Source organism: Esox lucius, chromosome 17 (genome assembly GCF_011004845.1).
Source record: "Esox lucius isolate fEsoLuc1 chromosome 17, fEsoLuc1.pri, whole genome shotgun sequence".
Taxonomy (NCBI): domain Eukaryota; kingdom Metazoa; phylum Chordata; class Actinopteri; order Esociformes; family Esocidae; genus Esox; species Esox lucius.
Window position 1 is genome coordinate 7,546,560 of NC_047585.1, and position 72,089 is coordinate 7,618,648.

A 72,089-nucleotide genomic window follows, 5' to 3' on the forward strand; every position below is an offset into this window, starting at 1 on the left:
ATTCTATGTGGCATTGATTCAACAAGGTGCTGAAAGCATTCTTTAGAAATGTTGGCCCACAATGGCCAAGACCAGAGAGCTGTGTCAGGACATCAGGGATAAAATTGTAGACCTGCACAAGGCTGGGATGGGCTACAGGACAATAGGCAAGCAGCTTGATGAGAAGGCAACAACTGTTGGCACCATTATTAGAAAATGGAAGAAGTTCAAGATGACGGTCAATCTGCCTCGGTCTGGGGCTCCAAGCCAGATCTCACCTTGTGGGGCATCAATGATCATGAGGAAGGTAAGGGATCAGCCCAGAACTACACAGCAGGACCTGGTCACTGACCTGAATAGAGCTGGGACCATAGTCTCAAAGAAAACCATTAGTAACACACTACGCCGTCATGGATTAAAATCCTGCAGCGCACGCAAGGTCCCCACTTCACAAGACAGAATGAAAGCACGCAGAATGATCAGCCGTCAAGAATTGAACCTCAGCCTCAGAGTTTCATGAAGCTTGGACGCTGCCAATTGATGCGACGCAATGCAAGTAGTGCAGCAGCATTCATTTATTTCAAAGGGGACATTCCTAAAGATTTGCCCGTTGATGGCAACGCTGAACGCTCAATGGCTGTAGTGTTGATCCTACGTAAGCTATTCAATATCCCCACCATTGTTTTGTAACCCACCCCAAACTCTCCTCAAGAAATGTGGCGTAGCTCTTCTGCACTCTTCTCAATTTCACGGCCTCCACCAAACTGCAGCTTGCCTTGTACTCATTTCCTACCAGTGCCAACCAACTCCAAAACGTATCTTCCTCCAACCATTTTTCAATTAACTTGCATCTCCCCATCTAGGCTCACCCTGATCTAGCAACTACTGACGACAACGAAAAGATGACACGCAGACAGACGTCAACATCTGTAACTAGTTAACGTGACATAAAACATTTATTAATGTCTCTCAATGTCTAATACAAAGTTAATCACAGAAATACATGCCAGTTTGTGATTTTACCTACTGTGCCACTGTGCATGACCATTTCAGCCTTAACGCACCATTTATGACCTTAATATCCCTGATTTTATTTTCAGACTTTTTAAGGAGCCGCGGGAACCCTGTGTGTAGATATTCAATAGAAAATCTGCCGTTTGTAGCTAAAATAGTCATGTACGACAATTACAATGTCTACACTGTATTTCTGACCAATGTCTATGTTATGTTAATGGACAGAACATTTCTTTCTAAAACAAATTTCTAAGTGACCCTTCTGTTCCTCACTCCAAACCTTCCTTTTCTACATTTTTGGAAAGGAAAGAAAAAGGTGCAGTGGTCTCTAAATTTTTCCGGAGCTGTATATATACAGTATCTCACAAAGGTTAGTACACCCCTCACATTTTAGAGTACACCCCTAAGTGAAAATGTCTAAATTGGGCCCAATTAGCCATTTTGCCTCCCCTGTGTCATGTGACTCAGTGTTACAAGGTCTCAGGTGGGAATGGGGAGCAGGTGTGTTGAATTTGGTGTTATCGCTCTCACACTCCCTCATACAGGTCACTGGAAGTTCAACATGGCACCTCATGGCAAAGAACTCTCTGAGGATCTGAAAAAAATGATTGTTGCTCTACATAATGATGGCCTAGGCTATAAGGAGATTGCCAAGACCCCGAAACTGAGCTGCAGCACGGTGCCATACAGCGGTTTAACAGGACAGTTCCACTCAGAACAGGCCTAGCCATGGTCGACCAAAGTAGTTGAGTACACATGCTCGGCGTCATATCCAGAGGTTGTCTTTGGGGAAATAGATGTATGAGTGCTGCCAGCATTGCTGCAGAGTTTGAAGGAGTGGGGGGTCAGCCTGTCAGTGCTCAAACCATACGCTGCACACTGCATCCAATTGGTCTGCATGGTTGTCGTCCCAGAATGATGCCTCTTCTAAAGATGATACACAAGAAAGATTACTGGAACCATGTCCTGTGGTCTGATGAGACCAAGATAAACGTATTTGGTTCAGATGGTGTCAAACATGTGTGGCGGCAACCAGGTGAGGAGTCCAAAGACAAGTGTGTTTTGCCCACAGTCAAGCATGGTGGTGGGAGTGTCGTGGTCTGGGGCTGAATGAGTGCTACCGGCACTGGGGAGCTACAGTTCATGGACGGAACCATGAATGCCAACATGTACTGTGACATACTGAAGCAGAGCATGATCCCTCCCTTCGGAGACTGGACCGCAGGGCAGTATTCCAACATGAAAATGACCCCAATGGACTGGACAAGCATGTCTCCAGACCTAAATCCCATTGCCCCATCTATGGGGCATCCTCAAATGGAAGGTGGAGGAGCGCAAGGTCTCTAACTTGCACCAGCTCTGTGATGTCATCATGGAGGAGTGGAAGAGGACTCCAGTGGCAACCTGTGAAGCTCTGGTGAACTCCATGCCCAAGAGGGTTAAGGCAGTCCTAGAAAATAATGGTGGCCACACAAAATATTGACACTTTGGGCCGGGCTAAAATCAAAATGTTTCAGTGTTCTAGGTAGTTGCTATTAAGGTTTTACATGATGCATCATCAAATTGCAATTAGGACAAAATGCAGGACACATTATTTGGTAATATTGTAGCAACCTTGGAAAGGCCACCAAACGCCCCTCCAAGTGGGATATCCCTATTTTGAGCATTGGGTAGTGTGCCTATTGGGGAGCTAAAGGTTGCAGGTTTGATACAATCGGCCAGAGGGTTTGAAACAAACTGGACTGCCTGTGCAACCTGAATGGGCTGCAGGTACTGCCTCATGCTACCAGTACGGACAAGGACATTAGCAAAACGCAAAACTAGAGAAGAATCAGTCAGGAAGGATAAGGAGAGAGAAATTGTCTGTGGAAACCACATGCAAAAGCATTACATTTTTGGAGGTTGTCTTGCTGTTGCCTCTCCTGTTGTATAATGTATTAAACAGATAATTTTCATTCATATTTATGCATGTAATGGTCTGGGGATGAAAAAGGCACTGATTCGGCGGAGTGGCCCTTACAGCCAGGCTGACTAAGAATACTTGTTTGTTTGGCTACATCTTGTAGCTGTGTAGTTAGTTCGTTTTGAATTATTGTAACACCTATTTATGTTATCACACAATAAATAGGCCTATGTTTTACCATGACAGTAAACGTTTTAGAAATGTGGGTTTTAGTTAGAATTCTGACTATACAACACTCACCATTGCAAATGAGCAGAGTGAAGTAGAAATGTATTTATTTAGAAGTTCAAGCCAGCTGTTAATGTCGCTGTAAATTACTACAAATTCCAGCTTCCATTAAAGCTTCCATTAAAACACAGATGCGTCGACCGACGCCTTGAAAAAATAATATATCATATGCAAAAGCATATGAATGAATGCATTTGTACATTTCAGTTTGAATACACTTTTTCAGAAAACCAAAGGATGTAAAATATCGGTGTCGGCTTTAAGGCCTAGGACTTTGTTCAAATGTTTATAAAGAAACTATACTTTTTTGCAGAAACCAAAGGCTGTGCAACATGTAAATGTCCTCTCTGAAAAATGTGAAAATGGTTTGAGGTTTCTAAATCATTCAACAAAAAAGTTAATACATTTTTTAATATTCAAATGTTTATAAAAAACAATTTAAACATGTTTTGGAAAATCCAAAGGCGGTGCAACATGCGGGTCTCCTCTCGGAACATTTTGAAAGTGGTATTAGGTTTCTAAGCCACGTCGTTAAAAAGCTATTGAATACATAACTTTGAGGCATGTAATTTATTGACGGTCCCTAACCATAAGCAGACCGCTGTGTACATCGTTTGATACACCGGGTTATATTGTGGCTGAGTCCGGGAAAACAAGACCTGATGTCGAGTTTTGAATATCAAACCAACTTCACCTAGGTAATTGATCTTGGCTCTTGATTTTGTCTCTGGACAATGTTGCGATTTTGCGTTTAAACTACAATAATGCATTTTTAAATATTCTAATAATACACACAATGATCATGGTTTTGGTCATGACTGTAAAGCATGATATGGTGTAGCATTTGCTCAAAGTACCACGGTTCCTTCCTATTTCCATATTTATTACTAGTGTATCCCGACGGGGGGGACTGACTCAAATGAACGAAATGAGTCGAAAGATTCATCCTTTTTATTGAACGATTCGAAAAGATCCGGATCAGTAAAGTGAGTTGAACTTCCCATCACTAATTCGAAGATTCGAACTGATCCTACTGATTCATCAAAAAGATTCGATCAAAAGGCCAAAATAACGAATCGTTCGCGAACGACCCATCACTATTTGCAGTTCCGCCAGCTGCCCGCGAGCCGAGGAATCGGTAACTATACACGCATTCGTTATTCTCGAGCGAGTAAAATAATATTTTGCGAACTGCGCATCACTACTGGTCACATAATCATAAATCTGCAATCTCTTTACAGCTCCAAGTCACATCTTGCAAAAAAAAATATTTGTTTAGAAGACAATTAAGTGACAACCTATAGCCTATTTAAGAAGAGAAAGCAAAACCACCCACAAACGACCAGCTGCATGCCTTAACCATACTTTGATTAGGATTAGGATTACGATAGGTGGAGAGATATCTGAGACAGGGTGAGTTCCCTTTCATAGAAGATTACACTCCTTTTTTAAATAGTGTGTTTTTTGAGAAGCTTGGTCCGGTGACCAGCCTGCTCATTGAACTTAAAAGCAATTGTTAGGAAGAACATTTGCAAAACTGTACTGTTAATATGTTTTTATTAAGTTGGGCTTATTATTCCAGAAATAACTATAAAGTTTTTCTGGATACATTTCAAAATGCATGCCTTTTAGTAGGAACTGCTTTCCCTTCTCATAAATCCAGCCGGACCTTTTTACCGACGTACGCGTTCACTCAGGAGCAGAATTCGTCACGCCGTTCTGCCAATTAGTTTCTTTTAAGACTTTGGAAACACTTTATCGGGATTCGAATATCAGTTTTCGGGTCTGTGTTTAAACTACGCGGAATCTCGTGGTGAAATAAGATCACGAGCGTGACCGAATAACAACTGACATAATGGCAACGGACTCCTGGGCCCTGGCTGTAGACGAACAAGAAGCCGCTGCGGAATCGGTAAGCGCAAGTCGAACTGCACTTCCTCGAAATGTGTTGGTAAATGGGCCCATGCTTCTGTTTGTTAGCTGTTTAGCTGCACAGTTGTTTCCACATGCCAATCCCCTACTTAAATATTGTACACGAATTATTGTACAGTCAAGTAAATATTGCATAACCAATAAGTCTCCCGCAATCTTAAAACCACTGAAGATGACTAGTTAGCTACTTGACTAAGGACGGCTAGCTAGCTTACTTGGCTTTGTAGATCAGGGGCCATATTCACAAAACATCTTAAGGCTAAAAGTAGCTCCTAACTTGCTGATTTAGGAGTAACAAAAAAAATGGGCGGGCCAGTCCTAACTTTAGGACTCATACATTTTTGATCTAAGAGTATTTCACAAAGCGTTTTTACGCTAAAACCAGCTCGTAAATCTGGGAAAAGGTTAGGAGTAGTCAAAAGGACTCATAAGTCACTAAGACCAAGTCACAAATTATCCTAATACGGCTGATGCCGGCCATTCGCCTTGTAATCTTGTTTGTTTTGTAAGAAACATTACTTCATACTGAGCTTTTAACAAGGTATCGCCTTAATCGCGAGGGTATTATGATCATAGTAGAGCTAGTCAGGGATGCAGACACTTCACCAACAAGCAGAAACAACCCAATAACATCGGACATTAAGGTTGTGACAACTTTACGCTACTTGACCACAGGGATAATACAGCTATGCAGCGCAGACGAACTATGTATATCTCCGCCATCTGTCAGTAGAATATTACATCAAACAATAAATGACCTATCCAGAAATCATATTGTGTGACAAATCATTCGGTTGCCTCATGATGTTCGCAGAGTGAAAAGAAACAAAGCCGACTTCATGGCCATAGTTTGACCACTCTGTGTAGTTGGTGATGGGACACATAATTGCACAAATGATTGCACCATCAAAAGATTAACGTGCATGCAAGAGACTGACAATTAGCTGAACATATCTTGACTAATCAGTATATCGTCCTTGATTTCATGTTTATTCGGTGACACTTAGCTTACATCCCTTTTCAGCCAGTCATTGTGGGCATTGTATGTAATTTTGTTCGTAGAAAACGACATCATCCATAGCAATGGATTCAACCCCGCACTTTCTTTTAACTTAAGACTTCTCCCTGTTCCCTAGTAAAAGTTGGTTTTAGCAGCTTTGTGAATAGGTTTTAAGAGGAAACTCTTAGCTAGGAACTACACTGAACAAAATTAAACACTTTTGTTTTTGCCCCCATTTATCATGAGTTCAACTCAAAGATCTAAGACTTTCTGTATGTACACAAAAGGCCTATTCCTCTCACAGATTTAGACAGATTTGTGGACAATATTTGTTAGTGAGCACTTCTCCTTTGCCGAGATAATCCATCCACCTCACAGGTGTGGCATATCAAGATGCTGATTAGACAGCATGATTATTGCACAGGTGTGCCTTAGGCTGGCCACAATAAAAGGTCAATCTATGTGCAGTTTCACTGTATTGGGGGTTCCGAAAACCAGTCAGTATCTGGTGTGAGCCCCATTTGCCTCACGCAGTGCAACACATCTCCTTCACATAGAGTTGATCAGGTTGTTGATGGTGACCTGTGGAATGTTGGTCCACTACTTTTCAATATCTGTGCGAAGTTGCTGTATATTGGCAGGACCTGGAACACGCTGCCGATCCAGAACATCCCAAACATGCTCATGGGTGACATGTCTGGTGAGTATGCTGGCCATGCAAGAACTGGGATGTTTTCAGCTTCCAGGAATTGTGTACAGATCCTTGCAACATGGGGCTGTGCATTATTATGCTGCAACATGAGATGATGGTCGTGGATGAATGGCACAACAATGGACACAACAATGGACCGCTCACCCACACGATGCCATACATGCTGTCTGCCATTTGCCCTGTACAATGAAAACCGTAATTAATCCGTGAAGAGAACACCTCTCCAAAGTGCCAGACGCCATCGAATGTGAGCATTTGCCCACTGAAGTCGGTTACGACGACAAACTGCAGTCAGGTCGAGTTTGTGCAGAAATTCTTTGGTTATGCAAACCGATTGTTGCAGCAGCTGTCTGAGTGGCTGGTCTCAGACGATCTTGGAGGTGAAGATGCTGGATGGTGAGGTCCTGGGTTGGTGTGAACATTGATGCATTTGGGGAGGGAATGCTGATGCATGTGGTCCGATCCAACAGACGAGCTACTGTAGCTCAAATTACTGAAAAGCTTAATGTTGGTACTGATAGAAAGGTGTCAGAACCCATAGTGCATTGCTGTTTGTTGCCTATGGGGCTGTGTAGACCTGTCAGGGTGCCCATGCTGACCCGTCCTTTACTGAAAGTGCCTACAATGGGCACGTGAGCATCAGAACTGTACCAGGAAGCAATGGAAGAATGTGGCCTAGTCTGATGAATCACGTTTCTTAGTTACATCACATGGGTGGCCGTGTGCATGTGCGTCACTTACCTGGAGAACACATGACACCAGGATGCACTATGGGAAGGAGACAAGCCGGTGGAGGCGGTGCTTTGGGCAATGTTCTGCTGGGAAACCTTGGGTCCTGCCATTCATGTGGATGTTACTTTGACACGAACCATCTACCTAAGCATTGTTGCCGACCATGTGCATCATTTCATGGCCACGGTATTCCCTGATGGCACTGGCCTCTTTCAGCAGGATAAAGCCCCCTGCCATAAAGCAAAAATGGTTCAGGAATGTTTTGAGGAACACAACGAGTTCAAGGTGATTCCCCAGATCTCAATCCAATCGAGGATCTGTGGGATGTGTTGGACAAACAAGTCGTGGCTGATCGTTGTATACAGTGGGGAGAACAAGTATATGATACACTGCCGATTTTGCAGGTTTTCCTTCTTACAAAGCATGTAGAGGTCTGTAATTTGTATCATCGGTACACTTCAACTGTGAGAGAGGGAATCCAAAAATCCAGTAAATCACATTGTATAATTTTTTTATAATTAATTTGCATTTTTCTGCATGACAAGTATTTGATACATCAGAAAAGCAGAACCTAATATTTGGTACAGAAACCCTTGTTTGCAATTACTGATCAATTAGTAATCAATAAAGCTCTCCCTTGCTCAGAATGTTAAACAAAATTAAAGACAATGTTTTTATTTCCTAGATTGGTAGCCTGCACATCAAAGACAAGCCTGAGGAAAATGGTAAGAAAAAAGCGCTCTCTGTTATGCTGCAAATGTTGAAAATAAGTAGTCATAATTTTACGTGACATAACAAGGTGAAGAGTAATCTTTTGAACTCCCACAGGCACAGCAAGCACTGAAACAACAACCACAGCAGCAAGTTCTTCAACATGTTCAAAAGCAGAAGCAGGAGAAGGAGACAAAACAGGGGAGGAGGATGACAAAGGTGGGTACATCTAAGACAGGTGAAAAACATCCATTATAGCTTGGCCTTACAGACTACAGTTAATTTATAACAGAGCCATGTTCAGCCTGACAAGCCTGGGTCAGTTTCAGTCATCAGATTTTCATACAAATATACATTTTCAAACTGGAATATATTCATCCTACAAGTTGTAAAATCTGAAACAAATGTTAGGCAGACAGGCTCTTGCACCATTAGAAAAACTGCACATTCTTGTAAATTGTGTTTTCAGTGTACTTTAACCTTTTAACAGAAACATCCAAGCTAATATCTCAGATATATATTTTTCTGTTTCTTAGATGACAAGGCGGCCCAGTCATTGTTAAATAAGTTGATACGCAGTAACCTAGTGAACACAACCAATCAGGTGGAGGTTCTTCAGCGGGATCCTAACTCTCCTCTCTACTCTGTCAAATCATTTGAGGAGCTGCGGCTGTAAGTAATAATTTGTACACTATCCAATTATATACTGTCAAGAATGCACACTTACTGGTCTGGGTTATTAGCTACCAAATGGAAGAAAGCGTATTGAAATGGTCAGTAGACTTGATTCAATCTACCTGTAGCAAAACAATAGAAATAATTTTCAGTATTATATCCGGTTCTGAATGGAGTTTTCCCATGGTGTCTTCATGATGTAATTGCATTGGTTTAAATTGTACTGGAGAATCTGCTGAAGTTGGTCTATAATGCTGGTGTGAGTTTGCTAATTCTGCCCATTTAGAAAATGAAGAAAACCCTGTCTGGAGTGCATCTCTTTAATCAGAAAACTCTAGACATGATGGTTAGTTTGTGATTATTTTTTTTTTTTTACTTAAATGGGATCCAATCAGAGACACATTCAATTTCCATTAGAAAATAAATACATATGCAGTGTGAGCTTAGTGAGATATGCAGTGTGTGCTTATATTTATTTTATTATAATTTTGACTCACCAAACTGGGCTAAAATTGTGATTACTTTTGCCAACATCATAATAATCCTGAAATAGCTCTGGTGTAAATGACGAATCGACTTCAAAATTATGCGTGCGTTTAATTGGCCTCCGCCGTTTAAATATTAATTCACAAAATATCTGGATAAATCTAGCAATTTTGTAGGACACATCTGTTGGCTATTGAATTGTAAAGCAAGTACTCTGCCATGAGCCCCGAGTAGTTAAGGGATACAAAATCATGGGAAACTGGATTATAGAGAGGCAGGGCTTGAAAGTAACGATGTCCCATCATCCCGGGGACGATAGAAAATATGTCTGGGATGGTTCAACACATACTTTGGGACGGTTCTGGGTTGATAGACCAGAAAAATACAAAATGCATTCACCAGTGATTGCATACAAACAAGATTAAACACAAGGCTGATGAAATATTTAGCTTAAAAGGTCATTAACTATGAATAACTAAGTCACATTCCAAACACTGCAATACATTCATTGGGAAAATGGCGCTGCATTGAGAGAACATTACTCTCAAATGCACATTTGATGTGAGCGATTTTTGTAATGTGACAGATGGATATATTGACTATAGCTTATGGGGAAAAATTTGAGGGAGGGTATAACTATATGATTCTGCCTTACTGCCTTTGGACTGTACAATAAAAATTTTGTAAATCACATAGGAAAGAAATGCATGTTTCAATGGTAAATCAGGAAGTCTTCAAAATAATCAGCTTTTTTCTTTCTATGGTTGCATTTTAGTTATAAGAAAGCTAAAATAGGCTGTGTCAAACGTTCAGGTTTGAAACAATAAATGCCACTGGTATACCTTTATTTACAAAGCTATATTGGGTTTATTGCCTGTATATTTATGTTAGTTTATCTGTAAAAAATGTGGTGAGTACTGTCTCCGCTCACAGGATGTTATTTTACCCACTGTGCCAACGGTCAGAAAATTTTTGGGAAACGTGCCTTCATGTACTCTGCTCCATCAACTTGGAACACCTTTCAAGATCTTGTCTCTTTTAGCATTTTTAAATCATTGATGATGGACTTGGAATCGGATTCCCTTACTTGTCAATGTTTTTAATTATGTTCTGTCAACATCTGCAGAATAATGGTGTAATTGTCTTGTGGTTGTATTGATTATACTTGTTGTTTTGTATTCTCAAACATTTTATGTTACGACCTACGGCTGCCTGTTCTTGGCCAGGACACTCTTGGAAAAGAGAGATTTTTAAACTCAATGAGCCTATCCTGGTTTAATAATTCTTATAATTTAATGGGTTTAATAATAATACTTTATTTATTTAAACTAAGCCTATTACTGGCTAATAAGCTGTTAAAATGGCCAGTGACAAAAGACATACATTTCTTAGATGCTATTTGTGGTGGGGGTAAACGTAATAAGAAACGTTAGTCAGTTTAACACAGTGCAGTGTCTAGCTAAATATTCTAACTTGGGTGATGCATGACAAAATGATGTAATATTGAGACGCTATACCGACACTGGGCAAACTTATAGCACTGTGGTGTAGTGGTTAAGGACACAGCCACTCACGTGGGAGCCCTGGGTTTGAATCCAGTGAATGCAACAACATTTTTTTCTACTTGCAATTCAGCTTTGTAGTTTGGGACGCATGCTTTCTATTAATTTAATTGGACAATGCTAATACTGCTTATTACAGACTGGGTCAGGGCTAAATCATGGATTGTTTTGAAAAATGTCTCTGTGCTTTCTGGAACTATTATGGGTAAATGGACTTTCACCCAAATACAGTTATGCTCAAAAGTTTGCATACCCTTGGAGAATTGGTAATATATGTACCATTTGCAAAGAAAACATGAGTGAGCAAACATGTCTTTTATTTCTTATGGGATTCACGTTCAACTATAGGTCATAACAGAATGACAATCATAAAACAAAACATGGGAACAAAAAAAACTAACCGACCCCTGTTCAGAAGTCTGCATACCCTTTGTTAATACTTAATACTGTGTATTGCCCCCTGTATTTCAACAATGACAGTCTTTTGTAATAGTTGTCTATGAGGCCCCGAATTCTTGCAGGTAGTAAAGCTGCCCATTCATCTTGGCAAAATGCCTCCAGGTCACACAGTCTTTGGTCGTCTTGAATGAACCGCAAGTTTGACCTCTTTTATGCATGATCAGTCATATTTTTTAAATCAATGGCACAATTTCTGCCAGGGTATGCAAATGTACAGCACAACTGTATGAATCTGGGTCAGACTCTCCCTTTGACACTAGGACCGCCAAATGCCTATGCCAAAAGGCGTTTGTAATAAAAATAAAACGGCCATTTTGGAAGCTGCACACTCCTCTTCCATCACCTTTCCTAAAAAGGCATATATTACATTGTTCTGTTGTCAGAATACTGCATATACTGATAAACAGAAAACTATTTAAAGACTGTTTACCTGTTATTTTTCTTACCCCTTTTACGGACTTTTTCCGCCAACAGCCCACGGCCCAAATGGTACCCAGGCGCTAATCACCCCTCACTGAATGCATGCCGTCAATGGATGAATGCTCAATACTCCCAGATGAATGATCTGAGCCTTGGTTGAATTTGAATAAACTTACAAATGTAATCAATATTTCCATGACCGTTGAAAAATTTAATTATGCTATTTTTGAAACTTAATACAAATGATGTAGGCTGCTTATCAAATGTCCGTTTTTCAATAGGAGATATATCTCATCTATTTGTGTAGGCTAATTCATCAAATGTAAATAAAACATTTAAATCTACATGTGTTATACTAAATAAATATTCAAGAAACTAAATACCAAGGATATTGTTTTCCAGTCACCAATTAATAATTCCACAAAGGTATTACACTTTCCAGATTTATATTAGGAGAGAAAGAGAAACTAAATCGCACACATCATATCGTCTCTTTTTGAATTTTCTCTGCTCATTTTACTGAAGATTAAAATTCTCTAAATTTATTAGGCTAAATAATTATTCACAAAACGAAATACCAACGATATTCTTTACCATTATAGCTATGCATTGACGTTGAAATCAACTTGATAGCCCCACTATAACCCCCTGGGAGAGGCCTGCAAAGATGCAACATTCACAGCCTATTCATTTTAAACTCCTTGGTTTTTTTGATAACTTGTTCATGTCACATAGAGAAGATTCATGTCACTTATAGATTGGCTGTGTGTGATTGAAAATACTATAGCCTGTGTTCTTAGAAATAATCGTTCTTTGTATTCTTTAATCGTTTTTCCCCGGTGTAAGGCCTTCAATACGAACACATTATTGTATTCTTCAAATTCATTAACAACAACCAGTGGATTAGATGGTTACTTGTAAATCTGTATAACCCTTTAGTGTCTCTGTTGATTATCCAGACATTGTGTCTCCTCAGGAGTTGAGAATGATAAGGTGGGGGACAGCCTGCCCTTTGGGTAAATGTTACACAAGACAGATGGGCAACAACTTAGCACACCCCTCTTTGTATGTGATTTATACTGTTGAATGAGCTATATTGAGTTAGAGACTCCTCAGACAATTATGTTTGTAAGTGGTTGACGCGTCTCTCTTATTTGCAAATAACATTCTGTGTGACTCTCAATAATGTGGTTGCTCTAAAAATGTGACCACTAGTGAAGGTTATTCTAGTCGAAGAAAATTGGCCTACGTAATTCTTCCTATTTACTGTTAAGTTGGTATTAGATTGCCTCTGTTTGCCAAGCAACACTGAGAAATTACTACTGATCTCTGCCAAATCAACTAGTTGGGTCATTGAGCTGGGCCATGTGTTGGGCCTTGTTTTCTGCACAATCTCTGGTTGGTGTTACCTAGACTTAATACTGTCTTCTTTCCCATAGTAAACCTCAGCTACTTCAGGGAGTGTACGCCATGGGTTTCAACCGCCCCTCCAAAATCCAAGAGAATGCTTTACCCATGATGCTTGCAGAACCGTGAGTTTAGAGTTTTAATTTAAAACCTAAGAGCCAGACTCTCTCTGTATTAATATTTTTAACTCTTCTATTCTCCCAAAACCAGTTTAAATGTCTGGCTATTAAAATGTTTTGCCAAAACAATCATCAAGCTCTCTCTTTCCTTTTGCCTTCTCTTTTCATCCATCTGTCCTGTGCTTTCGTGGCTGCCAGTCCACAGAACCTAATAGCCCAATCTCAGTCAGGAACCGGGAAGACTGCTGCCTTCGTCCTGGCCATGCTCAGTCACGTTGACCCCAACAACAAGTTTCCTCAGGTGAGTTTGAAACCTGACCTGTGCCGGTCTTTGACATATTTAATAGGGAAACGTGGAAAAGTATATTTTTATATTTTACCTGTTCCGGGTAGTACCTTAACCTTTTCTGCTTAATGAATAATTAATTCTGTTATAATAATAATTGCTATATAATAATAAATATAATAATTATAATAAAACTAGATTGCCTTTTAGGAGGGCACTATGTCTAAACGTGGGAGTAGTGACTCATTTTGGTTATCAGCAGATGAAATGTTCCATAGCCTCTTTTTAATAGCTCGTTCCTTTCTCTCTGCCCAGTGTTTGTGTGTATCTCCTACCTATGAGCTGGCCTTACAGACAGGGAAGGTCATTGAACAGATGGGGAAGTACTACTCGGAGGTCAAACTTGTCTACGCCATTAGAGGAAACAAATGTGAGTCTCCTACTTTGTCCTTAGGTGTAAAGCCAATGTGATAATTTTGATGCGGACCATACCTACCACAAGTTGTCGTTGCTTATTCACTAATAATTTTGACCTAGAAAGCCATACTAGAAGTTTGAAGTAAAATATTTACTATGAATATGGATGATTATGGATGTAATTCCAGTTTTTGCCAGACAGCGTATGCGGTTAAATAGCGTAGTAGTTAGAGATGCAGACTTCCATGCGGGCGACTGATGTTCGATCCGCACCTCCAACTGAACACGGTATGCAATAGGATTTGTTCATGATAGACAAAAACGTCGCTGGCTACAAGCTTTAATAGCTACATTATAATAAGCCTAAAGTAAAACTACAGTGGATATAAAAGTCAACACACCCTACCAGGTTTTTGTGATGTTAAAGAATGAGACAAAGAGAAATCGTGTCAGAAGCTTTTCCACTTTTCATGTGACCTATAATGTGAACAATTCAATTGAAAAACAAACTGAAATCTTTGAGGGGGAAAAATAAAAACGTTACAATAATCTGGGTGTGCACACCCTCTTATAACTGGGAATGTGGCTATGTTCCGAATTAACCAATCACTTTCAAACTCATGTTAAATAGAAGTCATCATTTAAAGTGACTCTGATTAATCACAAATGTAAACTGTTCAGGTAGGATTTTCATGACATTTCCTTAATTGCATCTCAGAGCAAAAGCCATGGTCCGCAGGGAGCTTCCAAAGCATCAGAAGGATCTCATTGTTGAAAGATATCAGTCAGGAGACGTGTACAAAATAATTTCCAAAGCATTAGATAAACCATGGAACACAGTGAAGACAGTCATAATCAAGTGGCGAAAATATGGCACAACACAGACATTACCAAGAACAGAATGTCCCTCCAAAATTTATGAAAAGACGAGAAAACTGGGAGGGAGGCTTCCAAGAGGCCTGCAGCAACATTAAAGGAAATGCAGGAATTTCTGGCAAGTTCTGGCTGTGTGTTACATGTGACAACAATCTCCCTTATTCTTCATATGAATGGGCTGTGAGGTAGGGTGGCAAGACGGAAGCCTTTTCTTACAAAGAAAAACATCCATGCCTGGCTGAAGTTTGCAAAAACAAACATTATGTCCCTCAAAAGCATGTGGGAAAATGTGTTATGGCCTGATGAAACCAACGGTGACCTTTTTGGCCATAATTCTAAAAGCTATGTTTGTCGCAGAAACAACATTGCACATCACCCAAAGAACACCACACCCACAGTGAAGCATGGTGCTGGCAGCATCATTCTTTGGGGCTGTTTTTCTGCAGCTGGAACCGGGCCTTATACAGGGTGGAGGGAATTATGTACAGTTCCAAACACCAGGCAATTTTGGCTCAAAACCTTCAGGCGTCCGTTATGAAGGTGAAGAGGAAGTTCTCCTTTCAGCACGACAAGGACCCAAAGCACACATCCAAATCCATTAAAGCATGGCTTCACCTGAAGAAGATATATGTTTTGGAATGGCCCATCCAGAGCCCAGACCTGAATCCAATTGAACATCTGTGGGGTGATCTGAGGAGGGCTGTGCACAGGAGATGTCCTGGCAATCTGACAGATTTGGAGCGCTTTTGCAAAGAAGAGGGGGCAAATATTATCACATCAAGACTAATAGACTTCTACCCAAAAAGACTGAGTGCTGTAATAAAATCAAAAGGTGCTTCAACAAAGTATTCGTTTAAGGGTGTGCACACTTATGCAGCCAGGTTATTGTTTTTTATTTTTCCCCCTCAAAGATATCAGTTTTTCAATTGAATTGTTCCCGTAATACGTCACATTAAAGGTGGAACAAGTTCTGACATGATTTATCTTTGTCTCATTCTTTTATATCACAAAAACCTGTCATTTTAACAGGGGTGTGTAGACTTTTTATAACCACTGTACCTGTTTTTGGTTTGGATTTTAGCTAATGTAGGGAACTAGTTTTAAGAACCGTGGAGTTTCGACTATTTGTTTTAAAAATGTAGAACACATGTATAGCTTAGTGGCATAGTGGTTAAAGACACAGCCTGTCTCACAGGAGACCCTGGTTCAAATCCAGCGAGGGCAACAACATTGAGTTATTCTAATCGCAGGCCGGCCTAGCTAGGCATTTTTTTGTTAACTTAGAAACTCTGTATGGTTTATTTTTATTTGTGCTTATGATTGGCTATGTGCAATGATCTGTGAGCGAAGGCATTATAATCAAGCCAGTCAGAAGCCTGTTTGCGACCAACGTGCCTAAGACATGTGCATCTACTGCGGATGTGCACTATTAACATTGATAGCTATGTGGAATGGAAATATTACTTTCTGTTCCACACACTGAACAAAAAGACTATATGGCTGAAATTTCAAAAGGCTATATCGTTGTTTAAAAAGGGCAACTTGAAGTGCCTTCATATCACACTCATGGGAAATTCACAGACTCTTATCCACCCTAGTGGACTATAAACAAAAAGAACTGATAGGCCTTCTAAAAGCACAGCAGGCACTCTACCCACTTCTAAAAACAAGACCACTACAGTGGCACCTTGGCTGAGCACATGGTGAGTTGTTCAAAGAGACTGTGACTGTCATTACTGTAACGTCTGTCTTCTGACCTTTCTATTAACAGACTTAAATGGATAGTTCATCCAAAAATCCTTCAGGCACTTAGTAATTTTTTTAAATAATCCATTATTCAGTTCTGTCTCAGTCAGTAATTAACATTGTACAAAATACTATGTACCCCTATCGCAAAACTGCATTGCAAGCGGAAAACTATTCTAAAACACTCCAGACTGAGAAAAGTGGTGTTGTTTACCTCAAAGAACATGAAGATGTTGTATTAGGCAAAATAGTTTACATTTTCGCAATATAATTCTCATTTCAAATAAACTGGTATTTCCGTTTTGTTCACAACTGTATCAATCCAAATTTTCGTTCGGGAAGAGTAAGTGTATTAACTTTCAGTAAATTCCCATATTTCCAAAAATGAACTCACTGCTTCGGCTGAGATTTCTGGGTAACCTGGGAACTTCACCAGAATTTCTTTGCGAAGCTACCCACAAGGCATTGGCTTAGCAAAAAGGAATGCACGGTTCCCACGGGAATCTAGCTACATTTTTGATAGTAAGATTTTTGTTATGTTATTGTTACAATAATTTCTGTAGTGGGTGCAAAATCTTTGTTTTACTGCATAATTGGATTACTTCAGACCAATGTGTTTGTTTGTGTAGGTAAGATGAATTAATCAGTCAAAGTACATGCAAAAAAAAAAGGATAAAATGTTTCCAAAATGTCAACTTGAAGCAGAGCATGCTGGGAACATTTTCAAGACTGTCTAAGTCTGTAAAACATAAACGTTGTAAAAGCTATTGGGAACATTTATCTAACTTTGAGTTACACTTAGTAGAAACATTTGAGTAAGATATGCGTTAGGGTTTACAGTGTGCTATTTTAAGACAATAAAGGTTTTCAATTCAAAATTCCAATTGTTAGTCTCAGATCGGTCAGTCGAACTATACAATACATTGTTCTGATCATGCCTCTGACTCAGCCCAATTTCTTAACTGCGTATTATTGTGATCCTAGCAACGCCTCTGTTCCTAACATTACAGCTCCTAACATAACAACAGGTTTAATTTTAAAGCAAAATGTTTCCAGTGTCTTCATTGTGGTTTCCAGTTGCGTCTTCATCACTGTAATTGTGTTTTTGTAAAGAAATACTAATAGCCTACACTCAAATCTATACTATTTCTTTAAACACTTGAATTATCTGAATTTATTAATTTAATATATTTATTTTCTTAATTAATAATATAATAAACAACTATTTGCTTAGAACATGGTTTTGAAGGAGAGTATTGTAGAAGAATGCATCTTATGGCAATTCGCTAATTGACTTTAAAACCGGCAATAGGCTACTGTGTACTCCTAATTGGACAGACTACCTTTCAATTTCACTTCCTGTTTTTTTCATTCTACAACACCGAATAAAGCTTAAAAATGAGTTAGGTTGTTGAGGATTATATACTTTTTAGGACTGTTTTTTCTCTGTTGACTTGGGCAAACTATAAAACCAAAAATATGATACTGTATTTTGTGCTTCAACACCTAAACTATACATTTTCCTTTATTATTTCAACATATAACCAAATACAGGATTTACACTAGTCTGGAACCGCCAGGACTGTCAGAACCGCAGTCTCTGTGTGGTTTAGCTTCGTTAGCATTCAATAGTCTAAAAAAAGAATGAATGACAGGATTTGTTTGTCTTGAATGTCAAATGAATTTGAGGAATACAATAATGTGTTGGTATTTCAGGTCTTATGATAGGAATATGAAAAAAACTGACTTCAAAGAACACACCCTATAGCATTTTTATTAGGCTCTAAAACAAATAAAAATATACCACAAGTAAATTCTTCAGAATAAATCCAATAGTCAACGTATTTCGATGATGTTCACAGGAGGTGCTAAGGGGGTGATACCATTATGCATGGAGGAGCTGACATGAATGGCTTCAATGAGCGCTGATGCAACTGTTGCTACTTCTATAGGAGAAAACAATTAAATGAGATTTCACAATCTCAAACATCTGGGCCTAATACTGAAGACACTCATAGACAAATTAAGCACCATTGACAGAAAATGTGATTAAACGGTTTGCCTGTTTGCCTGCACTCCAATTGACCCCTATATAATCTATCCCATTAAAGATTGTTTTATATCTCAGGAATTATGTAACACACAGTGTGGAATTCATTTAGGCTTTAAGACAAATTGGCCAATACAATTCTTCAAATAAATAACTGTCTTCCGTTTTGCTACTCTGTTTTCCTACAACACTTGAATGATTAAACAGCGTAATAGCATATGGAGTGTACAGACTGTACTTTGCGTCGAAAGGAGCCAGTTGAGGTGGTTCGGGCATCTGGTAAGGATGCCCCCTGGACGTCTCCCTAGGGAGGTGTTCCAGGCACGTCCAGCTGGGAGGATACCTCGGGGTAGGCCCAGGACTAGGTGGAGAGATTATATTTCGACACTGGCCTGGGAACGCCTCGGGATCCCCCAGTCAGAGCTGGCAAATGTGGCTCGGGAAAGGGAAGTTTGGGGTCCCCTGCTGGAGCTGCTGCCCCCGAGACCCGATACGGATAAGCGGATGAAGATGAGATGGAGACTGTACATAAAGTAGAGAGATCAACAACAACAAATAACTTAATTGCATAAGTCTAGGGCTATAACTTGTATTTGTAAAATGATTTATTAAATATGAGAACAAAATATAAAGCGTTTCAGATACACATGGCCTATCGGCTGCCGAGTGCTTAGCACTTTTTGCATTTTTAGGGAACTTAAATGCTTGGCATTTAACCAACTAATGCAATGCACAAACACTGAAAGGCTAAAGATAGTAACGCAATTATATAGCCAGTTGTTTTCCAAGTTGTTTTATTAATAGAAGGACAATGCACCTGTTTTTGTGTTTCACAGCAAATTCATTTATTTTCTGGGTATCCAAGGCTTTTGGAGTTAATGGCCAGCAAGGAATTAGCGGTTCCGTGCATCTCCCATACTGTTTGTTAGTAATGTGTTCAAGTGCTTGATGTGATCAATTGTAGAGTTCACTGAATCATCATTTTATTCAGCATTGTGGGAAACCAGACTTGGGGTTTCCTGAGAATTTGTTCACTGTGCCATCTGTGCTTAGGTGGGTGCAAAAATGTAAACAGCAAAACTATGTCTTCCATTAAAAAGAATATGTTCTTTTTAATTGTTTTTGTCAACTGTTTCATCACATCTTAAACTGCTTACAAATTTCAGCTGGCCCACCACAATTGTTTATAGAAATGTATGGAGGTAAACATTTTTTAATGAAATTCAAAGTGTATTACAGACCAGACGTCATGTAATATCCAAGTGATCAGTCCTTTTTTCTCTTTAGTATAAGGCAAGAAAGCTAGCGACAACTTTTAGTAGACACTTCAGAGAAGACTATGATCTGTCATTTGTAATACAAATAAAAGCAAATATAATTTAATTCTTCAAAAGAATGAGATGGCCGATAATTGGGGATGGTGGCCGATAATAGGGGGCTGTATTTTTTAGCTACGCCACTAACCAACTACCTGAAAATATTAATATTTCCCCATAAATTTCCAAAATGATCATTAATGACATGCTAGCCAACATTTCTATGTCCCTAATAATCATCATAAACATTGATGTCTTGATTAAATGAGTATTCGGTAAGATGTTTTTCAAAATTGCTGTTGGGTGTGTTGATAATAGGGGGTTGTAATCAATAAAATGTATTTATGAAGCCCTTTTTACATCAGCAGTTGTCACACAGTGCTTTTACAAAACACCCGGCCTTAAACCCCAAGGAGCAAACCACAGTAGTGTTGAATTTCAGTGGCTAGGAAAACTCCCTAAGAAGGCTGAAATTTAGGAAGAAACCTAGAGAGAGGACCCTTGCTCAGAGGGGTGACCAGTCCTCTTCTGTCTGTGCCAGGTGAACATATTCAGAGTACAAATTGTAATAATTAATAAATACATGTGGGCTGAGTCCAGAGTCTATTTAAACTTAGTCCAGATCGGAAGCATGACCAGACGGACAGGGACAACACAGGGGAGGTGTCAGCACAGTGGCAGCTGGAATCGTCAGGTATCGTCTTGATCTGCAACACAATCAGGAGGACTTTGGACAGGGACAACAATGAGTCTTTCAAGCCTAGTACTCCTCAGGTGTGGGACAGGACCTCATGTCCTCCTAAGTTTAAAACGACAGGCGACAGGGAAAATGATGATCTACTAGGATTTATAGTGGAGGAGAACTGACCCTACTCCCCCAGCACAATAATATAGCCGCGTAAGACCTTGGGGCTGAGACAGAGGGGTCCGGTGACATTGTGGCCCTATCTGGGGGAGGCCCCCGGACAAATAAAGGACTTGTATGTATACCAACTAAATATTTACTAAATTAAACAATGCCGTTTTTACTTATATTCAAAACAGAATTGAAACGCGAACCAGAATGTAAATCACTAGATAATGAATAATAGCATATTACACATTACATGAAATTTTATTTAACTGTTTGGGTTTTATTGGGTGCAAAGTTTAATTACAGTAATTACGATTTAATGTAATTACAGTAACATTTATTCATTTAAATTCATGTGATGAACACTCCAGTTTATGAATCCAAAAATTGGCCATCAATTCTAAGCTAGCTAGCTCGTTAAGTTAATTAATATTGAATAAATAACTGACATCCTGGTTGTTTATAACACTAGCTACGTATTTGCTAAAATATTTTGGCAACCATTTAAACTTATCGATGGCCAGGTGAAGTTGGTGACCAAAACATTGCAGTCTTGTCCAGCTGTTCAGCTCCATGGCTTTTACCCTGTTTGATGCGTTGTCAGTTGTGAGACATACAAGTCATTCTTCTTTCAGTCCCCATAACTCTAAGGCTTCCCTCAGCCCCTGGCAAGCAACTCTCCTGTATGGTTCTCCGGGAAAAAAGCTGTTTGTAAACATCTGTTCTTCAGCTTCTAGGCATCACTTATAAAGTGTACAGTTAGGCTAATGTAAGCCTTTTTATGTTTGGCTTGACCGTATGTCTGTTGTCCTGGCAAAGTGTCATGTTTTGAATCTCTATTTTCACTCTCACGGTGTTCAGTGTACTTATTTGGCAAGACTGTCCCTCAAAAGTATTTTCAGCTTGGCAGTATATACCTGGGATTCAAAGTTTTTACCATGGTTTTTAAATTCCTCTTTCTATACTGTCTGAATGCGGACCATGTCCTTGGCGATGTGTGCTGTTATTGAATCCGTAAGGTCCCACCATCTTTTGCTTTTCGCATAAGGGCATCCACTTGAAAATGACGCAACCATTGTGCTTTGGTTCAAACAATGTCGTTTTAGACCTGGCACCGGTGGATGTTTTCCGCTTCTTTATACTTTCACCATATTTGACCACATGGTAGCTTTTTAGATGGCTCTAGAGGTTACTCGTGTTTCCCCCTTTTATAACCACAGTCTGCTTGCATATCTTGCTAAATGTGTTTTTTTGTTTTGTGTCTGTTGTCTTAAAACCAAGCCATACTATCGATGTTGCACCTTTTTAAATCAAATGTGTTTATAAAGCCCTTTTTACATCAGCAGTTGTCACAAAGTGCTTTTACAGAACATAAATATAAATCTATTTGATTTTAACCACAAATTCTTCACTTGGGGTAATTTAAGTATCTTCAAAAACTCTATTACTTGGATCCTCCATTGTTTTTCTTTCACCTCTAACATATTTCTTGATGTTCATTTCCCTTGTGTGTTTGTTTGAGTCAACACGCAGTGCATGTGTTTGGTAGGGATGCCTTTAATTCCAAAATGAGAATTCTCAGTCGTTGTAGCTTGCGAAATTACACTAATTTGTAAATACATAAATGTAATACATTTAACATAGAAAACACAATGGCAGTACACACATGATGACCAGTATATCGTTTTTTTTATTATACCGCCCAGCCTTAGAAGCACAAACATCTTAAACTCATCTCAAAATAGATTGATAGAGCCAGACAGCTGGCAAGGTACTAAGTGCTCTTTGTGTCCAAAATATTCAATGTAATTACCTCTAGAGGTTATTGGGTTTTTAAATTTTTTCTCAGATTGGGCATCCTGAATCTTCAGGCTCCCAATGAATGTAATGTCATGTGTGGCTCATGAATGGGTTTAATACTGTACATGCTGTTCATCTCACCTCAAAAGCAGAATTACACACTATGCGCCTAATGCTGTGTCTTGTGTAGACTTTACATATTTGTTCCCACATCTATATTTAATGTACTGTTGTAAAGCACCGAGTGACATCTTTTATAATTGTCTTTTGTGGATGGTTGTTCATCTGTCTTAAGTGAATACAGTACATTTGTTTAAATGGTATGTTTCGAGTTTTTATTACACAATACTTTTTCTGACCTTTTGAGTCTCGCCTCAAATAACCCATATCAGAAAAAAATTACTAAAACTAACACTGAAACTAATGAAAACTAAACTAAAACTAAGGATTTAAAATAAAAACGAAACTAGCAAACCTGCTTTAAAAACAAATTAAAAACAAAATAAAAATATTATATTAAAATAACTAATGATAAATGCAAAACTATAATAACACTGGTCCCCAGCCAAGTGCAAATCACTCTTAATGGACGATAACCCATGATACAGGATCATGCTCCCTGGGATTGAATGCAAATTAACTTAACAATGAGAGAAGTGTAATGTTGATGATCATTGTTGATCACATGCAGCAGGACAAAATCCGTTTTACCTCTAAACTTCCATTTTTATTAGGAGAGAAACACAATCTTAAACATTGTCTCAATAAGCCTATCGATTATTTTATAGAACCATGAAGATGATCCAGCTTCCTATGTAATTCATCCAAAGTGTCACTGAAGGCAACCCCCCCCCCCCCAGATGAGACTACTTTGCCACACAGTTTTCCTAGATTTGTTGTGATGCTGTTAGTTGTCCTAACCACTGTCTTACTGTTTTTTTATATTAGGCCTACATTACATTGTGACATATCCCTGGAACCCAAAATATTCCCAATCTACAGATGTTTATTTTTCAGCACCAAATCATCCCTAGTCTCTGTCTCATTGTCCACTGGGTTCATTTTCTTAATCGATCCTCTTCTCCCTAACAGCAAACCCTACTCTGCAGTATTCCTTTGCAGGGTGCTCTGCGCCGGGTCTTCAATGTTTCCGACTGGTTAGGATTTACTGTTCAGAGTCCCTGCACAGCTAATTTTGTTTCCCTGACTTGCGCGTGCTGCGTGACAGTTGGGAGATGATAGAATCAAACACAGCAACATGGCAATCCATGAATAGGATAGTTGACAATATTCTGCTGATATGAATTTTATATAATGGCCATTTAAAAAGACACACAGGCTTAGATTGAAAAGACGTAAACATTTCAATAACCGCAGTTTCAGGCGAGTGTTGATGCTCTCACAGATGTTTTACATTTGTATTTGTCCAATGCCGCATGGCACTGTAATGTGCTGTAGTGTACCGCAGTATAATGAGGTATGCCCCTATGCAGACCACCCCTTTGGAGCTGGAATTAGATGAGCGACATCTGTATTAAAACAAGCTGTCATTAGAATTCATGCATTAGCTTCAACTGATAGCTCTTCCATGGCGGAACGCCACGGTAAATTGAACCCAACAGAATCACTGCTACAGACCTATCGTCTTCACCTCTGTGGTTATGAAGTCATTTGAGCGCCTTGTGCTGTTCCACCTCAAGACCCTCACCGGCCCAGTACTAGACCCCCTGCCTACAGAGCAAGGTTGTTGACAAAGTGGTCAACATGGCTCTTCACTTCATCCTCCAGCATCTGGACTCCCTTGGGACCACCAGAATCCTGTTTGTGGACAGTTCTCGTGGCCTCAAGGCTGTGTCCTGTCCCTCCTGCTCTTCACCCTGTACACCAATTGCTGCAACTCAAGTCACTACTCTGTCAAGCTCCTGTAGTTTGCGGATGACACCACCCTCATCAGTCTCATTTATGTTGGAGACGAGTCCGCTTACAGGTGAGAGATTGGCCATCTGGTGTCTTGGTGCAGTCAGAACAACTCTAAAGACAATGGAAATGGTAGTGGACTTCAGGAGGAGGACTGCTGCCCCTCCACCCATCGCCCTGGGTGGCGCCCTAGTCAACTCTGTTGGGTCCTTTTGCTTTATGGGTACCACAGTCGCCCAGGACCTCAAGTGGTAGCTCAATATAACCTCTCTTACATTAGAGGAGAGCACAGCAGCCTGCCAAAGACTATGATGGTGCATTTCTACATTACCATCATAGTATATCCTGACCTCCATCACCGTCTGGTACGCTGCAGCCACTGCCAAGGACATGGGCAGGCTGTTTTGCATCATCCGCTCTGCAGCCAGGGTGATTGGCTGCAATCTGTCTGTACACAACCTAGACACCTCCAGGACCGGAGCTGAGTGGCAATCATTGAAGCTAATCCGTCTCACCCTGGAAATTGACTATTCAGAGCTCTAAAATGAACGCAAAACCTCTCACCACAAGAACAGTTTCTTTCCTCCAGCAGCAGGCTTCATGAACATGCCCCCAGAACAAAACTGACTATAGCCCGCTCCCCACATAGACAGGCAACTCTCAACTGGGCAAATTTATAACCCCTTCCCACATGCGCACACAACCCTCAACTGGACAGATCCTGCCCCTTACATATTTCAGTCCACTGTTTTTATTTTTCTAATTCCTTTTGTATAAATTGTTGCGCCAACAGGCCAGAACAAATTCCTTGTTTGTTTTGTAAAAAACTGCTATTATTGTGTTTGTGTGTTTTGAGCTTTTTATTGATAATAGGACATTCTGGTGTGTATGTTAAGGTGTCATTATTGGTGCTTAAAAACAGGATGTTGATCACTTTGAGTGAAAAAAAATTATTGGCCTTTAATGGTTTGGTGACCTCTTAACTAATTAACTAATCATTTTCAGTAATTGGCTATTATTTCTCCATTGTTGGTACAGTAAAAAAATTGCATCAGCACTATTGAGAGTAAATAACATTTACGTAATTTTGCGAACACTTATCCCGTGCATGTCACAGTAGTAAGTATACATTGTCACACTGGCCCCCTGTGTGGACAAACCCACAACCCTGTCTTCCTTCCCTTCACCCCCAGTGCAGAGAGGTACTCAGCTCCAGGAACAGATAGTAATTGGGACGCCAGGCACCATGCTGGACTGGTGTTTGAAGTTCAAGTTCATCGACCCCAAGAAGATCAAAGTTTTTGTCTTGGACGAGGCTGACGTCATGATTGCCACACAGGGACACCAGGACCAGAGCCTACGCATTCAGAGGTGTGTACTAGGGGTGTGTTGCACTCCTATCTGTAATCGTAAATAAAATGTGCGTTAGTATGGTATCACTCCGAGCCCATCTCAGAGTGCTGGCTAGATTTATTGCAGACTGGATAATTTGTCTGCACCTTATATTTCTCTCCTATTGCACTGTTTTTTTTTTTATTTCCTGTGATTTATTTACAGGTATACAGAGAAATGTAGGTCTCTAACAGGTCCCTGTATTGCAACAATAAAATCACGTACAAAATAGAAATAAAGCACACATTAATAAAAACAATCACAATTGACAAGAGAATTTCAAAGAATTCTCTAATGTCTTATAGGCATTAAAACATTTAATTTAAAGTTACTTGGAAGGGCTTTTAGTGAGAGTGGGTCAAAATTGTCAAAAGCATTTTTACCCAGTTCTGAGTAGGTCCTTGCTATCTCCAGCCCTTTCTGTTCTTGAGACCATGTTTGGTAACTGCTGTTTTTCCGAAGAATTTTCTCTTTTAGATAGTCAGGAAGTTTTTGCCTTTTATAACTAAATAACTAAATGTCTGGCCCTTCTAGATCTGTGACTCTCTTCCAACTGAAGCATATAACTGAACTGAGAGTGATGAATGTAAAATCTTGCGCCAGTGATAAAACACCATGCTGAATGATAGCGTCCAGAGATTTGATTAGATTAGATTCAACTTCATTGCCGTTGAACAAGTACGGTACAACGAAATGCAGTTTGCATCTAACCATAAGTTCAAATAGAGGAGGGATGAAAATGTACAGGTATTAAATAGAGTGTATGTACAACTGGGATAAATACACAGATCCTCCATAACATTATGACCAGCTGCCTAATTTTGCCGCCAAAACAGCCTTGGTCCGTCGAGGCATGGACTCCACTAGACCTCTGAAGGTGTGCTGTGGTATCCGGCACCAAGATGTTAGCAGCAGATCCTTTAAGTCCTGTATGTTGCGAGGTGGCACCTCCATGTATCAGACCTGTTTGTCCAGCACATCCCACAAATGCTTGATTGGATTGAGATCTGGATAAGTCAACATCTTGAACTCGTTGTGATCCTCAAACCGTTCCTGAACCATGTTTGCTTTGTGGCAGGGGACATTATCCTGCTGAAAGAGGCCAATGCCATCAGGGAATACGGTTGCCATGAAACCTTTGCCATGAAAGGGTGCACATGGTCTGCAACAATGTTCAGGTAGGTGGTATGTGTCACAGTAACATCCACATGAATGGTCGGATCCGAGGTTTCCGCGCAGAACATAACACTGGCTCTGTCGGCTTGCCTCCTTCCCATAGTGCATTCTGGTGCCTTGTGTTCTCCAGGTAAGTGACGCACACGCACCCGGCCATCCATGTGATGTAAAATAATTTGTGATTCATCAGACCAGGCACCTTCTTCCATTGCTCTGTGGTCCAATTCTGATGCTCATATGCCTATTGTAGGCACTTTCAGCAATGGACAGGGGCCAGCATGGGTACCCTGACTGGCCTGTGGCTACGTTGCCCCATATGCAACAAACTGTGATGCACGGTTTTCTGGCACCTTTCTATCAGTACCAGCATTAACTTTTTCAGCTATTTGAGCTTCAGTAGCTCGTCTGTTGTATCAGACCACACGGGCCAGCCTTCGCTCCGTACGTGCGTCAGTGATCCTTTGCCGCCTATGACCCTGTAGCTGATTCCCCGCTTTTCCTTCCTTGGACCACTTTAATAGGTACTGACCACTCCAGCCCGGGAAAACTTCACAAGGGCTGATGTTCTGGAGATGCTCTGACCCAGTCGTCTAGCCATCACAATTTGGCCGTTTTCAGTCGCTTAGATCCTTACTCTTGCCTGTTTTTCCTGCTTTTAACACATCAACTTTGAGGACAAAATGTTCCCTTGCTGCCAAATATATCCCACCCACTGACCGGTGCCATGATAACGAGATTATCCGTGTTATTCTCTTCACCTGTGAGTGGTCATAAGGTTATGGCTGATCGATATAGTTGTGTGGGTGCAAGTGGCAATTCTCAATGGCATTCTGAATTTTAATCAAGGCAAATTGAAGGAGTAGGGTAGCATGTGCAACTAAAATGCAGGGATGGCAGCAGTGAGGTTTCCGAGGTAGACGTGTATGTAGCAATTGCAATTGTAAGTTCAGTAGTGGTTCTAAATATGCGCAAATGAAGTACAGGAATAACAGCAATGACATGTACCTGTAGACAACTGAACTTCCTCATCAGACCTTGTAAGGCAGTGACAGTCCAGTAGTACAAAGGATGGGTATGGTTAGTGATGGGTCAGAGTTCAGCAGGGTTACAGTCGATTGAAAGAAACTGTTCCTGAGCCTGCTTGTGTGACAACAGAGATCTGTACCGCCTTCTTGATGGGTGGGACAGTTTGTGGCGTGGTTCTGAATGGTCCCTGGTGGTGATGTGTGTACTGCGCAGACAACGCTTGCGCTGGAGGTCTACAATGGCTGAGAGCTGGGTACACGTGATGTGCTGGGTGGTTTTCACCATCCGTTGCAGGGCCTTGCAGTCTGTTAAGGATTAACCATCAAACCACACTGTGACAGAATGCTCTTGATTGTGCAGCGGTAAAAGTTCACAAGGATCTTGGAAGACAGGCGGGATTTATTCAGCCTCCTCAAGAAGTACAGGCATTACTGCGGCTTTTTGAACAGGGCTGTGGTGGTGAGGGACCTGGAGAGGTACTTGGAAATGTGGACGTCCAGGAATTTGAAGCTGGACACTAGGGGTGTGCAAAGCAGCCAGTATTTGTATCTGTATTTGTATTTGTTAAGGGGGAAAAAGTATTTCTATTTGTATTCGAGTAAAATTCAAATTTTTTTTTTGCGTTAGGGCTGGTTCACCCGATTGCAGCGTAATGAAATAATATCCCGATCAAACTCCACTTTCTGAAAGTTATAAATTGCCTTTGGAACCCAGTTAAGGTACAAAAATCTATTAAACAAAATTGAGACGCTGTTAAGTTTTTTTGCTCAGCTGAGCGCTCTCTGTTGCTGTGTGGAGAATGGAGATGTGTGGAGCAGCCTGTGTCACTTACCGCTTTTATTCTTTTCCCCTCCCCCGACTGAACGTCACTCACTCATCCGGGCATGTACTGCGGTCTCATGAGAAAACAGAGCTTTTTGATATAACGGTTTTCTTGTTCCCGAATACAAATATTTTTTTAAGTATTTGTTTGAAATAAGTATTTGTAAAAACCACGTTATTTGTGCCTTTCCGAATACCGTATTCGGGTTCGGCTTTACCCCTACTGGACACACTATCTCAGTGCCATCAATGAAAACTGGGGCGACAGCAGCATTTTGATTTCCTATAGTCCTTGGTTTTCTTTGCATTGAGGGCCAATGTTATCTGTGCAAGATGCCACCAGGCACTTGACCTCCTCCCTGTAGCCTGACTAGTCATTGTCACTAGTCAGACTTTCAAACTTAGGACATGGGGACTTGAGATCTTGGCCCACACCTCCTGAGTACCGGGCTCTAAAGACTCGTTGTTACCACTGTCCAAAGTCCTCCTGGCTGTGTTGCAGATCAAGACGATACCTGACGACTATGGCTGCCAGTCTGATAACCCCCCCACCCGGTTGTCCCTGTCCTTGTCCCTCTGGTCATGCATCCGACCTGGATTAGGTTTGACAGACTCTGGACAAAGCCCAAATGCATTTACTAATCACTACAACTTGGACTCTTAAAATGTTCACCTGGCACAGCCAGAAGAGGACTGGTCACACCTCCGAGCCTGGTTCCTCTCTAGGTTTCTTCCTAAATTTCTGCCGCTCTTAGGGAGTTTTTCCTAGCCGCTGTGCATCAACGTTGTTGCTTGCTCCTTGGGATTTCGAAATATATTAAAGATCAAAATCTTTACTTTACATTGTGTTATTCGTTGAACAAAGTGAAGTAACAACGGCTGGATTCAAACACACACCGAAACTCAAAGTAAACAATTGAAATTACAGGCGGTTCCAACTTGCTTGAATTTCATCACGACATCTCATAATGTGAGTCAGTAGTGTGTATGGCCCCCACGTGCTTGTGTGCACTGTTGACAACATCTGGGCATGCTCCTGATGAGACTGCTGATGATCTCCTCCCAGACCTGGATCGGGGTTTCAGTGAGCTCCTGGACAGTCTGTGGTGCTACTTGACGGCGGCGAATGCACCTATACATAACGTCCTGGAGGTTCTTCATTGGATTCAGGTCTGGGGAATGTGCGGGCCAGTCAATGACATCAATGCCTTTGTCATCCAGGAACTGCCTACACACTCTGGGCACACGAGGCCAGGCATTGTCCTTCACCAGGAGGAATCCAGGGCCCACTGCACCAGTGATTTCATCCCGGTACCTAACAGCAGTCAGGGTACCATTGGCTAGCACTTAGAGGTCTGTGTGACCCTCCAAGAATATGCCTGCCTAGACCATCACTGACCCACTACCAAACCAGTCATGCTTGATGATGTTGCAGGCAGCATAATGTTCACCACGGCATCTCTAGACTCTCATATCTGTCACATGTGCCCAGTGTGAACCTGCTCATCTGTGAAGAGAACAGGGAGCCGATGGTGGGCTTGCCAATTCTGGTGTTCCCCTCTCTGTGAATGACTATGCAGGCAAATAATGCTAGTTTGAATAACGTTTCTCAATGTGAAATTGCAAAGAGTTTAGGGATCTCATCTACGGTATCATTAAATGATTTAGAGAATTTGGAGAAATCTCTACATGAGGCACAAGGCCAATATTTGATGGTCGTGATCGGGCACTGGTGGCATCGCATTAAAAACAGACATGATTCTTAGTGGAAATTACATGGAATCTGTAACGTGTCTATGCATCCTCAAATGCAAGTTAAATCTCTACCATGCAAAGAAGGAACAATTTATGAACAAGATCCAGAAGCGCCGCCACCTTCATTGGGCCCATGCTCATTTAGGATGGCCTGAGGCAAAGTGGAAAAATGTCCGGTGGTTTGACAAATCTAAATAATTTTTGGGAATCATGGACACTGGGTCCTCTGGGCTGAGGGTCCATCCAGCTTCTTATCAGCGCACTGTTCAAAATCCAGCATCCTTGATGGTATGGGGGTGCATTACTGCATATTGCGTAGGTGATTTGCACATCTATGAAGGCACCATTAATGCTGAACAATATATACAGTTTTAGGAGCAACATATGCTGCCACCCAGACTTAGTCTTTTTCAGGGAAGGCCTTGCTTATTGCACCAAGACGATGCCAAAACACATTCTACACATATTACCACAGCATGGCTCTGTAATGAAAGAGTCTTAACTGGCCTGCCTGTGGGTGCTTAACTGGCCTTCCTGCAGTCCAGACCTGACACCCATTGAAAATGTGGCGCATTATGAAACGAGAAATATGACAAAGGTGTCCCTGAAATGCTGAACAACGGCAACCCAATATCAAGCGAGAAAGGGAATTAATTTCACTTTCAAAACTAAAAACGGAGGTACAATAGCCTGTGTTCTGTCATTTTGAAATCAGAAGCAAGTGTCCTTGATCTAATGTATCGAATGCTTTTGACAGGTCAACAAACAGTGCAATGCTGCTTAATTCCTCAAAGCTTTGAGAATTTAATTTACAGTGTAGTTGCTGTGATAGTTTTGTACCCAGGCCTATAACCAGATTGAAATCTGTTCAAAATGCAATTTTCTGATTAATAGGAATGTAACTATGCATCCAGGATTTTTGCAAGGAATGACCATTTAGAAAGAGGGCTATAGCTGTCAAGCATTCTAGTGTCCCCCACCCTCATGGGAGGAAATGAGCGATTCTCTAGATTTTAGGGGTTACCACCTGAATTGGTGTTAAATTAAATAAATGCGTTAACACTCCAGAGAAGTGGAGCAGCACTTACCAATATGCCTGGATTTAGCATACCAGCCACTGGTCTTTTCAGTTTCTATAACTCGCTATTAATCAAGGATCTCTTTCTGTGAACAGACTCAGGAAAAAAAGGTTTGATTCTTAAAAAGGTATACTAGATTTTCATGTATTCCTCTCATTATTGCTGTCTTTTGGGGTAGTTTTTGATTGTATTTTTTTCTAAGAAATTACCTGCTGCAATAAGGTGGCAGTTAAAAGCATTAGTGACTGCATATACAGTTGTGCTCAAAAGTTTACATACCCTTGGAGAATTGCTAATATATACACCATTTGTGAAGAGAACATACATTTTTATTTCTTATGGGATTCATATTCAGCTGTAGATTGTAACAGAATGGCACAATCATAAAACAAAACATGGCAACAAAGAAAAAATTAACTGACCCCTGTTCAAAAGTCTGCATGCCCTTAGTTAATACTGTGTATTGCCCCCTTTAACTTCAATCACAGCGTGCAGTCTATTGTAATATTTGTCTATGAGGCCCCGAATTCTTGAAGTTTGTATAGCTGCCCATTCGACTTGTCAAAATGCCTCCAGGTCATGCAAACTCTTGGTCGTCTTGCACAAACTGCTCATTTGAGATCTCTCCAGAGTGCCTTGAATATATTAAGGTCAGGAGACTGTGATGGCTGCTGCAGAAACTTACATTTATCTGCTGTAATCACTGGAGGGTGAACTTGGTCGTGTGCTTAGGGTCATTGTCGTGCTGGAAAGTCTGAGCGTCCCATGTCTAGCTTTCGTGCAGAAGAATGCAAATTGTCTGCCAGTATTTCCTGATAACATGCTGCATTCATCCTGCCATCAATTTTCACAAGATTCCGCTTGCTTTTAGAGCTCACACACCCCCAAAACATCAGTGAGCCACCTCCATGCTTCACAGTAGGGATGGTATTCTGTTCACTATAGATCTTATTGACCCCTCTCTAAACATAGCGCTTATGGTTGTGATCGTAAAGCTCTATTTTGGTCTCATCACTCCAAATTACAGTGTGCCAGAAGCTGTGAGGCGTGTCAATGTATTGTCGAGCATATTGTAACGGGGCTTTTGTCTGGCATTGGCGCAGTAAAGGCTTCTTTCTGGCAACTCAACCATGTAGTTCATATTTGTTCAAGTATCATCATATTGTGCTCTTTAAAACAACCACAGCGTCTTTTTCCAGAGCAGTCTGTGTTTCTTCTGAGGTTACCTGTGGATTTTTCTTTGTATCCCGAACAATTCTTCTGGCAGTTATAGCTGAAATCTTTCTTGGTCTACCTGACCTTGGCTTGGTATCAAGAGATCCCTGAATTTTCCACTTCTTAAGTGATTGAACAGTACTGACTGACATTTGCAAGGCTTTGGGTATCTTTTTATATCCTTTTATATCTTTATAATGTTCCATTACCTTGTTACGCAGGTCTTTTGACAGTTCCTTTCTGCTCCCCATGTACCTATTACTGTAGGTCAGTAATAGGTACAGAGTCCAACGCCATCTGTTGGGGCAGTGTGGTGGCGGCACTGTTTTTCAGGGTTTTTACTGTTTTCTAGAATTTGGAAGGACAACCTTAATAGGTAAAGTGTATTTACGTAGTCTGGTTTTTCTAACATGTTTTTACATAGGCTCATTGTCTTAAAAATCTGCCAGCCCAAGCTAGAAATAGCTTTTCTCGCTTTTGCCCATGCCACATTTCTTTTATATATTGCATCAGATATTTTCAGAATATTTCAGAATTAAACCAGGGTTTGGGTCTGTCCTTGACTCTTAACATCATGTAAGGCGAATGCTTATATGCTTTAGAAGTAAAAACTCTGGAATGGCTGATATGCATTCAAGATCGCATTGGGGAGGTCTTGTAAAATAGCTTGTTCACTAAAATGGCCTAGATTGCTTTCAGTGATAAAATATGGTTTGGTGTTCGGAATTCTGACATCTAATGCATACAATTTGATTTATTGCTGTATTAACATGCCTGGGCAAGAATATATAATACTAGCTAACATGTACCACTCTATATTTCAGGATGTTGAATAAGCAGTGCCAGATGCTCCTGTTCTCAGCCACATTTGAGGAGACTGTTTGGAACTTTGCCCAGCGCATGGTCCCAGACCCCAACATCATAAAGCTGAAGAGAGAGGAGGAGACGCTGGACACCATTAAGCAGTACTATGTCCTCTGTAATAGCAAAGAGGAGAAATTCATGGCACTCTGCAACATCTACGGCGCCATCACCATTGCCCAGGCCATGATATTCTGTCACGTAAGTTGGAGTTATTCAGGTTATTCACAGGTACGGAATCGCTCCTCTTCATCCCATTCAGAGTTTTACTTTGAGAGAGTGTTGTAGCCCTGTTTGCAATTTTCATGTAATTTTACTCGACCATGTCACTAATATTTGCTTATAATATAAGGAAAAATGTATACGCTGGAAGTTTATACTGCAATGGTTTTAAAACATGCGCATGCAGGGATTTTTTTTGTGAATACTGGAGTTGAAGGAGAATATACCACAAAATCAATAGGACAACACCAAACACTGCTAGAAATGCTCCCAGGTGATTTATTATAATACGGTTTCAACCCTTGTCTTCATCACGCGTTCATATCCCAAGCAGGTGTTTACGGTCTTATATATGGCACTTTTCCACTGCATGGTACCGGCTCAACTCTACTTGCTCTGGGAGCTTTTCCACCACTTAGTCTCGACTCCGCTCTGCACACCTCGCCTCGGTTCGCTTTTCACTGCAGGTAGTACCCTGAACCAGCCCATGGTTACATCACAGGAAAACTGTCTTGACGCCACCTCCAAAACAACACTCACAGGAACAACAATGGAGCATATCGTACAAAGACACCCTTATCCTGGTGAAAAGCCTTCATTTGCCAACTAACGTAAACCCTGCAGTGAACAGAACCTATTTAATGAACTCCATTAATTATCTTTAAATTGACAAGCTTTGAATGTTAAGTGGCAAATCAAATGTGAACTAAATCTGGGTAACTGTTGGAAAAACAGTATAAGAATTGAATTATCGCCCTGCAGTATAAAAGATTATGTAAATGCAATGTTCTGTTAGATTTAAGTGTATACACCTAACAACTCAACACCAACACAAAAACAAACTACATAATCCCTCCATCTCGATTAAAAGGTATAAATAATAGCCTTATTAATGGCTGGCTATAATACCATGGCGACTGACTCGAGTATCCTACTGTAAACAAGGCAGCGTTTATACCGGTACTAGCGAGGAAGCACGCGTGAGCAGTAACTTTGGTCTTAATACATTGCAGTCTGCAAGAATGGTTAGAAAACTTGGTAGGCTGCTTGTTTGACTTGACATTGCTACTTTGACCAGTGCAATGTATGCCAGTTAGCCTTTAGAAAAACCCAGAAGTGGAAAAAGACTAGGTCCTTTTGTAGGCTACAAAAACGGCGCGCCTTTAATAAGGTGAGCTGTGTAGAGCGGAGTAGATCTTGTACAATGGTAATTGGTAAATAGATCTTGAATTGGTAATATATGTACCATTTGTAAAGAAAAGAAGAGTGAGCAGGCAAAATGCATGTATTTTATTTCTGATGGGATTCACATTCAACTGTAGGTCATAACAGAATAGCACAATCATAAAACAACACGTGGCAACAAAGATTTTTTTTTTTTACTGACCCCTGTTCAAAAGTCTGCATACCCTTAGTTCTTAATACTCTGTATTGCCCCCTTTAGGATCAATGACAACATCCAGTCTTTTGGAATAGTTGTCTATGAGGCCCTGAATTCTTGTAGGTGGTATAGCTGCTCATTCGTCTTGGCAAAATGCCTCCAGGTCATGCAAAGTCTTTGGTCGTCTTGCATGAACCGCACGTTTGAGATCTCCCTGGAGTGGCTCGATGATATTAAGGTCAGGAGACTGTCATGGCCACTCCAGAACCACTCCAGAAATATAAATAATAACAGAATGCAATTATATGCAAATCATTTAAACCCTATATTCAATAGGAAAAAGTACAATGACAACCTATCAAATGTTGAACATTTGACATTTTTTGTCTGGAAAAATATATGCCCACTTTGAATTCGATGCCAGCAACATGTTTCAAAAAAATTGGGCAACAATAGACAGGAGAAGTTCTTTATTGCTAAAAAACTTAACCTGTTGGACTAATACACTGCTCAAAAAATTAAGGGAACACGTAAATCACACTATCTCGAACTAAATATATTAATGATCAAAATCTTTTACTGTACATCGTGCATTTCATTGAGAACAAAATGACAACAATGGTCAGTGGTAACAACCGATTGTGCTGGATTCGAACTCACGTCAAAAATCTAAGTAAACAATTGAAATCACTGGCTGTACCAACTTGCATTAATTTTATCCGGGAAACTCTTAATGTAACTCAGTAGTGTGTATGGCCCCCACAAGCCCTATATGCGCTCCTGACAATGTCTGGGCTTGCTCCTGATGATATGGCGAATGGTGTCCTGGGGGATCTCCTCCCAGACCTGCATCAGGATTGCAGTGAGCTCCTGGGCAATCTGTGGCTCTACTTGGTTGGCGGCGGATGCCCAGATATATAACGTCCTAGAGGTTCTCAAATGGATTCCGGTCTGGGGTATGTGAGGGCCAGTCAATGGCATCAATGCCTTTTGTCATCCAGGTACTGCCTTGTCCTGCACCAGGAAGAACCCAGGGCCCATTGCCCCAGCGTAATGTCTGACGATGAGTCTGAGGATTTCATCCCAGTACCTAACAGCAGTCAGGGTACAATTGACTAGCACTTGGTGGTCTGTGCGATCCTCCAAAGATATGCCTCTCCAGACCATCACTGAACCACCACCAAACCGGTCATGCTGGGTACCATAACGTTCATCATGTCATCTTCAGACTCTTTCACGTCTATTACATGCTCAGTGTGAACCTGCAAGAGAATGGGGCTCCAATAGCGGACCTGACAATTCTGGTGTTCAATGGCGAATGCCAATCGGGCTGCACGGTTCTGGGCTGTGAGCACAGGTCTCATTAGAGAATGGTGAGCCCTCATGCCACCCTTATGGAGTCTGTTTTCTGACAATTAGCCCACTGGTGATGTCATTTTGTTGTGCTTTTAACCCTTAGGCTACTCTGATGTAATGGGAAAGGTTTGTAGGTGCCGTCCCAAGTTGGTCTGCCCCCCTTCCTGAAGCCCTGAGCTTCACCCATTTATGGTGAACCATTAAAAAAAACAAATGTTTGTTTAAATTCCCACATATTAAAAATCTGACAATCCTCAGACTGTCTGTAGCAAGATATGTTAGGTTTTTCAACTTAGCCGGTATCCTTCATTAACTGAAGATTTTGATTGTGTCCAACCCATCTAATATTGTTGAAGTTTGTAAAAATGTGCTTATCTTTGTCTACACAGCAACTCAACATTAGGGTGTATATTAAGAAAACTCTTAAGAAGGGCGATGTAGACAGAGAACAGATGTGACCTCGCTAAAATCAAGGTACAATAAGTAATCCAAAGGACACTCAATGTAGGCCTTAAACACTATACCCTATTTGTTCATTAGTCAATTTACCATTTTAGAATTTAAACTCCATTAACAAGTATCAGGCGTTGGTTTTAAAAACGCTAATATTATCCCAGTTATTGTTGGTAAATACAAATAAGAGAAACTGAAACCTCACCAACCTCAATTTAGCATTTAAAATACAACATCTATATTTATTGTGGAGAGTAAACTCGCTTTGGGTGTTTTACCCTCTTCATAGGCTATGACTATTTTTGGATTCAAATTCAGTCCTCATGGGACACAGTGTCTCCTTAACATTAAAGACTGTCACCATGTGGATTCTTCATTCTACCACTTATACAATATATAGGGAGAGAGAAAACAGTATTTTAATCTTTTTTAAGACAACCATAAGACTATTTTACCAGATTAGAAAATCATCATTGTACCAATTTCTAATTCATCACTAAGTTTCAGATCTACCCGCATGTGCTAGCGAACAGCTCAGCACACAACAGATGGTTACCATGCGGTGGGCCTGTTAAAGCCTACCCACATTGCCGTGAGACCCCCCTTGAGGCCTTACGGTTTTAAACATTATCATTAATGCAATAAATACGTTTGATTCAAAATTACGTAGTGAACATGACAAAGCACAACAAAACAGGCTATTCCTTGTATACCTATTAAAACATGTTCAAGCATGAAGGAACAAAACAGGCTATTTCAAATGCCTATTTAAACATGCTATATACCATCAGTGCTTTTCAAACTACATGTAATATTCAGTTAAATAAGCTTGGGTTATTACCGAGGAAGGTGATCGATCAGGTTTCCTTAAAAAGTTCCAGCTTCATTTAATGGTTAGGTACGATACGTTTTAGGAAATAAACATTTAAGAACTCTGTATCAATGATTATGAAAGCTCACATCAGTTCCTAGTATCGTCCATTACTCCAGGATCCCGTAAGAGAGACTCCATCTTGAGACTACTGTCGGTAGGCCAGGTGGTCAAACAAAATTAATCTTTGTCAATTTTGATTGTCTCCTTTGTTTCCTTTCCCGCCTTACGACTGTTGTCCTTTCTCTGCCATCTTAACTATCCTTTGTCTTTTCTCTTCAAATGTACCACACCCTCCATCTGTCCATATACAACTTCCTCTGAATCCATCTTGTTTATTCTGAAAACCTTTACAGGCATCGTTGTGAATGATTCTTTTCGTTCTTGGTGTCCAATTCGCGCCATGATTTTTAAACATGAACATATCATGTGCGTCAGAGGCTGCAGTCCTCTTGTTTTATTAGTACAACTGGACTGCATTATATTTTTGTACATGTCACTGTACAATAGCCGAAAAATACAACATTACACTCTAATCCTCAAATGGAAAAATAGGTTAATCACACTATGGCCACACAAAATACAGTTCAGCACTGAAACACAACGGTCAACGTCCCACTAAATTGAGACAAACTGTCCATGCCCATGGACCGATTCCATGCAATAAAAATCACGACCTAGTTGGGTCTTCATAGGGCTTGTTCGACTAACTAACGCTTTTGCAATCTTGACAGTTTAGCTTTACGACTCACTGTTCAGTTGTTCTCAGCAACCAGTAAACGGGAAAAACAACTTCTTCCTCGCGATTGCAAATCAAGCCCCTGAGCTCTCCAGCCGAAGTTCTGTAGAATCGTTAAAACTTGTCCATCAGGTCGTGGCACCATACTGTTAGAAATCAGCCGTTTCGTATAGTGTTTGAAATAATTATCGCATACCCAGTTGTCAAGGGAGAGAGTAATTCAATTATTTATTGCAACATTAGTCTTGTTCATGAGGTTACGGACCTGGTATTCCTTACACAACCCAAATCTCATCTCACTCAATCTCAAAGAAACCTACAGTTGTCCTCACCTTTATAGACATCCCAAACTGAATACACATTAGCCCATTGGCCATTTACTGTCACGCTTTGAATGAACGTGACTTCCTATGTACAGATCAACAGATGGTCTTTTGCTATCTAAAGATAACAAGCATACACTCCGACACGTGTGCTTACCAACTCAATGCACTTTTAATATTGGCATTGTCACTTGGGCATTGTCACTCCACACTAAGAATTGGTTTTACCTAAATACACTCACCTAAAGGATTATTAGGAACACCTGTTCAATTTCTCATTAATGCAATTATCTAATCAACCAATCACATGGCAGTTGCTTCAATGCATTTAGGGGTGTGGTCCTGGTCCAGACAATCTCCTGAACTCCAAACTGAATGTCAGAATGGGAAAGAAAGGTGATTTAAGCAATTTTGAGCGTGGCATGGTTGTTGGTGCCAGACGGGCCGGTCTGAGTATTTCACAATCTGCTCAGTTACTGGGATTTTCACACACAACAATTTCTAGGGTTTACAAAGAATGGTGTGAAAAGGGAAAAACATCCAGTATGCGGCAGTTCTGTGGGCGAAAATGCCTTGTTGATGCTAGAGGTCAGAGGAGAATGGGCCGACTGATTCAAGCTGATAGAAGAGCAACTTTGACTTAAATAACCACTCGTTACAACCAAGGTATGCAGCAAAGCATTTATGAAGCCACAACACACACAACCTTGAGGCGGATGGGCTACAACAGCAGAAGACCACACCGGGTACCACTCATCTCCACTACAAATAGGAAAAAGAGGCTACAATTTTCCCGAGCTCACCAAAATTGGACAGTTGAAGACTGGAAGAATGTTGCCTGGTCTGATGAGTCTCGATTTCTGTTGAGACATTCAGATGGTAGAGTCAGAATTTGGCGTAAACAGAATGAGAACATGGATCCATCATGCCTTGTTACCACTGTGCAGGCTGCTGGTGGTGGTGTAATGGTGTGGGAGATGTTTTCTTGGCGCACTTTAGGCCCCTTAGTGCCAATTGGGCATCGTTTAAATGCCACGGCCTACCTGAGCATTGTTTCTGACCATGTCCATCCCTTTATGACCACCATGTACCCATCCTCTGATGGCTACTTCCAGCTGGATAATGCACCATGCCACAAAGCTCGAGTCAATTCAAATTGGTTTCTTGAACATGACAATGAGTTCACTGTACTGAAATGGCCCCCACAGTCACCAGATCTCAACCCAATAGAGCATCTTTGGGATGTGGTGGAACGGGAGCTTTGTGCCCTGGATGTGCATCCCACAAATCTCCATCAACTGCAAGATGCTATCCTATCAATATGGGCCAACATTTCTAAAGAATGCTTTCAGCACCTTGTTGAATCAATGCCACGTAGAATTAAGGCAGTTCTGAAGTCGAAAGGGGGTCAAACACAGTATTAGTATGGTTTTCCTAATAATCCTTTAGGTGAGTGTATGTTCCAGACTTTCAGACGTACCCATGCACAGAATGAGTTATGTTAATGTATTTCCTAATTTTAGGAGTGTGCACTATATCAAATAGTCTTGATTTTTATTTTATTTTTTATATAAAAATGTTATGTGGGATTAAACCATTGACGGTGTTGATGATCGCAGCAGGTATGTTCTCTTTCTTTCATTCCAGTGTATTTTAACTGGAGCGTGAGCACACGTGGACAAGTGCTTCAGATTTCCACTGTTTAGTGGTGGCTATCATGACACTCTAAACCTTCACAATTATTGTAATTTTTCTGAGACATACAGGTTGGACTGTCGTTTTTCTGATGCAGCTCTCTATTGGTCAGGCCCTATTATCTTAATTGTTTCATGGGTGAAGTAATATCAATGAAAGAAAAGTCAAGTTCGATACCAGTGTGAATACCTGGGCTAGTTTTTCTGTTCTTGTTCAAGTTGCATTATGCTAATCTGCGCCATCTATCTGCAGTGAGTTGAATATCGGTTCTACAACTCCATTATCATCTGTCACTGTCATTAGGAACTATGAGCATACTGACAAATCTAAAGCAGTGTCAACAGCTACACCATTCTAAGTTTTTTCTGGGCTATCTTCTGCGTTAGATGCTTTGTCAAATTTCAGAGACTTGTTGATGGCTAGCTAGCAAACCCGGTCAATTCAAGTCAGGTTTTCTACAATGCTAAATAAAAACAGTTGCCATTCATGATTCAGTGAAATCTACAACTTATCACATCACGCTTTTGTACCTAAGGAACAGTATGGGAGACGTGCAAAACCGCAACTTCCTTGCTGGCCATCATGAATGAGTTAGCTGTGAACCACAAAAACAGGCGCATTATCCTTCTATGAAGAAAACAACTTGGAAAATAACTGGCTATATAATTGCGTTATTATTCTTAAGCCTTTCAGTGTTTGTGCATTGTATCAGTTGGTTAAATGCTGAGCGCTTAATATTTGAAAGCAACTTATTGCAATGTAGCGCATTGAAATCATATATTTTGTTTATTTTTGGCTGCATGATGATAAGGCTTGTTTAACCTAATTCTAATCTAGTAAATTTACTATTTTATACATTTTATAGGCAACATTTTGCCTAAAAATGCTGAGCACTTAATTTTCTTGGCTGCCTATAGGCCATGTGAATCCAAAGCATGTTGAAATCCGGAAAATCACATTGTATGGTTTTTAAGTAATTAATATGCATTTTATTGCATGACAAGTATTTGATACATCAAAAAAGCAGAACTTAATATTTGGTACAGAAACCTTTGTTTGCCATTACAAAGATCATACGTTTCCTGTAGTTCTTCACCAGGTTTGCACACACTGCAGCACAGACCCAGCAATGACCCATCTTCAATGCTCTTACTGAGGGAAGGAGGTTGTTGGCCAAGATCTCGCGATACATCGCCCCATCCATCCTCCCCTCAATACGGCGCAGTCGTCCTGTCCCCTTTGCAGAAAGCATCCCCAAAGAATGATGTTTCCACCTCCATGCTTCACGGTTGGGATGGTTTTCTTGGGGTTGTACTTCCTCCAAACACGGCGAGTGGAGTTTAGACCAAAAAGCTTAATTTTTGTCTCATCAGACAACATGACCTTCTCCTTTTCCTCCTCTGGATCATCCAGATGGTCATTGGCAGACGGGCCTGGACATGCGCTGGCTTGAGCAAGGGGTCCTTGAATGCACTGCAGGATTTTAATCCACAACGGCGTAGTGCGTTACAAACGGTTTTCTTTGAGACTGCATAATGTCCTAAACACCAGGGTTTGGTACCATGTTAGAGCCGGGCTACTCGGCCACAGCCTAGTGGCCAACTGCCACTGGCCCATGTCAATGGAAATATAAACTGGATTCTGGAATCTGTACTAGGGTAAACACCAGTGTTTGGCACCAGTGGAAACATCCATTCCTTGGATCCAATAGGATAACTCAGCATGTAATTCCGAATGACCCATGTTCTCTGTCCCTTAAACAAATGCAACGTAAACTTTTGGGCCTGTGACTGGACAGAATAACCCTAATCCCCTGGAACAATACTATAGCAGTGTAAACTAGGGATTTACGCTAGACTTAATTTTTTGACGGCCAATATAGCCGTTAAAATTCCAGAATTCCGGCCATATAGAAAAGCTACCGGACATATGTTTTAAAGAGCCATATAGTAGCCTACATTTAAACAGCAATAAAACACAAATGCTGTGATCGTGTTTTTGTATTTAAATTAGTCAGCAGGATGAACTTTTCACAATCTTTGCGAGCTGTGCATATTGGCTACAGCTATGGCTGTCGCAGTTATTACATAATTGCCTGTTCGAAATAATTTGAGCCAGATCACTATTATTTTTATAGACAAATATATACATTTTGCACAGTATTTTGATTAGAAATGTCTGAACAAATGCAATGCAAATTGCATGCAAATTATATCAGTTTCCATAGGATGTCAAAGCTCTTGACAGCGCTGCGGAACGTTATAGGCAGAGCTCATTTACTGAAACTCTTCTAAATTTCAGTATGTATAAATCTAGTCTATAATAGTTTGGCAATGAACCATAATTATTCAACTCTGATCAACCAAAGGAAAAATGACTCAAGTCGTGTGTAAAATATTTGGACTAATAAGTCTAATTTTGTCATTTCCAACCATATTTCCTAATTAGTCTATATTTCCTAATTAATGCGCATTAAGATGTATGGGTAAAAAGATGTTGTCTCATTGCATATTAAATGTTGAAACATGTTTTGCTAATTAAGGTAGACTATTTCAAATAACTTGGTTAATTCAAAGAACTACGCTTTACTGTTGTCTTGCACTTTTTATTTATTAATTTGGCACATTTCCCACCAGAAATTATGGCTGTTGATATTTTCATCTGCCTGACAACTATATTCTTTGACTCCTCATACTGAATATTAAATGGGGGGATGGAACTCTAACAATGGTTTTATTTTTAGGTGGTAAAACGTGTTCAAACAGACAAATTAAAGGTGGCAGTCTGTATTTTGCTTAATTTATAGATGTACTGCCAAAATGTTTTTATATTTTTGCTTAACTTTATTAATATACTGACATTACAGACATGATTTGCTTCTATGACAGAAACCAATTTTAAGGTTTTACCTTTTAACCTGTCCAGAAGTGAGTGTATTAAAAGACTTGATAACTTTTTAAAAGACAACATAACTAAATTCAACCCCATCTGTTATAATGACCTGAGCTATTATGGGTTGGTGGGGGGTCAATTCAGGGTGTGACATTTCTCTCGGATAGCAGACGTTATCCCGCCTTGTAAATTTGTCTGCACTCCTCTGTGCCCTTCTGGTTCGACTGAAACTGCATTTTGTTGTACTATACTTGTATTGTTCAATGACAACGTTTTTATTTAATCTTCTCTTATCTTTCTTAGACCAGAAAGACCGCTGGCTGGCTGGCTGGTGAGCTGTCCCGGGAGGGCCACCAGGTGGCGCTGCTTAGTGGGGAGATGCAGGTGGAGCAGAGAGCTTGCGTCATCGACCGCTTCAGAGACGGAAAGGAGAAAGTTCTGGTCACCACTAACGTCTGTGCCAGAGGTGACTTAAACCAACCTTATTAACTGATGTTTTGAATACATTTAAGTCTGGAGCCTGCACTGGTCATTCCATGATTTGAAGCCTACCATCCTGTTCTTTTCTACTGAGCGAGTTCTGATATAGCCTGGAGGTGTGTTTTTGGTATTTATTTTGCTGTAGGATGAACCCCTGACCAACTAGGTCATACACCAGAAGGTATTGCATGGTGCTGCGCAATGCTGTGGTAGCCATTTTGGTTCAGGGTTTACTCTGTGCTGGTCGCTGACTCTGGATCCAACAGAAGAGCCACGGGTCATCTTGCCTCCTCCATGTTTCACAGTTGTCGTCCCTCACTAAAGAACCATTCTTTCACCTACTCTGATGTACAAAAACCCTTTGTTATGAACCAAACTTATTTTGCTATTTTGGCAATGGCTTTCTGCCACTTGACTTGTCAAACATGCAGCCCGATGTCTTCTCTTCATAGTTTAAACTGAGACTTCCTTACTTTGACTAGTGTTAAACTGTGCTTGAAGCTGTTGTCCTGTGTCCCGCCTATCACGCAAGCTGTTGACTCTCTGAAACGTGTCCTCTGTTTCTGTTGTGACTTTGGGTCTGCCAGACTTCCTGTCAGAGTATTCTCCATTTTCCAAGTGCCATTTAATGGTGTAGGACACTGTACTCACTGACACCTTGGCTTTCTTTGCAATTGTACAACCCCGTTTCCAAAAAAAGTTGTGATGCTGTGTAAAATGATAAAAACAGAATGCAATGATGTGCAAATCAATTATCCCTATATGTAATCGAAAATGGTACAAAGACAACATATGAAATGTTGAAATAGAGAAATGTTATTGTTTTTGGAAAAATACATGCCCAATTTCAACACATTTTTGATACATGGGCATGTACTGTGTTGCATCACATTTTCTTTTAACAATACTCAGTAAACATTTGAACTGACCAGTTGCTGAGGTTTTGAAAGTTAAATGTATTCCCATTTCGACATTGTCTGGATGGCAGCATATGTTGCTCCAAAACCTCTATATTGTTCAGCATTCATTTTTCAGCAAATTACCCATGCCTTGTGCACTAATGCACCGCCATACCATTACGGATGCTGGCTTTTGAACTGTGCGCTGATAACAATCCAGATGGTCCCTCTCTTCTATAGTCCAGAGGACGCAGCGTCCATGATTCCCAAAAATTATTTCACATTTTGATTTGTCAGATCACAAGACCGTTTTCCACTTCGCCTCAGTCCATCTTAAATGAGCTCCGGCCCAGAGAAGGCGGCTGTGTTTCTGGATCTTGTTTATGTATGGTTTTGTCTTTGCATGGTAGAGATTTAACTTTCAAGACAAAACCAGCAACTTACTGTGTTCACAGATAATGGTTTTCAGAAGTGTTGCTGAGCCCGTGCAGTGATTTCCACTACAGAATCATATGTTTTTATTGGGGGGGCCGCCTGAGGGCCTGAAGATCACAGCCATCCAATATTCAGCCTTGGGCCTAGCATACAGAGACTTTTTACGGTCTTACAGAGTTTATTTTAATGATATTATGTACCATAGATTGAGATCCCTAAACTTTTTGCAATTTTATGTTGAGATATTTTATTATTTAATTGTTGCACTATTTGCAGGCGCGGTCTTTCACAGATTGGTGAACCCATCCCCATGTGTACTTCTGAAAGACTCATTCTGTCTTTGATGCTTTTTTTATAGTAACACTCATGTTACGGATTTGTTGCCAATTAACCTAACTAGTTGTGAGATGTTCCTCCAGGTTTATTTTTTAGCATTACATGTTTCCAGTCTTTTGTTGCCCCTGTCCCAACTTTTTTGAAACTGGTTGCTGGCATCAAATTCAAAGCAGGCATATATTTTTCAACGTTTCAACGTTTTGATATGTTATCTCTGAACCATTTTCTATTGAATATAGGGTTTAAATGATTTGCATATCATTGCATTATGTCATGTACAGATGCCTAACATAAAACCAATAAAAGCAAGCAATATGATGCTGGAGGGCATAATTCTCTACTTTTTAAATATTTGGTCTACCTATTCCTTGCTGCTTGCATCTTACCTTCAAACCTCTCTTAAAGGTATCGATGTGGAGCAGGTTTCTGTGGTGATAAACTTTGACCTACCAGTGGACAGAGATGGTAACCCGGACAATGAGACGTACCTGCATCGGATTGGTCGCACAGGTCGTTTTGGGAAGAGAGGATTGGCCATCAATATGGTGGACAGCAAGTTCAGCATGAATGTCCTCAACAAGATCCAGGATCACTTCAGTAAGTCAAAAAGGAAATGTTGTGATCTTTCTTTCTCTGCCTGGGTCTGTCTCTTTCACCAACTTCTAATGTCTACTGTTGAGATATATTTAGATGAACTGGACATCGATTGAAGTATAACATGTCTTTTTCATATATTTTTGCATCTCATCCACAGATAAGAAAATTGAAAAGCTGGACACTGATGATCTGGATGAGATTGAAAAAATAGCCAGTTGAAGACAGTATGTCTACTAAAACCACATGACTGCTCCAGACTCAGCAACCCCACGAACTACTACATTTTTATCTTTTTATTTTTAGCGTCAGGGGGAAAAAAGCGAAACCATAAACAGAACTATAATGTTTACTTGGGGGGGAAATGGCTTATCTCTCGTTTTAAGTCCCTGAAATTTACCTGTTTCACTCTTTGTACTTTTTAATGAATAAAGTCTGTAATATTAGCAAATCTTTGATTTTGTAAATGTGCGTAGTAATTTCATGGTCATTATGGATCACTATGGATCACAATGGCTTGAGCCTGTTTGGTATTTAAAAAATATTCAAATTAAATGTTGCTACTGCTATTTGTTGCTGGTTTTCTGTTCCATTGGCATGATAGAAGGGAACACATTTACTGGGCAGTACAGATTTGATGTCTGTTTTTCTTAACCTTCAGGGAAAAATTAACAACCTTTAAGGTGCATAAAGGATGTTAATGGTGTTTACACAGACAACTCAATTCTGATCTAATTTGTGATATGTCTAAATAGATATTAGTTCAAAAAACAATATTACAATTGACTTGATTGCAAAAACAATTTGAGTGCTTTGAGATGAAAGAATGACTGAATTGGTGATGAATTTCAATGGATTGACACATGTATAGTTGGCTGGATGTTGCAAGACTACTGTTTTAACATCTGTATTTAGCTTTGCAGTGAAGTCTAAACTTTCAAAACAAACTGTTTTCAAGAACCAAGCAAAAAAAATACATTTTGATGCATCAATTATAAGTGGACAAGTGTGGGAAAAATAATATAGTAGCTTTAGGTCAACACCTCATTACCAAGAAAACCAAGTACCAATTGGTGCAAAACGCAGAATAGCATCATTAGAAGCCTACATGGGTCTGATGGACAGTATGGTTTAGTTCATTTGAGAGAAATGTATATCCATTTAATTCTTGTATCTCCATTTAAAAGATGCTTTTTGCTACTTTTTAGATTATATATTTTTTCATTTGCAGTCAGTGTTACTTCTTTGGGAAGGTTGGATTCAGGGCTGTATACCAATCCCATCAGACCTTTTCACATCGTATTACACATTTTTCTTTTCAGCCGATTGGTGAAGGAAAAAGAAGTGGGGGGAAAAATGAATTTGATTGCTGTTGGGCATTTTTAAAATTTCTATTGCTAGAGGACAGTTTCAAATTTCTATGTTTCAGATAACCTCATTATTAATGTCAGGTCTTGCCTTCATGCCTAAAGCTCTTGGCAAGTGGAAAGATAAAACAACTTAAACATCTTGTTTTGTCTGATTGCATTCACATCAACTGAAGTAATATGATGAGTAATATGAAAACATAAAACCATCATCTGAACCTCAATGTTTTCTTACCTCATTGTCTTTTTAACATTAAATTAGGTAATGGGTTATGATTCTTTAATCGCAGTTTAACTGTTTTCCCTATGATTTAGGCCTGTTTTTCATATCTGATAAACATGCAGACTGTTCTGATATTTGCATTTTCTGATTTCACCGACTTACAGTTCCTAAAGGCTTTTACATCACTGTGTTTATCCAATGAGATTTGACAGAACTATAGTATAAACAGCTTATATTACTGCATTAGGTCAAAAAGAAACGTGTGGCTGAATGATTGATTTATAGTCACTTCAAAACATTCCATACAGGCTAAAATGTCAATACGCCCGTAGCATTTCTCCATTCCTGAAAACTAATATTAATGGCTGTTCTAAACTAGGCATTCAAAATGTAGTGACTTTTTTGTGTGATTTGAATGCTGGAGTTCAGTTAGAATCTATATTCCAGAACCTCACTTTAAGAATGTTAATTGGTTATTTCAGTTAACTGAGTCTGGGACTTCAAGTTAAAATCTGTTTTTGATCTTATTCAATGGGAAAATGCTGCTAATATATTAGAATCACTGGTTTTAAATTAAAAAGATTTGGAATTGTTAAAACGTGTATGGACTTTTGATCAATGAGAGACAGTGTTCTACAAATTGCTGACCCAACATCCTCCCCACACTAGTTAAACCAAACCATCATTTTGGTCTGTGTAACACCATGTTACCAATTTCTCCCATTGTTTTATTATTTCTAGTTAATAATAAAAATGTTAAATGGAGATAAGTTAGTGTTGGTTGTCATTATGTCAATAACCAGTGTTTGTGTACTGGTCTAGGGCCCGGTTTCCCGATAACGTGGCACTTACAACGATTAAACAATGCACTTAGCCTTACGACGGACTCCCGCCTGTTTCACAAACCACCATGTCACTCTTTATAAAGTGCATCGTAAGTGCCATGTTACGGCCATTTGGAATGGAATTAGGCCATTAATACGTTTTCAAATATAGCCTATTGCCTTTTGATATATAGTTAGGTCCGTAAATAATTGGATGCTCACACAAGTTTGTTTTTTTTGGCTGTTCACCAAAATATATTCAAGTTACGGTTAAATCATTATATATGGCCTTAAAGTGCAGTCTATCAGTTTTAATCTGAGGGTATTCTCATCCAAATTGGAGGAAAGGTTTAGTAATTACAGCTCTTTAATATGTAGCCCACACTTTTTCAAGGGACCAAAAGTAATTGGACAATTGACTCAAAAGCTGTTTCATGGACCGGTGTGGGCTATTCCTTCATTATTTCTTCATCAATTAAGCAGGGAAAAGGTCTGGAGTTGATTCCAGGTGTGGCATTCACATTTGTAAGCTGTTGCTGTGAACCTACAACATGCAGTCAAAGGAGTGAAACAGGCCATCATTAGGCTGCAAAAGAAAATATCAGTCAGAGAGATAGTGGGAATATTAGGAGTGTGCAAATCAACAGTTTGGTACATTCTGTACAGGGATATATTGTATGCTCAGTTTCAGCCAAATTTAGCGAGGTTGATTGGATGGTGCTTCACATGGACAATGACCCAAAACATACTGCAAAAGCAGCCCAGGAGTGTTTTTTAAGGCAAAGAAGTGGAATATTCTGTAATGGCTGAGTCAATCACCTGGTCTCAACCCGATCCAGCATGTATTTCACTTGCTGACGACCAAACTTAAGGCAGAAAGACCCACTGTGATTACACTGGTCCAATTAAATAAGGCCACACATCATACAGATGTCCTTTGATCATTAATTTCCACATTTCTGTCGTAAGACACAGTGAAAATAAGACACAAAAAAATAAACACAAAATACATTGAGTCAATTATACTTCTTTCAGTCTTTTTACAGTCTCTTGAGCACATTCCTTAACTAGACGTTCCCCACAATGTTAGCGTCACAACAGTACAGAAAGTGCATTAAATGCAAAGAAATTACAACAAATATTAAACAAATATGTTAAGGCTGAAATACAAAAGCACAATTATAGTGTGCTACTCTTGGACCGTGCAAATCTTTGTTGGAGGCCGTACATTTTTCCTCTGCAGCCATGTTGGCTCTCTCTGTATTCCTTTGCCCGCAATGCAACAGGTGTGGCCTTCCCTAAACTCTGGTCATTTGACCTTTGACCTCAACATCAAAAGTGTCATTTGTAATAAAGAACGACAGAATTTAAACAAAACAATTTTTAAGGTAAAATATTTAACTTACTGTATGTTTTTAATTACTGTATGAATTTAAACACTAATGAAATTATCAAAAATATAGACTAAACATGAAATCTCAGTAACACTCTCCCTCAGACAGTTACACCAACGAATAAACAACAAAGACAGCTGCAATAAAGGCCTGGCAAAGCATCACTAAGGATGAAACTCAGCGTTTGTGTCACGTCCTGGCTGTGCCCCTAGCCATCTCTGCGCTGGGCTCGGGGCATAGCCAGGACAGGACAGGAGGTGGCCTTTAGCCACCTCTACTCCTTTTTTTGGTTTCCCCAATTGGAGGCAGGTGTTAGTTATTGCCTCCAATTGGGGACCCTATTTAAGTTTAGTTTGTAGGCCCCAAGGCGTGGTTCATTTTGGTTTTGTTTATCCTGTGTAAGGAATACCCACGTCACTGGTTGCTGCCTTTTGTTTTGTTGGAGTCCTGCTTTCTTTATTTTGTATTAAACATGGATTACCTTACCTACCTCTACTCTGCGCCTGTGTCCTCTTCATCCCACCACCAAGAGACACAGCAGAAATGGACGGTAGGGGAACTCCTCGGTTGGCCGGACAGCGACACCGAGGAGGAGGAGAACCCCTACTGTCCTCTGCGGCACACCGGGCCTCCACAGCATCCACCCCGGAGGAGACGTCGACGGAGGCGACGTAAGCAAACCTCCGTGTGTCCGCCCCAAGAATTTCTTGGCGGGGTGCTGTGGGGGCAGGCGGAGTGGAAGGACGCGGCCGTGCCACCCGTGCTCACGTGTGGGGTAGTCCAGGTGCCCCAGCCCTGCCCGGTGCCAGCTCCTAGGCGTCGGGCAACAACGCCGGTGGGGCCTATGAGGGCTTTCCCTGATGTAGGGAGATGTGAGGACTGGTGGGGCTATCGGGACCCGCTGCCCGGGAGCCGCAGCCAGCGCCGCCAGCGCCCCCCGCTGCCCGGGAGCCGCAGCCAGCGCCCCCCACTGCCCGGGAGCCGCAGCCAGCGCCCCCCGCTGCCCGGGAGCCGCAGCCAGCGCCCCCCGCTGCCTGGGAGCCGCAGCCAGCGCCCCCCGCTGCCTGGGAGCCGCAGCCAGCGCCGCCAGCACCCCCTGCTGCTTGGGAGCCGCAGCCAGCGCCCCCCGCTGCCTGGGAGCCGCAGCCAGCGCCGCCAGCGCCCCCCGCTGCCCAGTGGCCGCAGCCGCCAGCTCCTCCCGCTGCCCAGTGGCCTCAGCCGCCAGCTCCTCCCGCTGCCCAGTGGCCTCAGCCGCCAGCTCCTCCCGCTGCCCAGTGGCCTCAGCCGCCAGCTCCACCCGCTGCCCAGTGGCCTCAGCCGCCAGCTCCACCCGCTGCCCAGTGGCCTCAGCCGCCAGCTCCTCCCGCTGCCCAGTGGCCTCAGCCGCCAGATCCTCCCGCTGCCCAGTGGCCTCAGCCGCCAGCTCCACCCGCTGCCCAGTGGCCTCAGCCGCCAGCTCCACCCGCTGCCCAGTGGCCTCAGCCGCCAGCTCCTCCCGCTGCCCAGTGGCCTCAGCCGCCAGCTCCTCCCGCTGCCCAGTGGCCTCAGCCGCCAGATCCTCCCGCTGCCCAGTGGCCTCAGCCGCCAGCTCCACCCGCTGCCCAGTGGCCTCAGCCGCCAGCTCCACCCGCTGCCCAGTGGCCTCAGCCGCCAGCTCCTCCCGCTGCCCTGTTTTCGCCGCCGCCAGGACCCGCCGTGGACTGGCCGCCGCCGCCCGGGTCCGCGGATGACTGGCTGCCGCCGCCCGGGTCCACGGATGACTGGCCGCCGCCGCCCGAGCCAGCGGTTGACTGGCCGCCCGAGGCCGCAGATGACTGGCCGCCGCCGCCCGAGGCCGCGGATGACTGGCCGCCGCCGCCCGAGCCCGCGGTTGACTGGCCGCCTTGTCCCGCAGCGCCTTCACCTGCCCAGGAGCCCCCGCATCGTCCCACGGCGCCCTCGCCTGTCCCGGCCTCAGCGGCGCCCTCGCCTGTCCCGGCCTCAGCGGCGCCCTCGCCTGTCCCGGCTCTCCCTGACCTTCCGCCGGCTCCGGACCCTCCGCCGGCTCTTCCGCCGGCTCCGGACCCTCCGCCGGCTCTTCCGCCGGCTCCGGACCCACCGCCGGCCCCTCCGCCGGCTCCGGACCCTCCGCCGGCTCCCCCGGCTCCTGCTCCTCCGCCGGCTCCTGCTCCTCCGCCGGCTCTTCCGCCGGCTCCTGACCCTCCACCGGTTTCCCCGTCTCCTACTCCTCCGCCGGCTCTTCCGCAGGCTCCTGACCCTCCGCCGGCTCCCCCGTCTCCTATTCCTCCGCCGGCTCCCCCGGCTCCGGACCCTCCGCCGGCTCCCCCGGCTCCTGCTCCTCCACCGGCTCCTATTCCCCCGCCGGCTCCCCCGTCTCCTGCTCCTCCGCCGGCTCCTACTCCTCCGCCGGCTCTTCCGCCGGCTCCTGACCCTCCGCCGGTTTCCCCATCTCCTGCTCCTCCGCCGGCTCTTCCGCCGGCTCCGGACCCTCCGCCGCCTCCCCCGGCTCCTGCTCCTCCGCCGGCTCCTATTCCCCCGCCGGCTCCCCCGTCTCCTGCTCCTCCGCCGGCTCTTCTGCCGGCTCCTGACCCTCCGCCGGTTTCCCCGTCTCCTATTCCTCCGCCGGCTCTCCCGTCTCCTGACCCTCTGCCTCCCCGGCCTGTCCCTGCGGCTCCGCCTCCCCGGCCTGTGCCGGCGGCTCCGGGAGCTGAGCCTCCGCCGGTCCGGGTGTGGTCGTCCCGGTCTTGCGGTCGGGAGCCCGCGCCTTTGGGGGGGGGTACTGTCACGTCCTGGCTGTGCCCCTAGCCATCTCTGCGCTGGGCTCGGGGCATAGCCAGGACAGGACAGGAGGTGGCCTTTAGCCACCTCTACTCCTTTTTTTGGTTTCCCCAATTGGAGGCAGGTGTTAGTTATTGCCTCCAATTGGGGACCCTATTTAAGTTTAGTTTGTAGGCCCCAAGGCGTGGTTCATTTTGGTTTTGTTTATCCTGTGTAAGGAATACCCACGTCACTGGTTGCTGCCTTTTGTTTTGTTGGAGTCCTGCTTTCTTTATTTTGTATTAAACATGGATTACCTTACCTACCTCTACTCTGCGCCTGTGTCCTCTTCATCCCACGACCGTGACAGTTTGGTGGTGTCCATGAGTTCCAGACGTCAAGCAGTCATTGGCTGCAAAGGATTCTCGTCAAAGTATTACAAATGAACATTTTATTTATGATTGTGGCAATTTGTCCAACTGCATTTGAGCATCTGTTTTTAACAACAGGATAAAAACATAGGAAGCTATAAAAGCTGTAAAGCTAAACAGTGCGGTTAAGTTTAAGAGCTCAGTCATAGGCGTGTGAAAAGAGAAGTGTTTTTAAACTGAATTTAAAAATGTATACTTTTGGGGCACGTATAAGATCTTCTGGTAGTTTATTCCAGTTGTGTGCAGAATAACTGCTCAACACAGCTTGACCATGTTTAGTTTGGACTCTGGGCTCTACTAGCTGACATGTGTTCATGGATCTAAGAGCCCTGCTGGGTTTACATTCTTCAAACATATCAGAAATGTATTTGGGGCCTAAACCATTCAGTGATTTATTCACTAAAAGCACCACTTTAAAATCTATTCTGTAACTGACTGGAAGCCAATGCAAAGATTTAAGAACCGGAGTGATGTGCTCTGTTCTGTTGGTCCTGGTTAACATTCTACCAGCAGCATTCTGAATGAACTGCTGTTGTTTTACCGTCTTTTTGGGGAGTCCAGTTAAGAGGCCATTACAGTAGTCAACCCTACTTGAGATAAAAGCATGGATGAGCTTCTTTTGGTATTTTTGGGACACTAAGCCTTTGATTCTGGCTATATTTATTAGATGACAGATGGTGATTAAGGCTCGAGATCCAGCTCTTTAATAATAATAGTAATTTTTTTTGCCAAACGCAATAATCTCTGTTCTATCTTGGTTCAATTGTAGACAATTTTGGTTCATCCAGATATTTATGTGCTCTATACAGTGACACAGTGAATCTATTGAGCTGTTGTCATACGGTTCGAGAGCCATATATATTTGAGTATCATCTGCATAGCTATGGTAGTTAATATTGTTGTTTTGTAGAATTTGGCCCAGAGGTAGCATATATAAAGATTGAACAGAAGTCCGGGAACTGATCCTTGAGGAACTCTACATGTCATAGACACCCTTTCACACTTTTTCCCAATCCTGGTCCTGGGAACCCAAAGGGTTGCACATTTTTGTGTTTGCCCTAGCACTCACACACCTGTTTCAAATGGTGCCCTACCACTCACACACTTGATTGACGTAATCAACCTATCATCAAGTCTTTAATTTGGCATTATTGTCCGTATTATTAGTGGATTTGAAGTTTTGTTTTCCTCAACTTACGTTCCGCTTTCCTACATCCTCTTTTCAGGGCTCTTACCATCATGATGGTTCTCCATGGTGTTTTCTGTTTGTTCAGAGTTTTCTTTACCTTAACCAATGCAACACAATCCATGACATTCAATATTTTGGCATTAAAATGATCCAGGAGTACATCAACTGACTCAGCACTTATTGTTGGACAGATAGCTATGGCTTCCATAAACTGAGCATTGGTACTCTCATTAATGTACCTTTTCTTAACAGAAACAGAAGAGTTTACTTGAACATCCGGGGAGATCAGTGGTTAAAAAAATACACAGAAATGATCAAACAGGGTCATTTAACCATGAAAAAGGAAATATCGGGACCTTTAGAGAGTGGAGTGTGTGAATGGTCTTTCACATGTTGAGTGAGATCAAAAGTGTCAAGTCGTGCAAAAAGTTATTTGGCATTATTGTCTGTATTATTATCTATGTGGATGTTAAAATCCCCTGTAATAATAAACAAGTTATAACCAACTGATATAACAGAGAGTAGTTCAGCAAAATCATTACAAAAATTTGAAGAATATCGTGGAGGTCTGTAAATGGTAAAAAATAATTGGGGGGAGCACCTTTCAATGTAACACAGATGTATTCAAAATAAATGAAATTACCTAGTGTATTTTCTTTGCACTGGAATGTATCTTTGAATAGGGCAGCCACTCCTCCTTTCCTACCATTTCGACACATGTTCATATAACCAAATTTTTCGGGTGTTGCCTCGTTAAGAACAGTAGCACTACAATTTTCTGTTAGCCATGTTACAGTGAGAAACATAAAATCTAGGTTGTAGGATATTATAATGTCATTTACCAAGAATTATTTTTTGGCGAGAGATCTGATATTAAGTAAAGCCAGCTTAATAGATGTAATAGGGGTTACAGTTAACAGATTAGTTTACTTCATAAGTTGCATGGACTCGATTCCTCCTATTTCTAATCAAGGGTCCTAGCATGGACTCGATTCCTCCTATTTCTAATCAAGGGTCCTAGCTTGTACTCAAGACAGTCGGCATTGCTATTTTCTTAATAGCAGGGACCCGAAGCACATCACTGAGTAAATTCTGTGCTCTGTGGAAATAAAGGACAAGGTTTTTGACCATGTCGCATTTGTCTAAAATCATTTTAAAAGAGGGGGCGTGGCATAGGGAAAGATGAGCAGTTCTCTCTTTGAGTAGAACTAACTCCCCGCACTGGCCATCATTTCGGGAGGGACATGAAAAATATAGAATTGGTAGTAGGGATGGATCTATAATCCATTTGTGACTTCAAGTGGTCTCTTTGAGAAATTTCAGTCAGGTTTCCAACCTCAACACAGTACTGAAACGTCCCTGATTTAAGTTTTAAATGATATACGTCTGAATACTGATTCTGATAAAATAACAGTAATGGTTCTATTCGATCTCAGTGCAGCATTTGACACCGTAGATCATAGAACACTTATAGATAGGCTGGAAAATTGTGTAGGACCCTCCAGGACAGTCCTTGATTGCTTTAGATCTTATCTTGATGGCCAGAGTTACTTTGTCAACATTGGTAATCATGAATCTGATAGGGTGGGTATGATATGCGGAGTTCCATAGGGATCAGTTCTCAGACCGCTTCTATTCAATCTCTATATGCTACCTCCAGGCCAAATTCTACTAAACAGCAACATTAACTACCACAGCTATGCCGATGATACTCAAATATATACAATGGGGAGAACAAGTATTTGATATACGGTTTTGCAGTATATGTACACTTCAACTGTGAGAGACTGAATCTAAAACAAAAATCCAGAAAATCTTTTTAATAATTAATTTGCATGACATAAGTATTTGATCACCTACCAACCAGTAAGAATCCGGCTGTCACATACCTGTTTTCTTTAAGAAGCCCTCCTGTTCTCCACTTGAACTCGTTACCTGTATAAAAGACACCTGTCCACACACTCAATTAAACAGACTCCAACCTCTCCACAATGTCCAAGACCAGAGAGCTGTGTAAGGACATCAGGGATACAATTTTAGACCTGCACAAGGCTGGGATGGGCTACAGGACAATAGGCAAGCAGCTTGGTGAGAAGGCAACAACTGTTGGCGCAATTATTAAAAAATGGAAGAAGTTCAAGATGGCGGTCAATCTCCCTCGGTCTGGGGCTCCATGCAAGATCTCACCTTGTGGGGCATCAATGATCATAAGGAAGGTGAGGGATCAGCCCAGAACTACACGGCAGGACCTGGTCAATGACATGAAGAGAGCTGGGACCACAGTCTCAAAGAAAACCATTAGTAACACACTACGCTGTCATGGATTAAAATCCTGCAGCGCACGCAAGGTCCCTCTGCTCAAGCCAGCGCATGTCCAGGCCAGTCTGAAGTTTGCCAATGACCATCTGGATGATCCAGAGGAGGAATGGGAGAAGGTAATGTGGTCTGATGAGACCAAAATAGAGCTTTTTGGTCTAAACTCCACTCGCCGTGTTTGGAGGAAGAAGAAGGATGAGTACAACCCCAAGAACACCATCCCAACCATGAAGCAAGGAGGTGGAAACATCATTCTTTCGGGATGCTTTTCTGCAAATGGGACAGGATGACTGCACCGTATTGAGGGGAGGATGGATGGATGGGGCCATGTAACGCAAGATCTTGGCCAACAACAACCCCATTGAAGATGGGTCGTGGCTGGGTCTTCCAACATGACAACGACCCGAAACACACAGCCAGGGCAACTAAGGAGTGGCTCCGTAAGAAGCATCTCAAGGTACTGGAGTCGCCTAGCCAGACTCCAGACCTGAACTCAATAGAAAATCTTTGGAGGGAGCTGATAGTCCATATTACCCAGCAACAGTCCCGAAACCTGAAGGATCTGGAGAAGGTCTGTAAGGAGGAGTGGGCCAAAATCCCTGCTGCAGTGTGTGCAAACCTGGTCAAGAACTACAGGAAACGTTTGATCTCTGTAATTACAAACAAAGGTTTTTGTACCAAAAATAAAGTTCTGCTTTTCTGATGTATCAAATACTTATGTCATGCAATAAAATGCAAATGAATTACTTAAATATCATACATTGAGATTTTCTGGATTTTTGTTTTAGATTCTGTCACTCGCAGTTGAAGAGTACCTATAATAAAAATTACAGACTTCTACATGCTTTGTAAGTGGGAAAACCTGCAAAATCGGCAGTGTATCAAATACTTGTTCTCCCCACTGTAACTGGAATAAACTACCAGAAGATCTTAGACGTGCCCCAAAAGTATACATTTTTAAAACCAATAACGCTTCTCTTTTCATGTGCCTATGACTGAGCACTTAAACTTAACCACACTGTTTAGCCTTATAGCTTACTATGTTTTTATCCCATTTTTAATCCCATCCCATCTTCTTCCGCTTATCCGGGGCCGGGTCGCGGGGGCAGCAGTCTAAGCAGAGATGCCCAGACTTCCCTCTCCCTTGACACTTCCTCTAGCTCTTCCGGGGGGACACCGAGGCGTTCCCAGGCCAGCCGGGAGACATAGTCCCTCCAGCGTGTCCTAAGGTCTTCCCCGGGGTCTCCTCCTGGTGGGACGGGCCCGGAACACCTTCCCGGGAAGGCGTCCAGGAGGCGTCCGGAACAGATGCCCAAGCCACCTCAGCTGACCCCTCTCGATGTGGAGGAGCAGCGGCTCTACTCTGAGCTCCTCCCGGGTGACCGAGCTTCTCACCCTAAGGGATCGCCCAGCCACCCTGCGGAGAAAGCTCATTTCGGCCGCCTGTATCCGGGATCTTGTCCTTTCGGTCATGACCCAAAGCTCATGACCATAGGGGAGAGTAGGGACGTAGATTGACCGGTAAATCGAGAGCTTCGCCTTATGGCTCAGCTGTTTCTTCACCACGACAGACCGATACATCGACCGCATTACTGCAGAAGCTGCATCGATCCTTCCCTCACTCGTGAACAAGACCCCTAGATACTTAAACTCCTCCACTTGAGGCAGGAACTCTCCACCAACCTGAAGTGGGCAAGCCACCCTTTTCCGACTGAGGACCATGGCCTCGGATTTGGAGGTATTGATTTTCATCCCAACCGCTTCACACTCGGCTGCAAACCGTCCCAGTGCATGCGAAAGGTCCTGGTTTGAAGGGGCCAACACGACAATCTTCCGCAAAAAGCAGAGACGAAATCGTGTGGTCCCCAAACCTGACACCCTCTGGGCCCCTGGCTGCGCCTAGAAATTCTGTCCATAAAAATTACGAACAGAACCGGTGACAAAGGGCAGCCCTGCCGGAGCCCAACATGCACTGGGAACAAGTCTGACTTACTGCCGGCAATGCGAACCAAGCTCCTGCTTCGGTTGTACAGGGACCTGACAGCCCTTAGCAAAGGACCCAGGACCCCATACTCCCGAAGCACCCTCCACAGGATGCCGCGAGGGACACAGTCGAATGCCTTCTCCAAATCCACAAAACATGTGGATTGTTTGGGCAAACTCCCATGAACCCTCCAGCACCCTGTAGAGGGTATAGAGCTGGTCCAGTGTTCCACGGCCCGGACGAAAACCACACTGTTCCTCCTGAATCCGAGGTTCTACTATCGGCCGTATTCTCCTCTCCAGTACCCTGGCATAGACTTTCCCGGGGAGGCTGAGAAGTGTGATCCCCCTGTAGTTGAAACACACCCTCCGGTCCCCCTTCTTAAAAAGAGGGACCACTACCCCGGTCTGCCATCCCAGAGGCACTGTCCCCGACCGCCACACGATGCTGCACAGGCGTGTCAACCAAGACAGCCCCACAACAACCAGAGACTTGAGGTACTCAGGGCAGATCTCATCCACCCCCGGTGCCTTTGCCACCGAGGAGTTTCTTGACTACCTCATTGACTTCAGCCCGGGTGATGGACGAGTCCACCTCTGAGCCCTCATCCTCTGCTTCCTCAATGGAAGACGTGACGGCAGGATTGAGGAGATCCTTGAAGTACTCCTTCCACAGCCCGATGACATCCCCAGTTGAGGTCAACAGCTGCCCACCTCCACTGTAAACAGCGTTGGTAGGGCACTGTTTCCCTCTCCTGAGGCGCCGGATGGTTTGCCAGAATCTCTTCAAGGCCAGCTGATAGTCCTTCTCCATGGCCTCACCGAACTCCTCCCAGGCCCGAGTTTTTGCCTCCACAACCACCCGGGCTGCAGTCCGCTTGGCCTGCCGGTACCCGTCAGCTGCCTCAGGAGTCCCACAAACCAACCAGGCCTGATAGGACTCCTTCTTCAGCTTGACGGCATCGCAGTAGAAAGATGGGGTCCCCAGTCGGAGCACTTTCCAGCACCCCTCCCAGAGACTCCCAAGAAGGTTGGGTACTCTGCACTGCCGTTCGGCCCGTAGGCACAAACAACAGTGAGAGACCTATCCCCGACCCGTAGGCGCAGGGAAACGACCCTCTCTTTTACCGGGGTAAACTCCAACACATGGCGGCAGAGCTGGGGGGCTATAAGCAAACCCACACCACCCCACCGCCTCTTACCATGGGCAAATCCAGAGTGGTGAAGAGTCCATCCTCTCTCAAGGAGTGTGGTTCCAGAGCCCAAGGCATGCGTAGAGGTGATCCCGACTATCTCTAGTTGGAACCTCTCAACCTCACGCACAATCTCAGGCTCCTCCCCCGCCAGCGAGGTGACATTCCACGTCCCTAGAACTAGTTTCCGTGTCTAGGGATCGGGTTGTCAATGCCCCCGCCTTCGAGTGCCGCCTGATCCTCTACGTACCGACCCCTTATGGTCCCTCCTGTGGGTGGTTCGCCCATGGGAAGGCGGCCCCACATCGCTCCTTCGGGCTGAGCCCAGCCGGACCCCGTGGGGAAAGGCTCCAGGGTGGGGCCCTGGCTGCGCTATACCGGGCAACGTCACGGTCCTCAAGATTTTGTCCATCATTAAAGGGTTTTTGAACTGCTCTTAGTCTGACCCGTCGCCCAGGACCTGTTTGACTTTGGAGACCCTACCAGGGGCATATAGCCCCAGACAACATAGCTCCTAGGGTCACTCGGGTACTCAAACCCCTCCACCACGTTAAGGTGGCAGTTCATGGAGAGGTTTTAATCTTTATATGTTTTCTTATTGTTTTTTTTATTATTATGATGTATTCATCTGTTTTGAAGTTTTCATTTGAGTATTTGTTTTTATGTTATTGTACTTTCATATATTTTTCTTTGTTAAGCACATTGAATTGCTTCGATGTATGAATTGTGCTATATAGATAAACTTGTTCGCTTAATGTTTGATTATCCCAAAACTGAATATGCTTATGTTGAGGAAATTACCGCAGTTGAGACCAATCTGAACACTAAATTTTAACCCTTAATAATAGGCTGCCCTGATTTAATGGGAGAGGTTGTTTGGGGTCATTCTTGGGGTCTTCCCCCCTTCCTGGAGCCCTTGACTTTACCCACTTATGGTTAGCCATAAATAAAGGCCAAATTGATTATTCAAAATGTATATGAAATTTAGGTTTCCACATATTAAAACTCCGTACATGGTCCTCAGAATGTCTGTAGCAAGATATGTTATTCTTACAACTTAGCCGATATCCTTTGTTAAGTGAAGGTTCAGATTTATTGTCGTACCCATCTCTAATATTGTTTGCAGTTTGTAGAAATATGCTTGTCATATCAATACAATAACTTAACATTCTTGTGGACATTCCAAAACATTGATAGAAATTATGACTAATCTAAACCCAAGTAAGCCTATGTTACTCTTGCTATCCCAGGGCAGTGTGTGTGGCTCAAGCACTCCTCCCCCCTGTGCTGCTCTCTGAACGAAGGATAAGACTATTTTAGTCAGTCAACCTTTTAGTATCAAACTTGTTCTATAAAACACAAATGTCATCTTAGTTGTAAGAGAAACACAAAAAACTAACAAATGAACATTTTCCTAATGTTTTTTCCCAAAGCCAATTCAGCATTCAAAATAAAATATAAAATTTGACTGTAGGGGATAAACTCACTTTTGGCTGTTTTCACCCTTTTTGTCATAATTTCACATGAGACTGTAATCTCAATCTTTCTTCTAAAACCAAATTATAACATATATTAGAATCAAATTCAGTGCACATGGAACGCCATGTGTTTACCTTAACTTCAAGAAATGATTACCCTATGTGTATTGTTTCCCTCTCACCAGTTGTCCTGTGACGAGGCAGAGAGAGAGAGAACACACATTCCAACTTGGTGGAAACCCTTTGTAAAGGCCTATTTTGGATTCATATTCAGTCCTCATGGGACACAGCGTGTCTCCTTAACATTAAAGACTATCATCATGTAGATTCTTCATTCAACCACTTATACAATATATAAGGAGAGAGAAACCACAATATTTCAACCTTTTGTAAGAAAACCATGAGACTATTTTACCAGATCATCATTGTACCAATTTCTAATTCATCACTATGGTTAGACGTACCCACGTGTGCTAGTGAACAGCTCAGCACACAACATATGGTTACCATGCGGTGGGCCTGTTAAAGCCTACCCACATTGAAGTGAGACCCTCTTTGAGGCCTTCCGGTTTTAAGCATTATCATCAACGCAAGTTTGATAAAAAATTAAATAGTGAACATGACAAAGCACAACAAAACAGGATATTTCGAATGCCTATTAAAACATACTATATACCATCAAAGTGCTTTCAAATTAATATTCACTTGAATAAGCTTAGTCAATATTTATGGAAGTGATCAGATTTCCTTGATATGTTCCAGTTCTACTCAATATTTAGGTACGATACATTTTTGGAAACACATTTAAAACTCTTAATCAATTATTATAAGCTCACGTCTGTTCCAGGTATCGCCAGGAAGTCCTCTGTCTATGATTCCTGAATTCCATTTTCTAAATTACAACAACAGGGCTGCAGTCCCCGTAAGGAACCATGTTGTTTTTTACTTAAATTGTACAAATATTATACACGTGTCCCTTGATACTCTTCTATCAATTACTTCCAGATAACATGAGGAGATTTTCATCACTGTTACAATGGCCTAAGAGGTCTTAGCTTCTCCTGTGGTATTCCATGGACTAAGACTAAGAACACATCCTTCAGTTTTAATGTAAATCTTGTGTGTCCTTACCACAGGGTTCTACTGCCTAAAAAGCGAAATTTCTAGGTCTTCTTGTTTCAGATGAGTTAATCTGGTGTGATGTCACGAGAGGCTGTGTCCTGGAAGGGTGCTACATTCCCCTGAGATGGCTGCAACCATGAACAACTATGGCTCTATCTGCTGGTAGAGTTGGGAACTCCACCCCTCAAAACATGGCATTCCTGCACACCTGGGACTGATCAGGGTCTGATGACCTGAAGGGTTTAAGGCACAGGTGTCAAACCGGTTCCACGGAGGGCCGAGTGTCTGCAGGTTTTCGCTCTCACCTTGTACCTGATTGATTAATTAGTTCACTAATTGGTTAATTTCTACCCCCACCTGGTTGTTCAGGTCTGACCTGGGAACCAATTTAAAGGAAAACCCAAAGACCTGCAGACACTCGGCCCTCCGTGGAACCGGTTTGACACCCCTGGTTTAAGGACTAGAGACACAGTTAGTGTTTTTCTTTTGGGAGGCAAGCTGCGGGTTGTGCGTTCGGGGAAGGACCAGACCGCTCCAATATCATTTCCAGCGATGAATACGGAAGGCTGGAAACACCACTAGATGTTTGAAGGACTTACCGCTGGAATGGCCTAGGGCTACGGCCCCGGTAAAGTAAGATTGAAAAGACGCTTTATTTACCTGAGGAAACCAGGATTATGATTTCACCCTAAAGAAGAAGCATAATTTAAGTTTTCTGTTGAAGATCAGCCTGACCCTGAGATACCTTTTTGGAATTTGGCAAGTTTTTCTGTTAACTCCATAGAACTGTAATAAAATCCTTGTTTATAGTTGAGCTTTGTGTCCTCGCACTAATTGAACAATCCCGCTGAGAGCTGTGTAGCCTCTCATGACATCACACTGGATGCTCATGCTCTTTAAACTGACTTGTTCTTTTAGAGTGGTTTGACTCCCCATTCAGAGTGCAAAATCAGTCTATCCGAGTCACGACACCATGCGGTTAGATTCTGTTTTTTATCCATGAAAAAAATTAATGCAACCCGAAGTCAGGGGAGAGCCAGCTTTATTCAGCATGAGGCTACAATGTTAACCTTCCATAGTTCTTTCATTTTCTCTCCTATGATTACAAAATTAACAGTCTTTTATGCCCCAGCACATCCCCTCCAATAGCTGGGTGTCTTCCAATCACATACGTGTAATCTATATCCTAACCTTAAATGGCTTAATAGTGTCCCCTCTTAAGTTTCCTGGCTTCACAGCTTATCAGGTTGTGTGGGGCCCCTCCGTAGTAGATACCAACTGCTTGCGATACGGTACTTCATATAGCACAAGATGACAAACCACTCCTCTAACAAAAGAATTGAACTAAAATACATGTATATTGTCAGGTAAAGATAGGCTTCCTCACAATGGTATGTGCCAACCTATGGTCCATGGGTCTATTCATAGTCTATGACAGTCACATGGAAAACTCCTATCAGGAGATATGGACAGGATGTTTTTGGGACCCATCAGCAATGGTGCATCACATTTCCTAACTAGTGTCCTTCGTATAGAGATTGTTAGTACTCTCATACATTGTGTCAAGCTTAATTTAGTTACTTTTCATGCCCAATATCTATCATACCTAATTGGTGAGTGTGGTAGAGGGGAAGAGGGAGGATGTGGGGGAGGTGGGGTGGGAGTTGTTGTGCCCCCGTTTGGGACAAGGACAACTTCTGGAAGCATTGTGTGATTTAAGTCAGAGGGTCAGGAGGGGGGGGGGGGTGGATACTCTGCCTATGATTACTGTCCTTAATGCTTATCTTGTTTGGAAATGGCATTCCAAGATATGTTAGCACCAAGCAGCCGGCATCCCATGATGTTTGGATGAACCCCATCAGGTCTAAAGCGATCTTTACAGTTTCAAAAGATATTGAAATTGTCAAAATTTAATCATGTGGTTGAAGCATGCTGATGTCAGCCACGTATTCAGCCCAAGGAGTCTGCTAAAAGATTAAATTCCTTTCCCCAAGGTTGGAAGGGGCCTGAGATAAAAACATGTTTAATGGATTGCGTGCATGGAATAAGGTAAAAAGTAAGGGGTAAAATCCCTTAAAGTGTGCTAAGATTCATTAGTTGTGGACTTAATCTTACCGTGAAGTATACTTGATCTGTAAATTATTATTATTTATTATATTCAAGTAAGGCATAATATTTTAAACTATGATGAATTGTTGAATAAAGATCCCTTTCATGAGTTTCTGAAATCGTAGGGTTATCAACATGTCATTTACCCAGCTTTTTGAGGGAATTATTGATGTCACGATCTGAAGTATTGGTTTGTAAAGGATGAATATTATTATTCATTCTTTAAAATCATTTTATCGGCTTGTCAATTTTTTATTCTCTGTTAAATTGCTCTGCAAGTGGACCAGAGAAACGGCAAACATGTTTTGTTGCAAAATGACACTACAAACCCTGGATTGGTTTCTGCCAAGTACTCAATCTGTAAGAAGTGCTAAGTATTAGCATAAAAGACATTGTTATATTGTAAAACGTATTACAAATCATTAGTCCTATTTATCCTTTCAGAACACGTTGGTGTAACAGTCTCTGAAGATTTACAAGATGCCAGTGTCGATCAACTTGGCCCGCAAGATGACCAATATCCAACGCGAGATGGCTTGATGAATGCAAGTAACAGCGATGCTTTTAATGACTGCTGTGGCTAATCATGTTGTTGTTTGTAAAACACAACCTCACAACCATTCTGCATATGATCATGAAGCACAGTTTGAGAGTTCTAGTGGTGAAGACAAAGCAGAACTACCAACCCGATTCCAAAAAAGTTGGGACTCTACAATTGTTAATAAAAACAGATGCAATGATGTGGAAGTTTCAAATTTCAATATTTTATTCAGAATACAACATAGTTGACACATCAAATTTTTAAACTGAGAAAATCTATCACTTTAAGGGAAAAATAAGTTGATTTTAAATTTAATGGCATCAACACATCTCAAAAAAGTTGGGACAAGGCCATGTTTACCACTGTGTGGCATCCCCTCTTCTTTTTATAACAGACTGCAAACGTCTGGGGACTGAGGAGACAAGTTGCTCAAGTTTATGAATAGGAATGTTGTCCCATTCTTGTCTAATACAGGCTTCTAGTTGCTCAACTGTCTTAGGTCTTCTTTGTCGCACCTTCCTCTTTATAATGCGCCAAATGTTTTCTATGGGTGAAAAATCTGGACTGCAGGCTGGCCATTTCAGTACCCGGATCCTCCTTCTATGCAGCCATGACATTGTAATTGATGCAATATGTGGTCTGGCATTGTCATGTTGGAAAATGCAAGGTCTTCCCTGAAAGAGACGACGTCTGGATGGGAGCATATGTTGTTCTAGAACTTGGATATAACTGTCAGCATTGATGGTGCCTTTCCAGATGTGTTGGCTGCCCATGCCACACGCACTCATGCAACCCCATACCATCAGAGATGCAGGCTTCTGAACTGAGCGCTGATAACAACTTGGGTTGTCCTTGTCCTCTTTAGTCCGGATGACATGGCGTCCCAGTTTTCCAAAATTAATTTCAAATTTTGATTAGTCTGACCACAGAACACTTTTCCACAGTCTATTAGAAAACGCCTGCGCTTCTGGATCCTGTTCAGATACGGCTTCATTTTTGACCTATAGAGTTTTAGCCGGCAACGGCGAATGGCACGGTGGATTGTGTTCACCGACAATGTTTTCTGGAAGTATTCCTGAGCCAATGTTGTGATTTCCATTATAGTATCATTCCTGTATGTGATGCAGTGCCGTCTGAGGGCCCGAAGATCATGGACATCCAGTATGGTTTTCCGGCCTTGACCCTTACGCATAGAGATTGTTCCAGATTCTCTGAATCTTTGGATGATATTATGCACTGTAGATGATGATAACTTCAAACTCTTGTCTGAGAAACTCCTTTCTGATATTGCTCCACTATTTTTCGCCGCAGCATTGGGGGAATTGGTGATCCTCTGCCCATCTTGACTTCTGAGAGACACTGCCACTCTGAGAGGCTCTTTTTATACCCAATCATGTTGCCAATTGACATAAGTTGCAAATTGGTCCTCCATCTGTTCCTTATCTGTACATTTAACTTTTCTGGCCTCTTATTGCTATCTGTCCCAACTTTTTTGGAATGTGTAGCTCTTATGAAATCCAAAATCACTTCAACATTCTATATGTTATCTATATTCTATTGTGAATTAAATATAAGTTTGAGATTTGTAAATTATTCCATTCCTTTTTTACTCTCAATTTGTACAGTGTCCCAACTTTTTTGGAATTGGGTTTGTAAATTACTTGTTAGGGTTTCAACAATTCACTGGTGAAACCTTATTGTGTTTGTTCCGGTTTATTATTAGGGTTTCCGCAGTTCACTGGTGAAACCCTATTGTTTTTGTTACCATTGGTTATTAGTGTTTCAGCAGTTCACTGGTGAAACACTATTGTTATAGTTACTATTGGTTATTATTATTATTATTCCTGCGTTTTCCAGTTCTTTTTTGCAAATTCCCATGACTTAGAGTCATGAAAATTGGTACATAGGTCCATCTCCTCACAATGAAAATGTTTCTTTTTTTCACTCATGAAATCTGCCATATTAGATTTTTGGCCATTTTGGATATTGTGAAAAGGTCTGTAAAAGATGTGTAAGTTAAGCCTGCATGTGAACAAATGTGGTCGCTATTAACGAATAAACCTTCAAATGGGCATGGTTTTGTACATTGAAGCATATTACCAGAAGACTGTTAATCATATTTTAATCTTACGGAGTACACATGTTCAGAAACTTGACAGGAGATACCTTGTGCAAGCATGTTTTCCGATTGACCAGAAGGGAGCGATGTTGAGTCAAACAATTTTGTAAGCTCACACCACTCACTCTTTTGACATAGAGACACAAATTATTTTGGATAAATCAAGGAACATATTTGCCATTCGGACACATTAGCTCCGCTTAGATGGATTTTCGGTAATTATGAATATGTGAAAAACACTTCATAAGCTACTCCTATAGCATCAAATGTCCGATCTTGATGTACTAAGATATTTTGCAGCTAAAGACCAAGGTTTGTAAAGGATGCATAAGCCAAACTGGGCTCACCACCCACAGGAGGGACCATAAGGGGCCGGTGCGAAGAGGATCGGGCGGCAGTCGAAGGCAGGGGCCTAGACAACCCGATCTCTGGACACGGAAACTGGCTCTAGGGACGTGGAATGTCACCTTGCTGGCGGGGAAGGAGCCTGAGTTAGTGCGTGAGGTTGAGAGGTTCCGATTAGAGGTAGTCGGGATCACCTCTACGCACGGCTTGGGCTCTGGAACCACACTTCTTGAGAGAGGATGGACTCTTCACCACTCTGGAGTTGCCCATGGTGAGAGGCGGCGGGCTGGTGTGGGTTTGCTTATAGCTCCCCAGCTCTGCCGCCATGTGTTGGAGTTTACCCCGGTGAACGAGAGGGTCGTTTCCCTGCGCCTACGGGTCGGGTATAGGTCTCTCACTGTTGTTTGTGCCTACGGGCCGAACGTCAGTGCAGAGTACCCAACCTTCTTGGAGTCTCTGGGAGGGGTGCTGGAAAGTGCTCCGACAGGGGACTCTATTGTTCTACTGGGGGACTTCAACGCCCACGTGGGCAACGACAGTGACACCTGGAGGGGCGTGATTGGGAGGAACGGCCCCCCTGATCTGAACCCGAGTGGTGTTCAGTTATTGGACTTCTGTGCTAGTCACAGTTTGTCCATAACGAACACCATGTTCAAGCATAAGGGTGTCCATCAGTGCACGTGGCACCAGGACACCCTAGGCCGCAGGTCGATGATCGACTTTGTTGTTTTTTGTTTGTATGTCTTGGACACTCGGGTGAAGAGAGGGGCGGAGCTGTCAAATGATCACCACCTGGTGGTGAGTTGGATCCGATGGCGGGGGAGGAAGCTGGACAGACTCGGCAGGCCCAAGCGTACTGTAAGGGTCTGCTGGGAACGTCTGGCCGAGTCTCCTGTCAGAGAGATCTTTAACTCCCACCTCCGGCAGAGCTTCAACTGGATCCCGAGGGAGGCTGGAGATATAGAGTCCGAGTGGACCATGTTCTCCACCGCCATTGTCGAAGCGGCCGCTCGGAGCTGTGGCCGTAAGGTCTCCGGTGCCTGTCGAGGCGGCAATCCCCGAACCCGGTGGTGGACACCGGAAGTAAGGGATGCCGTCAAGCTGAAGAAGGAGTCCTATCAGGCCTGGTTGGCTTGTGGGACTCCTGACGCAGCTGACGGGTACCGACAGGCCAAGCGGGCTGCAGCCCGGGTGGTTGTGGAGGCAAAAACTCGGGCCTGGGAGGAGTTCGGTGAGGCCATGGAGAAGGACTATCGGCTGGCCTTGAAGAGATTCTGGCAAACCATCCGGCGCCTCAGGAGAGGGAAACAGTGCCCTACCAACGATGTTTACAGTAGAGGTGGGCAGCTGTTGACCTCAACTGAGGATGTCGTCGGGCGGTGGAAGGAGTACTTCGAGGATCTCCTCAATCCCGCTGTCACTTCTCCCATTGAGGAAGCAGAGGATGAGGGCTCAGAGGTGGACTCGTCCATCACCCGGGCTGAAGTCACAGAGGTGGTCAAGAAATTCCTCGGTGGCAAGGCACCGGGGGTGGATGAGATCCGCCCTGAGTACCTCAAGTCTCTGGATGTTGTGGGGCTGTCTTGGTTGACACGCCTGTGCAACATCGCGTGGCGGTCGGGGACAGTGCCTCTGGGATGGCAGACCGGGGTGGTGGTCCCTCTTTTTAAGAAGGGGGACCGGAGGGTGTGTTCCAACTATAGGGGGATCACACTTCTCAGCCTCCCCGGGAAAGTCTATGCCAGGGTTCTGGAGAGGAGAATACGGCCGATAGTAGAACCTCGGATTCAGGAGGAACAGTGTGGTTTTCGTCCGGGCCGTGGAACACTGGACCAGCTCTATACCCTCTACGGGGTGTTGGAGGGTTCATGGGAGTTTGCCCAACCAATCCACATGTGTTTTGTGGATTTGGAGAAGGCATTCGACTGTGTCCCTCGCGGCATCTTGTGGAGGGTGCTTGGGGAATATGGGGTCCTGGGTCCTTTGCTAAGGGCTGTCAGGTCCCTGTACAACCGAAGCAGGAGCTTGGTCCGCATTGCCGGCAGTAAGTCAGACTTGTTCCCAGTGCATGTTGGACTCCGGCAGGGCTGCCCTTTGTCACCGGTTCTGTTTTTAATTTTTATGGACAGAATTTCTAGGCGCAGCCAGGGGCCGGAGGGTGTCAGGTTTGGGGACCACACAATTTCGTCTCTGCTCTTTGCAGATGATGTTGTCGTGTTGGCCCCTTCTAACCAGGACCTTCAGCATGCACTGGGACGGTTTGCACCCGAGTGTGAAGCGGTGGGGATGAAAATCAGTACCTCCAAATCCGAGGCCATGGTCCTCAGTCGGAAAAGGGTGGCTTGCCCACTTCAGGTTGGTGGAGAGTGCCTGCCTCAAGTGGAGGAGTTTAAGTATCTAGGGGTCTTGTTCACGAGTGAGGGAAGGATGGAACGGGAGATTGACAGACGGATCGGTGCAGCTTCTGCAGTAATGCAGTCGATGTATCGGTCTGTCGTGGTGAAGAAAGAGCTGAGCCGCAAGGCGAAGCTCTCGATTTACCAGTAAATCTACGTTCCTACTCTCACCTATGGTCATGAGCTTTGGGGTCATGACCGAAAGGACAAGATCCCGGATACAGGCGGCCGAAATGAGCTTTCTCCGCAGGGTGGCTGGGCGATCCCTTAGAGATAGGGTGAGAAGCTCGGTCACCCTGGAGGAGCTCAGAGTAGAGCCGCTGCTCCTCCACATCGAGAGGGGTCAGCTGAGGTGGCTTGGGCATCTTTTTCGGATGCCTCCGGAACGCCTTCCTGGGAAGGTTTTCCGGTCCCGTCCCACGGGGAGGAGACCCCGGGGAAGACCTAGGACACGCTGGAGGGACTATGTCTCCCGGCTGGCCTGGGAACGCCTCGGTGTCCCCCCGGAAGAGCTAGAGGAAGTGTCTGGGGAGAGGGAAGTCTGGGCATCCCTGCTTAGACTGCTGCCCCCGCGACCCGGCCCCGGATAAGCGGAAGAAGATGGATGGAAGCCAAACTAATGTCAAATAATTTGGCCGTTATTGACAAATAAACCATCAAATGGACATGGTTTTGTTACTTACAAGCATATTAATGAGACACTGTTGATCATATTATAACAACTTGCTACACATGTTCAGAATCTTGACAGGACATACAATGTGCAAGCATTTTCTGATTGACCACAAGGGGTTGATGTTGAGCCAGACAAATTTGCAAGCTCATGCCACTCACTTAGTTTGACATAGAGACAAAAAAAATTGTGGATGAGTCCATTTCCTCACAAGGAACAAATTTGCTAATGGAACTCATTAGCTCTGCATTGACGGCTTTTCAGCCGTTTTCAATATGTGAAAAACACTTCATAAGCTACTCCTATAGAACCTAATGTCCAATCTTTACATAACAAGATATTTGTTTTCTATAGACCAAGGTCATTTATCAATCCATAACCCAGAAAAGTACAAAAAAATCATGGCTGCTATTGATGAATCAATCTTCAAGCTTGTGTGGTTTTACACATATATGAAAATACACTGAACACAATTATAAACGCAACACTTTTGTTTGGCCAGCCTAATGCACACCTGTGCAATAATCATGCTGTCTAATCAGCATCTTGATATGCCACACCTGTTAGGTGGATGGATTATCTCAGCAAAGGAGGAGTGCTCACTAACACAGATTTAGACAGAGTTGTGAACAATATTTAAGAGAAATAGGCCTTTTGTGTACATAGTGAAAGTCTTAGATCTTTGAGTTCAGCTCCTGATAAATGGGGGCAAAAACAAAAGTGTTGTGTTTATAATTTTGATCATTGTATATCAGTTAGAGTTGATCATATGATAAAATTATTTGATGTACATAACAATATCATGATGTAACTTATGCAAGTAAATTCAGTTTGAACACAAGGTGGCACCGTAACAGCTATATGGCTATATTTATCTGTATTTCTCGATGTGATTTACATTTGGCACACATAATCAGGATTATAAATATAACTAATGTATGAACTATGTTTCAATTTCATGACTGGA

General features: G+C 42.5%; 1 protein-coding gene across 1 annotated transcript; it reads left to right on the plus strand.

Annotated features, from left to right (window-relative positions):
• The first annotated feature begins 4,652 nt into the window (after positions 1 to 4,652).
• On the plus strand, positions 4,653 to 47,231 carry ddx19 (DEAD/H (Asp-Glu-Ala-Asp/His) box polypeptide 19 (DBP5 homolog, yeast)). Its single transcript, XM_010904718.4, has 12 exons — positions 4,653 to 5,096; positions 8,246 to 8,285; positions 8,389 to 8,490; positions 8,808 to 8,943; positions 13,313 to 13,405; positions 13,598 to 13,700; positions 14,001 to 14,115; positions 25,854 to 26,031; positions 33,950 to 34,187; positions 44,222 to 44,384; positions 46,474 to 46,665; positions 46,823 to 47,231. Exons 1-12 carry the CDS (start codon positions 5,040 to 5,042, stop codon positions 46,882 to 46,884), a joined length of 1,479 nt encoding a protein of 492 aa, XP_010903020.1. The 5' UTR covers positions 4,653 to 5,039; the 3' UTR covers positions 46,885 to 47,231.
• The last annotated feature ends 24,858 nt before the right edge of the window (positions 47,232 to 72,089 follow it).

Coding starts and splice junctions, on each gene's coding strand:
- ddx19 (XM_010904718.4), top strand. CDS start 5,040: ATGGCAACGGACTCCTGGGCCCTGGCTGTAGACGAACAAGAAGCCGCT. Junction 8,286..8,388: donor AGACAAGCCTGAGGAAAATG/GTAAGAAAAAAG, acceptor GAACTCCCACAG/GCACAGCAAGCACTGAAACA. Junction 8,491..8,807: donor AGGGGAGGAGGATGACAAAG/GTGGGTACATCT, acceptor TCTGTTTCTTAG/ATGACAAGGCGGCCCAGTCA.